General features: G+C 42.5%; 1 protein-coding gene and 1 long non-coding RNA gene across 2 annotated transcripts; both read right to left on the reverse strand.

Annotated features, from left to right (window-relative positions):
- Positions 1-10422: 10422 nt before the first annotated feature.
- LOC114669939 (uncharacterized) lies at positions 10423-15927 on the reverse strand. Its single transcript, XR_003719289.2, has 3 exons — positions 15654-15927; positions 14852-15069; positions 10423-12159 (listed from the first exon to the last, which is right to left on the reverse strand). It is a non-coding gene; the product is annotated as an uncharacterized LOC114669939 (long non-coding RNA).
- Positions 15928-40456: 24529 nt separating this feature from the next.
- On the reverse strand, positions 40457-46254 carry LOC144331435 (uncharacterized). The gene is made up of 3 exons (XM_077947969.1): positions 46163-46254; positions 45140-45980; positions 40457-44571 (listed from the first exon to the last, which is right to left on the reverse strand). The coding sequence occupies exons 1-3, from the start codon at positions 46252-46254 to the stop codon at positions 44374-44376; spliced, it is 1131 nt and encodes a 376-aa protein (XP_077804095.1). The 3' UTR covers positions 40457-44373.
- Between the last annotated feature and the right edge of the window lie 25835 nt (positions 46255-72089).

The raw sequence follows: 72089 nt of genomic DNA on the forward strand, positions 1-72089 counted from the left end.
GGATCTAATGAGCAAATGGTGTAGATCATTCCTTTCACAGACCTATAAACATCTCAGCGAGGTAAAGTAACTTGCCCATTATCACACAGAGAGGCAGGATTCTGGGCCTCGTGTTTCCCACCTCCCCCATCACCCAGGAATTTAGTAGTAAGTCTGTGAAGTAACAAAGTTAAAAATGGGGACATCTTGGCTTTGTGTGGTAGTCACGGTGGTGATATGGGAGAAGCAGCTTTAAGTTGATTTTGGACAAGAAAAGGCCAGAGGCATCTTGCTGGAAGCAAACATGGAAAGAAACCAGGCTACACTGTTTTCTTACCCACCCTCAGGTTTCCAAAGCACATAGAGTTGGGAGAAATAAAAAAGAAAGAACAACAAAAAAAACAAACTAATGACCTCAGAACTTAATAGCAGACCCAATTTATAAACTGACAGTGTTTCCTACATTCAACATGTTTATGACTCCATGCAGTCTAAGCATGGTTTATAAGCCACAGTGTTAACATAAGCCTGGGTTAGGTTTCAGAGTTATATTCCAGATGTGTAAAGAGGCTTTTTAGCAAAACAACTTGCCATCTCAGAGAGCCCTTATATCCTTACACTCAGGGTCTGAGAACATGAAAGAGAAGTCAGGGAACCTGCAATTGAGGTCAGAGAGCACACTGCAATCACATTTTTATCTTGCTAGGGCCCTTTCTGGAGTCTCATTAATTAAAGCTCTTAGTTTAGCAACCTGGGTTGCGAATGTTCTTCCTTCCCTTTCTTGTCAGCACAGTGAAAAAAATGCTAGTAAGGTAGCTGTGTAATACACTTTAAGACCATGGACACATTCTCTCTGCCAGGCTCTTTGTCCACAACAAATTGTGAATTACATTTCCGTTTTCATCCACACTGGACAATAAGAGTCTTTAATGTTCACAGTTCTCTTCTTGAAGAGATTTGTGCTCTAATTCCACAGTAAACATTTAAAAATCCCACTCAAAATACTGTATTTCCAATTTCTGCGAAGCATTTTAAGATGGCCTCTAAGCTTTTACAAAGGATTAAGTACACCAATTATCTCATTTCTGTTTGTAATAAGTCATAATGCTGGATTAAGAGACATACTTTTGGTATACAACGAATACTGTTCAGTTACACCGGTGTTGGAGGAAATGGAAAAGTAATATTTAAAAGTAAGAAAGAAACAAAAATGCTGTTCAGGGAAATATTCATGAATGAACTTTTACTTACTTTTTCCTTGTATTAATACATTGCACAGGGTGAAATTGGTGAAATCTTAACATTGTTATAAATGAGAGGAATGGCATCTGTCATAGAAGGTAGGGAAGAGTTACCTAAATCTCAAGCACATAGGGGCCACCTCCACGACTGTAATCATGTCTACAATACATCTGAATTTATTATTTATGATTTAAAGCAATTCACTTTTTTTCTTGTTTTTTAGACTGAGTCTCACGCCATTGCCCAGGCTGGAGTGCAGTGGTACGATCTTGACTCGCTGCAATCTCCACCTCCCAGATTCAAGCGATTCTCCTGCCTCAGCCTCCCAAATAGCTGGGATTACAGGCACCCACCAACATGCCTGGCTAATTTTTGTATTTTTAGTAGAGACGGGGTTTCACCGTGTTGGCCAGGCTGGTCTCAAACTCCTGACCGCAAATGAGCCGCCTGCCTTAGCCTCGAAAAGTGCTGGAATTACAGGCACGAGCCACCGCACCTGGCCAGCAATTCACTTTAAAAAAAAAATTCCTAAACAAGAATAATTATGAAATTCCAGACTTGGTTTGTTCATTATATTTTTTTCTAATGCATATGAAAAGAAAGGACAATTATTACCTAAAATCACCACGCATACTAGTGATACATTTGATACACTTAGAAATCAGAAAGTATTACCCTACTAGTTGAGATTGAAGCATGGGATTTAACCTGGAGCTCTAGCCACAGCATTTTAGACAAGTTTTTCACCTTTCTGGACCTTGATTTCATCATTAAATAATTGAAATACCACCCCAAACCTGTTAGAACTAATACACAAATTCAGTAAAGTTGAAAGATACAAAGTCAAAATGCAAAAATCAGTAGCATTTTCATACACTAACAACAAGATATCAAAAAAAAAAAAAAACAAGCAAGTAAGCAATCCCATTTATAGTAGTTAAAAAGAAGTTAAATACCTAGGAGTACATTTAACCAAGGAAGTGAAAGATCTCTACACTGAAAACTCTAAAACATTGATGAAAGGAACTGAGGACACAGATAAATGGAAAGACATGCCATGTTCATGTATTGAAAGATTTAACATGTACATTAAAATAGGACACAGCATTCCCCCTATCTATCGGTTAAAAAATAAATAAATACATACATATATGCACTTCGGAAACTTATATGCCACTTCAGTATTTTCACAATTAATTGATATCACTTTTGTTATTCTAAAAAAGTTGAAAAACAAAGTGAGTCAAAAAAACAGTACAAGAAAAATATTGCAAATATGTGTATGATATTATGGGTAGGAGAAACCTAAGTAACATCTCAGAGGCAGGAGTTTAAAATGAAGACTAAACAGTTTATCTAGATAGGAATTTTAAAATGTTCTGTACGTTAAAAAATGCATGAAACAATTAAAAGGCAAAGAAAAATCAAGGAAAAATAATTTCCAAATAAATGCCACAACACTGTCACCTATGGTCAAGATTAATATCAGTTCTACTGTGAAGTCTAGACAGATTCTTGGGTGTCTGGAGTAATACTGCGTCAGTATACCCCCAGAAAATTCAAGACTAGTACAGGCACACAAACTTACAACACTGAAGCATATCATCCCATAAGGGTCTTGTGAAGTTTGCTAAAATGTAATATAGCACCTATCCCAGAGAGAGCATTTAAGTGATGTTGGGTGTGGTGTAGCATAGAAGTAAATAACCTTAGAATTAGGCCACAATGTTCTTAAGGACATTGCATAACCTATTTTTATTGTCATTTAATTAAAAAATATATATATATATACTTTAATTATGCAATTACTTGCCACTGTATCTGTCTCAGAACGCTAATCCAAGTACAAAAAAAATAGTAGGAATGATACTCTCTGCTAATTAAGCAAATTTCCTTTATTTCTTTGTGAAATCAATTGACTAAATTATTCATTTTTTGATATTTAGGAATAATTTCTACTACTAATTTATTTTCAGTGGAGTTTTGCAGATTTCTCAAATAAAGAACTAACAATGATCAATTTAACTGGGAAAGTACTAAATTTAACAAACTATATTTTTCGATCAATGAAGACTAATTTTTAAATTATATTTAAACTCTTTAGATTTAGCCTTGGACAATAAAATTAATATAGTGAATGTTTACTAACATATATAAACTCAAATGACTTGGTAGTTTAGAATGTCAATTTAATGTTAATCAAAGTTGCCTAAAATTATCAGGAAAGAAAACTTTAGGTGAGCTCAAGACAAGTTTGATTGCATTCTGTTTATAATCTTGTACCTCTGTTTTCATTCTGATTTGGCATTCTGCGTAGTTCATTTTTTTAAATTTCAGGTGGTTTGTGGCCATTCCTTTCCTTTTTCTCTCTCCCTTTTTTTTTTTTTTTTTTTTTTTTTTTTTTTTGAGACAGAGTTTCGCTCTTGTCCCCCAGGCTGGAGTGCAATGGCGCAATCTGGGCTCACCGCAACCTCCACCTCCCAGTTTCAAGCCCTTTTCTCTCTTAAGTCTCATTTACATGTTCTTCCAGAAACAATTTTAAAATTTGCAGAGCTGCATCTGAATCAAGCAGTTTGGTTGGAGGAATTTAAGCCTTTAGATCACAAAAGAGCTTATTTTCAATTGCCAGAGCTGGCATTGAGCGTATGCCTAACGATGCAAGCAATGTAATATTGGAATGTCTCTGAGTTTTGCACTCATGAATTCACTAGCCAAATAATTGATGTACTCATCTGTTGATAGTCGATATGAAGAATGAGTAAAAGCCATGTAAAAATCTTCCAGAAAACTGAATTTATCTTGGAATTCTTTGTAGAAATAAATTCTGTGAGATTAAACTTGAGGAAAGATTTTCTGTAATTTCTTGAAATCAAATTTGATATTACATTGTAGTCTGATAATTCTGTATTCTTCATTCTGATATTCCAGCAACTTGTATTTTTTTCCAACGGCTCAAAAGTTGTGTTTCTCAATAAAATAATTACAACAGAACAGTCTCCTTTCTATAAAATGAACATCAACATATCAAATCCAAGGCCAGAGACCACAATTCCTTTGACAGTAGCAGAAGATATCTAGCGAGGAGTTAGCAGCAATATAGTTGGCTTGTGTTGCATTTTTAATTAAATCAGAAACTGTTGAATAGCACTCAAAGTAATCAAGTTCCTGCCCTGTTGACAAAAGGTGAAAATATACTGCTCCAGCTACTTTGGGGCTTAACACTTTCTCCAATCAAGAAGAGATGTTGACAACTTCTAGGGGCCCATCATCCAAGACACTGACACTAAAGAAATACACCTAAGATTTTGCTCTGGAAAGGTATTTTATTAAATGCACTGCCTTTTTAATGGTTTCATTTATCATGGGTTTATTATTACCTTTCTGTGCATTAAGGAGATCACAAAAACACCATCCAAATGATAAGCCAAAGTGCACTGACTGAATTTTCTAATAAAAATAAGACACAAAAAACTAGTTCCAATTTGCCTATTTATTTTTGTTGAAACAAGTATGTTATAATTTTTGTAATATTTTCAAGAGACAGGGTCACACTGTGTTGCCCAGGCTGTAGTACTAGAGTGCAGTGGCTATTCACAGGCACCAGCGTTTTATGCTACAACCTTGAAGTCCTGGGCTCAAGTGATCTTCCTGCATCAGCATCTGGAGTAGCTGAGACTTCATTTGTGTCCCACTGCACCTGGCTTTTGTAATTTTCCCTTAGTTGAAAAATGGTCAAACCTTAGGAAAATTTCTTAAAATTAATCAAGCATAGTTGCACTATTTTTTCTTTACCAGCTCTATAATTGATACACCTTGTCATTATTGGATTCATTTTGGGATCCCCAGAAATGGACTCCTACCATGAGGGAAATCACATGTTGATACTATGGATCTCGGTGATCCAGAGTGTTCCTGGTTGTCTTCTTAGAGAAAGAATTCTCCAAAAAGACCAATTAGTAAAGCAGGCAAAAGTTTTATTGGGGGAAGTAAAAGTGAACTTCAAGACAGGAGTGCACTGACCCTGCTGGAAACAGCCCCAGGACATTCTGCATTGTGGTCTTCTGTGGTCTTCTTCTCCTTAATTAATTAATTAAATTTTTGAGATGGGGTTTCACTCTTGTTGCCCGGGCAGGTGTGCAGTGGCACAATCTCAGCTCATTGCAACCTCCACCTCCTAGGTTCAAGCAAGTCTCCTGCTTCAGTCTCCCAAGTAGTTGGGATTACAGGCATGCACCACCACACCTGGCTAATTTTTTCTATTTTAGTAGAAACCAGGCTTCACCATGTTGGCCAGGCTGGTTTTGAACTCCTGACCTCAGGTGATCCACCCACCTCAGCCCCCAAAGTGCTGGAATTACAGGCGTGAGCCACCATGCCTGACTGGTCTTGCTTCTCCTTTACTGTGCATAATGCATGTGTACTGGACCTAGAGATCAATACAAATCTTACCCAATAGTGACATTGCTCATTACTGCCACCCAGAAAGGTCATATGGCAATCAAATTTGTACTCATTGCACCAGCGCAGCTCTCAGGAATTCTACTTTTGCCTTTTTCCTTCCTTATCAGGATCTAGTTAACCACATTTTGAGTTTGACCATAGAGTGAGTACTGGTCATCTGAAGAGGTGTTGTGGGCTGTTCCTTCCAACATGGATACCTCCCCTCTTGCCTGCTCATATCTGACCAACTGCCTACTCTTACATTTATCCCTCAAGGAGTTGGGACCCAGAAATCTTTTGGGAAATGAGACGGGGGTCATTCTGTAGATACTTTCTGCTAAAAGGGGGTATCGAGGGTCTTCAGGGTCCCCGCCTTCCTTGCTATCATGGTGACAAGGTTTCAGAGATTGTTGCTGTATCTCTAAAGGTTTGAACCACAGTGTCCAGTGGAGACGTGCAAGGATTTGATTGCCCTCGAGGGTAGGAAAGAGGTTGATAAACCTAGTTAGCAGGTTCAAGAAGCAAGGCCCAGAAAGGAGAAGAAGGAAGGTAGAGGCCAGGGGTCCTAGGAAGGGGATGAACCGTAAGAGTCAGAATCAGGAGAGCCAACCCTCAGTAGTCCTTTCCCAAAGGCAAGAGGCCTGGTTTATGAGATCTCTAATGTGCTCCTGGGTCTGCCCTGGTTTCTTAACCCATATTAACACTTTTCTCCAAGCATAGACTAATTTTCCCTAAATTACAACCAGCATGTCAAGACCTCAGCCACTTTTGAGAACTAGAGCTGCAAGAGAATTGACTTGCCACTGTAACTCTGTTACAGTTCAAGCAGTGGTTCCTATCTCTTGAGTCAATTCTAGAGACAGGCTGTGGTAGATTGAGGAATCTGTGCCAATGCTGGCTATTCCTATCATGGCATCTGTGGCGATGCCAAGTCTGATGAGAAAGGGAATTAATTGTATTGTTTGGTGGGCCCAGTGTGAGGTAATAAATAAGGGAAAAGGCAGAGAAGCATCACTGGCAGCAATGGTGATGTTAGCAGTGAGATAAGCCAGAGAGCAATCTCCAGTCCAGTTTGCAGGGAGACAGAGGTGGGCCTGTGTCCCACATAGAAAATAAAGTTCTGTTATAGGTAGACAAGGACGGACACTGAAGGAGGCAAGGTCAGTTCCAAACATTGACCAATATACCTGTTGGCTACCTGAGACGTGATATTCTGTCACTAAAGATTCAGCTGCCAGGGGAGCCAGACATGGGTGACTAATTTGAATAGAAGGATGGTTCTTCTTTCCCAGAGGATCATGTGTCCAGTAATGTCAAGGAGAAGAACCTCCCAAAGGGAGTTAAAGATTTGAAACTTTTTGCATGACCCAATGCTGGTTTGGTTGGGTAGAGAACCTTACTTAGTATTTGGAGATTTTAGTTTGTAGAGAAAAAAAGTATGAGAGATATTAACAATGGTGATGGTTGTGTTGAAGTGTTCAGAGTTAAGAGAACCCACAAAAATTCCAGAATATCTGGTAGTAGTGCTGCCTAGGGATGCCTGGCTGATGAGGGTAATGGGGGAGTACAAGGGGCCTAAAATAGTGCAAGTGGGCTTAGACAAGGCTTGAATGTCCACTTTAACTTGTATTAGGTACCGTATGACATCTCTTGGAGGGTTTTGTATGCAGAGCTCCCAATGATAGGTGAATCTAAATTGGGCTTGAATAGTTGCCTACTCTTGTATCATGGCTGGGGAGCCTATTCCTGCCCTGGGTGGAAAGAATTCATGTATAGCCAATAGGATGAGGCACAGGAAGATTTGGTGAACTTTAGTAGTTGTTGAGCTGCTTGTAGAGGTTTTTGTTATGGTTGTGGCCTGCTGGGGCCTATGAGGGTGATTTTAGGTAGAAGCATTAGTGAGCATAGAGCACTGGGTTGCATGTTCCCAAAGAGAACAGATTAAAGTCAAATCAGGATGTCTCTTGATTATGGAAACAGAAGCTGTTAACTCAGTGAGTATTAGAGAATGCCACCCAGATTATGGCTTTGAGATTTAAATTCAGGTAGTACAGAACAGACCTTTTCTTGCAGGGGATTTTGGTTCATAGTAGCAAAGACATATTAGTAAACCTGCAAGGAGTATTATGACTCATGGTATAACAGGCCAAAGCATTACTAATTTACCTATGTTTATTCTTTTGGCTTTGCTTGAAGAGGAGTTTGAGATCCTGAAGGGGACAAGTGGTCCAGGTGTCCAATGGCACCTCTAGGACTTCCTCTGCCCGAGACGCATCATATAGCTTTACCTTGGAATAGTGGATCCACTTGGTGATCCCTGGCACCATAACTGCTATAGGAGTGGAGAGTAAAACAGTGTAAGGACCTCTCCAAATAAGACTCAGTTGAGAGTCTGGAGTTCCATCCTTCCAAATCTTGATCAGAACTTGAGTACGGGTGGGTTTAAAATTTGGTCAGAGTTTTCAGGGTGTGAAAATATATTTTGGCCTAGTTTTTGAGCCACCAGCAGAAACTGGGATAGGGAATTAACATAATTAGAATTGGTAAGGTCAGTATCCAATAGGAAAGTGAAGAAAGGGTCTTCCACATAATAACTCAAAAGAACTGAGTTGTAAATTAGGGATGGGTATGTTTCTCACCCTTAGTAGAGCAATACGTAATTGTTTTGGTCATGGTTTGAAGTTTTTTTGAATAATTTTTCCAAGGTTTGCTTGAGATATTTCTTAATTCTGTCAACCATTCCACAGTGTTGTGGGTGCCAGGAGGAATTTAGAAAGTAACTGATTCCCAAGGCCTGGGAAACAAGTTGAGTAACCTGTGAAGTGAAGGATGTACTATGATCACTTTGCAGTGACCTGTGGATGCCAAACCAGGGATGACCTCCTTAAGGAGGGCCTATACTACACACATTGCTTTTTCCATTCACAAGGAGTAAGCTTATATCCAACCTGTAAATATGTCTACAAAGACCAGAAGACATTTAATCCCTGACAGGCAAGAAGTCAGGTAAAGTCAAACGACCAGTCCTCCCCAGGATAAGTGACCTTCCACTGGACTGGCTGGAAAAGAAAAGGAGGTTTGGTTCCTTGTTTAATGTGCAAAATGTTTAATGTGCAAAGGGCACAGGCCCTACAAACTTGTTCTATAGTCTTGGAAATATTTTTTTTCCCAAAAGAACCATTTGCACATTATTGAAAGCTGTTTCTTGCAAAAGTGGCAAGAGTCATGCAAAGCATAGTTAACTGTCCATTGAACATTTTAAGGTAGATGAAGAACTTCTCCCAATTGATACCAGCTTCCAGAGCCTCATGTCCCAGTGCCCATTCCTATTCCTCTGGTGAGAACAAGGAGCTGGTGGCTTTGGATCCCCAGTGGGAGGATTAAAGGAAGCTGAGGATGCTCTGCCGGGAAATTTCCTAAGACATTTATGGGAGAATTATCTGCTGAGGGGCTCATGAGAGCCAAGATGGCAGAGTCCCATCTGCATTTTTAGCAGAGATCCTGGTCTTCTTTAAGAGCCATAATGGCCTGGACATAGGGCACCTCTGACCATTTTCCCTGTCACCTGCAAAGTAGGTCCAACTGCGAGATGGTGTTAAAATTAAGGCTACCATTTTCTGGCCAGTCTTCCTAGTCATATAGTTTGTATTGAGGCTATGAAGCATTACAAAGGAAAACTAATATAGTTTTCTTTAATGTCTGGGGATCAGACTTGTCCTAACTGTTGAGAATGCATCCAAGGGGAGAGTCCTACAGTATGGAGTGCTGAATGCACATCTGAAAAACAGAGAGAAGAAAATGCTAGTGGAGTGTGAGCATCCTCGCTCTCTGTCCATTCTCATCCATTGTGAAAGGGAGAGAGCATCCTTTCCATCCCTTTCCCACACTAGACCAGGTATCCCTAGTCTGTGAAGAGCTTCAGATTTCGTGCACCCTTACTACATGCTCCCAACCGAGCAGTGACCTCTTCCCCTCATTTGGTCTGTGGACCCCCTAGGTCCATAGGTCTTGCATCTAATTATAGATGACTTTGCCCAATTATAATTTTGTAGCCTTCAGTGATAATCCTCTGCATACAAGCAAAGCATGTCAAGGACAGCGGGGAGGGCTAGAGACAAGAGGGAAGTTGATAGGTAAATCCCTGAGAATTCAGTGGTAAGAACATGGAGAGAAAATTGGGTACTAGGTACATCCAAGGAGACCCCTAAACCTAGACCATAGCACCTAAAATTTACCTACATTCCATCTGGAGGTGGAATTAGTGCAGAGGAGGTGGTGACAGAGCAGGCAAAAAGCCATTCTACTGGGGCCTACCTGGGAAGAGACAGGGCAAAGAAGGTGGCATTGGCTAGCAAGAGAGATGCCATGATGGCACGGGCAGCAGGAGCAACTGTGAAGAAAGACAGGGTGGTGAGTCCCCAGAGGTCAGTTGTGAGAATATGGAAGTAATCAGAAGCCTTAGGTTCTCTATCAAGAAAAAAGCATTCTGTGCTTGGGGAGCTCTGTTGGGCATTAGGTGAAAGTGCTCTAGTTGAACACACAAAGTGGAGATGCTAGGGAGATTGCTTAGCATGCTCAGCATTCTCACAGTCTATGCTGCATAGAAGCAGACATGTGAGAGGAGACAGTGGCGAGCACAGTCCCTACCTCACGACAAGATGCAAGTCACAGCACCAAAAGGTATGGCCAAGCCTGGAATTCCAGAAAGTGTCCTCAGTTCTTGTCTTTTTTCAAGAAAGAATTCAACCAAAACACCAGTTAGTAAATCCAGCAAAACATTTATTGTGCAAGTAACAGTATGCTTTAAGAGAAGAGTGGGCTGACTTGGCTGGGAACAGCCTCAATACATTCTGCATTTGATCTTTTCTCTCACTTCTTTAGGTTCCTGCCTTTGTTCTTGCCCAGTTCACACCCAGGCTGGCAGACCCTCCCTTACTCTTGGTTAATGTGCATATGCAGAACCTAGTGATCAAGACAAATTCTACCCAATGATGGCATTGCTCATTACCTCCACCCCAGGAAGGTAGTATAGCACTCAAATTTGTACTCATTGTGCCCACACAGCTCTTAAGAATTCCCCTTTTGCCTTTCCCCTTCTTTATCAGATTGTAGTTAACACATTCTGACAGTTCAACCATAGAATGAGTAATTACTGAGCATCTTAAGAGTTGTTCTGTGGTGTTTCTTCCTACATAGCTACCTTTCCTCCTGCCTGTTAATGTCTAACTAACTGGCTACCCTAACAGTTGGATTGAAAAGTTCTTGTTCAGTTGAACCTTGAAAGTTTGAAAGTGTCATGTCCTAGGGAGCTGGGAACCCTGTGCAGTTTTACATGGAATTCTCAGTAGAAAGAACAGAATGTATTCTGTTTGGTCACATTTGCTATTTAACTACTCCTGATATCATTGCCATCTCAGCCATAAATCATTTGAGTGATGGTAAGATAGACATAAGTGAACTTCACTTTAAGAATTCAAATATTGCTTTAAGTATTTAAAAACCACTGTACAATTGCACAGCAACAGGCACATTTTGCAACAATTGAATTGAAATGCTGTAAGTACAACAGCAATTAAGGATGTAATCATGTAAGAAAAAAGAATGAGTTCATGTCCTTTGTTAGGGACATGGATGCAGCTGGAAACCGTCATTCTCAGCAAACTATGACAAGGACAAAAAAATCACACACCGCATGTTCTCACTTATAGGTGGGAATTGAACAATGAGAACACTTGGACACAGGAAGGGGAACATCACACACCGGGACTGTTGCGGGGTAGGGGGTGGGGGGAGGGATAGCATTAGGAGATATACTCAATGTAAATGATGAGTTAATGGGTGTAGTACACCAACAAAGCACATGTATGCATATGTAACAAACCTGCACGTTGTGCACATGTACCCTAGAACTTAAAAAAAAAAAAAAAGTAAGTAAGCCAAAGCATCTCCAAGTATAACTTTGGTTGTTAGGCAATACCAGTACATTTCCACAATCTAACTTAAATGCAATTTTTACAGAAATTTAAAATGTGCTGGTATAGTTACATTTGTTGAGTAAAGTTAAAAAATGAATATCTTTTGACAATTAAAACCCCAGGGACTTAAAAAAAAAAAAGCTGTAAGATTTGTTTCCTTTCCTTAGAAACACAGATAATTATGACCTTTATTTAAAATGTATGGTCAGTTAGACAACTCAATATCTTGCCAAAAATTAGAGAGAACTATATCAGAAGTCTGAAAACCAAAGAAAAAACAATACTATACCTAACTTTTGACAAGTCGTTCTCCATTCTGATATTTGAAGACAATGAGCTTGAAGTAGGAATCATTAAGGTTTCTCTTGGGATATGTATTCTGTTGAGATCTAAATTATCATTAAGATTTCCATTGCATGGTGACTCTAGGACTGGCCTTGTAGTATGAGAAGTAAATAAAGATCTGCTCCACTCATTTTCTTGAAGAAGTTTGGTGCTGACATCTGCTAGAATTTCTTTACGTCTGTGAAGATTCCAAAAGACAGATACTGAGTATTTTGTTTTTTAACAAATGTGTCTAAATGACTTGCGTTGTTTAAAGAGTGACCATGAGTCAATGAAAGATACAACAAACCATGTTTTAACTCTGAAAGTGTATTAGAGCCTATATGCTGTATACAGTTATAATTTTAAAGTTGTTGTAAAGAAGTACATATATTTCTCGAGGATTTCTAACAAATAAGTAATTCAAACAAAGTAGGGAGGGAAGAGCAAAAGCTATTAATGATGTATGGATTAACAAGTCACACTTGTTGCCTTCTGAAATGGCTCTACTTATAAGATTCTTAAAGATACCATTAGAAATATTTGTGTTTAGCCCAGGCACAGTGTCTCATGGCTGTAATCCCAGCACTTTGAGAGGCAGAGTCAGAGGATCACCAGAGGTGGGGAGATTGAGACCAGCTTGATCAACATGGAGAAACCTTGTCTCTACTAAAAATACAAAAATTTGCTGGACTTGGTGGTGCCTGCCTGTAATGCCAGCTACTCGGGAGGGTGAGGCAGGAGAAACACTTGAACCCTGGAGGCCGAGGATGCTGTGCGCCAAAATCGCGCTATTGCACTACAGCCTGGGGAACAAGAGCGACATTCTTCCTCAGAAACAAAAACAAACAAACAAAAAGAAATATTTGTGTTTAGGCCGGGGTCGGTGGCTCACACCTGTAATCCTAGCACTTTGGGAAGCCGAGGCTGGCGGATCATTTGAGATCAGGAGTTTGAGACCAGCCTGCCCAACATGGTGAAACCCCGTCTCTACTAAAAATACAAAAATTAGCCGGGCGCGGTGCTGGGCGCCTGTAATTCCAGCACTCAGGAGGTTGAGGCAGGAGAATCGCTTGAACCTGGGAAGCGGAGGTTGCAGTGACCCGAGATTGTGCCACTGCACTTGAGGCTGGGTGACACAGCAGAGCAAGACTCCATCTCCAAAAAAAAAAAAAAAAAAAAAAAAGGCCAGCAGTGGTGGTGTGGTGGTTGCTCACCCCTGTACCCAGCACTTTGGGAGGCTGAGGACGGCGGATCAGCTGAGTTCAGGAATTGGAGAGCAGCCTGATCCACATGGCAAGAAACCCCGTCTCCACTAAAAATACAAAACTTAGCTGGGCGTGGTGGTGGAGGCTTGTAATCCCAACTATTTGGGAGGCTGAGGCAAGAGAATTGCTTGAATCTGGGAGGAGAAGTTTGGAGTGAGCCGAGATCCCACCATTGCACTCCAGCCTGGGCGACATAGGGAGATTCCATCTCAAAAAACAAAGAAAGAAAGAAAAGAAAAGAAAAAAATACTTGTGTTTCAAGAGTAACTACATGAAATGTTAAAGATGCTAATTCGCTGGACCAGAGTAACCATTGGACTGTGTATAAATATATTAAAACGTCATGTCTTACTCCTTAAATATGGACAGTAAAATAAATAAAATGAAGCTTGTATTTAGTAAACCAGTTACAGCAAACAAAAAAAAAAACACTGTCTCTCAAAGCCATTTTCAAACATTTCTATTGAACACTCTTGTACATTTCACCCATTATCTGAGAAAAATTAAGCATTTGGCACCAAGGAATCATTCAGAACAACAACTCTCAGGGGAGAAGGAGACAGCTGAGATCAAAGAGAACTTAATCATCTCCTAAGGCATTTTGCTCCTAAAATCGTGGCCAAGGCATCAGAAGTAGGGCCTGCCCTTTTGGTCTTCCACCCAACACTTCAGGCTGACCAAGGTGTTATTTTTCACCACTTTATGAATTATATTTCCTTTCAACCCTGTGTTTACCATTCCCTATTTCACAACTATGCCTTTATGTGGAGTGGAAAAACTGTACAAAACACTTTGTTCCAAGGTGACCTCTAAGGATAATACCAAAGATTGCAATCAAGGAAAGTTAATTTACTGAGTGCCAGAATGTGCAAAGGAGTAGAAGTGCCTGACCCTTTTTTCAGTTTAAGTTGTAATCTTATAAAAATAATTAAACTAATTAATATTTCTATATAGAGGAATGCTGACAAACAATTGTATAACAGTATCACTGTCTAAATTATGAAGCTTCAAGATACTTGGCAGAAAAATTAATAGATCAGGTTAACTACATAAGAATATTAAGGGGAAAAGGAACCATATAAAACCAAAAATCAGGCCAGGCATGATGGCTCATGCTTGTAGTCCCAGCACTGTGGGAGGCGAAGGTGGGCAGATCACTTGAGGTCAAGAGTTTGAGACCAGCCTGGCCAACATGATGATACCCCGTCTCTACTACAAATACAAAACTTAGCTGGGCGTGGCGAGATCATGAAAGGTCATACTTGGGAGTCTGAGGCCGGAGAATTGCTAGAACTCCGGAGGCACAGTTGCAGTGAGTCCAGATCATGCCACTAACTGCACTCTAGTTTGGACAACAGAGTGAGAATCCATCTCAAAGAAACAGAAAACAAAAGAAAAACAAACAAACAAAAACCCCCACCAAAAAAAAACAGGGGAGTGGTATGAATTGTCCTAGACTAACATTTTAAAAGTAAGTTCATTTACTAACATCATTTTCCAAAATTGTCTAATCTAGTTAGCTTTTGCTTCCCCCAATCTTATGAATCTGTCTCACTAAAAATTATGCTTTTGAGGCAAATTAATGATCTTCATTTATTTTCTGTGATTCTGTCTTTGACGTACTTGCTTAATTTATCTGACAGAGATTCTCTAGCTTTTAATTCTTCTAGATGCAGTTTCTTATATGTTTCCAATTCTGCTGTATTATAGTCTGCTTGTGAAGTGTTTGCTTTGTAGAGTTGGAATTCCAGATTTTCAATTATAAGTTCCATCTGACTTTACATGGAAGCAATGTTTTCTTCTGTTAACTACTGTAGCTCTTCTTGAGATGTTTCTTGTGTCTAAAACAAATTAAAAGGGTACATAAAAAATGATAGCCTGAATAACTATTGTATATTTGTTTCTTTTTGTTTTGGGTCAGTGATCTAGAGAGCATTTTTAACTATATGAAAAAAGAATCTCAAGTTTAATATATTTATTGTCAGTATCAGCTAAGTTAATAATTTAATCTGAATTATAAAAAAATGAAATCATACTTATGGTAGTACTCATGAAATGTAACACTCCAAAGAATAACAGAATCAATTTAAATTCTAAAAAGTTGAACAATATAACTTAAGAATATTTTAAGAGTGTAGTATAATTTTTAAATCACATTTTTCTTTCTCTATTAGTCTTGTTTTATGCCAACTGATTTTAGTAATCAAATGATTCACTAATGAGAATCATTATTATGGAAGATCAGTTTAGTTACAGTAATGGTGGCAAGTGAAATATTTAGAGAGAGAAACAGATATCACCTTCCTTCTAGAAATCTACCAAACAAATTGCTATAAGAGAAGTAGAGGAAACACATACAATGTTTATATCCAAACTATAATTTGCAGTGAAATGAATGAAGGCACATTATGGATAATAAACTAACCTGTAAAAATAGATTGACTTTTTCTAATTGTTCTATTATCTCCTGCCTTGCTCTTCTTCAACCTCCTGTTTATGGTGTTCCAATAGACCACGTTCTAACATATTCATTTCCATGTGACTTTTGAGGTTCACTAGTTCTTCTTCCAACCTCTCCTGATCCATCTGTAGTGTTTCACATTTATTTTGCATCATTTTCATATATAATGCCTGTTGAAGAACTTCAATCTCTCCATCCACATGTCGATCTTCTGAAGATGCAATTTCCACTGCCTCTATAGGATCAAACAATAAGGTTTGGTAATGAAGAAGGAAGACTGAGAATAGTCTAACATAAAAGTAGTAATTTTTAGTTGTAATAAAGTTCAGACACAGAGCCAAACCATATCAAAATGTAAATTACACTTTTAGCTGGGGGACAAGATGGTCAACCAGATGCAGTTAGGAAACACCTCTTCCACAGAGAGAAAACAAAATATTAAGTAAATCGTCACACTTTGAACAGATCTTTGGGAAAAAAAGAAACACATGAAGTCAATAGAGCGGCAATACAGACACGGAGTTTGAAGAGGGAGGAAGCTAGGAAGCCAGACGGAGTCACCAGACACCAGGACCAGCTCTTGGTCCAGAACGGGACCTAAGGAAGGAGAGAGTGAAGGAACTATGGGTCACACACGCTTGCCATGGACCTCTAAGATCCTAGCTACAAGAGATCCCATGATCCACACAGACATTTGAACTGGCAGAGGGCACTGCCAGGAGAGTAGGGAGAGGCGGAGCTCAAACATGCATGGAGCCCAAAAGGTTTCATGCATGAGGCAGCTGTAGCAAAATACAGGAATAGGCACCCATTCCTCAAGGCTCTCCACCTTTCTCTGCATGACTCTAGTCCCTGCTGACAGCTGGACCAGGAGAGAGCAGGGCTGCCTTTCCTGAGGGTCTGAAGTGCATCTGATCTGTACAGCCCCTTTTCTGCCGGGCCCTTCCCCAGTTGATGCCTGGTTGCTCCCTCAAGGGTGTACACGTAGCACAGCCTCCACTGTACCACCTGAGTGTTTCTCTGGCAGACCAAAAGCAGTTTTCCTGCTCCAGCACAGCTTATCCCTGAGGTACAAGAGGATACAGCTACAAGACCTGTCCCAGCTTCCCAGAGTTTGAGCACAGTTAAGGGGTATTGAGCTCATAACTGTGGCCCGAGCTCAAGTTGGGGTGGCGCTCCTACTCTCAGAACACTGAGAAGAGTGAGGCACAGGAAAAAACAAATAACTCCATCAAAAAGTGGGCAAAGGATATGAACAGACACTTCTCAAAAGAAGACATTTATGCAGCCAACAGACACATGAAAAAATGCTCATCATCACTTGAATCAGAGAAATGCAAATCAAAACCACAATGAGATATCATCTCACACCAGTTAGAATGGCGATCATTAAAAAGTCAGAAAACAACAGGTGTTGGAGAGAGTGTGGAGAAATAGGAACACTTTTACACTGTTGGTGGGACTGTAAACTGGTTCAACCATTGTAGAAGACAGTGTGGCGATTCCTCAAGGATCTAGAACTAGAAATACCATTTGACCCAGCCATCCCATTACTGGGTATATACCCAAAGGATTATAAATCATGCTGCCATAAAGACACATGCACATGTATGTTTATTACGGCACTATTCACAATAGCAAAGACTTGGAACCAACCCAAATGTCCATCAACGACAGACTGGATTAAGAAAATGTGGCACATATACACCATGGAATACTATGCAGCCATAAAAAAGGATGAGTGTGTGTCCTTTGTAGGGACATGGATGCAGCTGGAAAGCATCATTCTCAGCAAACTATAGCGAGAACAGAAAACCAAACACCGCATGTTTTCACTCATAGGTGGGACTTGAACAATGAGATCACTTGGACACAGAAAGGAAAATATCACACACCAGGGCCTATTGTGGGGTAGGGGGAGGGGAGAGGGATAGCACTAGGAAACATACCTAATGTAAATGACTATTTAATGGGTACAGTACCCCAACATGGCACATGTATACATATGTAACAAACCTACATGCTGTGCACATGTATCCTAGAACATAAAGTATAATTGAAAAAAAAAAAAAACACACATCTTGGCTGGAATACCATAAGCAGTGAGTTTTATCTCAACAACAGTAGAAAAGCAAGCAGATACAGAGTAAGCAGGAAAAAAATAGAGAACTTAGAGGACTCCATACGTTAACTCTATAGTTGTGAGTTTTTAAAATAATAACCATTTAAGCCCTAAATTTTCCTGATGTAATTTTGCCTTTTTATTTTAAAATGTCCAAAAGAAGCATTATACTATGTAGCCATGAGGAGTCCAAGAAACCTAGCATATCTGAATGTTGGAGAATCCTATTCTGTTTCTTATTAATATCTAGAGAGCAAAGGAAATTCTATAAATCTTGTAAGAAAATGCCAGGAGGTTAGCCCAGTGTTTTAGATAGTGGCAACTAAGCTAGTGTCACTTTTTAGAAACAAGTAAGGGGGAAACGTCAAACAAATTCAAAGGAGCCCAAGATAAAAATGTTCATATAAAATATAACCTTGCTGTGTAAATCAAACAAAATATAAAACTATGTGTGCAAACTAGAAAATAAATGCTTCACAAACAGAAGGTAAGTTCTGTAGAAACCAAGAGTACACAATCCAGAAAGATGTTTGTCTTTATAGCAGAAAGGACTTACCAGAAATGACAAAAAAGCTTTCATTGTTCTAGGAGGGATATATGGTCTTTTATTAAAGGAGCCTTATTCAAACCAGACCTCAACATACCAAAAATCATGTATCAAATAACTGAGGTTTAAACTGAAAGAAGACTCACCAGGGCAGAAAGGGTGACTTATAGAAGCAGAGCGCTAAAAGGTATGAAGTGAAGACTGCATGCATGCTCCAAGAATCACCAATTCCTTCCAATTGTAAACTTTGCAGGTCCCATTTATGACACCATATGTGTAAACCTAAACAGCAAACAAAGAGTCTCTGAAGTAAAAAATATTTACTTGGAATAAATTATTGTAATGAGAATGTAAATGTCATAGTAAACCATGTGCATATTAATAGAGGTAAAGAAGAACAAAATTTTTAATGTGGAGGATTGCATAATTGTTTTTGAATTAATTATTCTTGGCTGCAAAGATCAGTAACAAGGGTGATGAGTCTGAGGTTAGACCAGCAGTTTCTGGGCCTGTGTCACTGCAGGTGTCTTTTCTGTGTAAGGCTGCACTGGCCTTTGTGCAAGGTTGCGGTTTTTTAAGTCTTTTCTGATAGTTTTTATCAGACATATAAACATGACAATCCTCTAATGATGGCCTTCTTGGGTATATTTGACCAGGTTTTCTTTTTTTTTTTTTTTTTCTTTTTTTTTTTTTTTGAGACGGAGTCTCGCTCTGTCGCCCGGGCTGGAGTGCAGTGGCCGGATCTCCGCTCACTGCAAGCTCCGCCTCCTGGGTTTACGCCATTCTCCTGCCTCAGCCTCCGGAGTAGCTGGGACTACAGGCGCCCACCACCTTGCCCGGCTAGTTTTTTGTATTTTTTTAGTAGAGACGGGGTTTCACTGTGTTAGCCAGGATGGTCTCGATCTCCTGACCTCGTGATTCGCCCGTCTCGGCCTCTCAAAGTGCTGGGATTACAGGCTTGAGCCACCGCGCCCGGCCTGCCCAGGTTTTCTTAGTCTTAGTGAGACCATTTTGATTCTGATAACTTCCAGAGGGGTAAGGTGTACACGAGAGCAACATACCTTTTGTTTAATTTTGCTGTCAATGTTAAAGTTTTCTAATACAGAGTATATTAAGAAAAAGAAGGAAATATAATTAACCAATATTTATATTTAAATTTAAAGATTACCCTGGCCTTTATTGGGAACCTGATAAGATCTGATTTATTTCAGCATGAGTGTGCATAAATTTTACATCAGATAGAGTTTCTGTGCAATGTGAATATTGTAGGATTGTTCATTTTGTTAATTTGATCATTTTAAAACCATATTAAATGAAAATAAAACATATAGAATATTTTGGCTTTAATCCCCATCAGAGACAAACAAACAAAAACATAAACAATGGAATCCATTTAAATTTAGCCATTAATATAAATTGAATTTTATCCTGCTAATAAAACAATAATTTACAACTCAAACTTTATGCATTAAGTCAAAAAATTAAAGAAGGAAAAATTACAACATTAGATCCTAGAATAAAGTATTTGATGATTACACATGCAAAATAGCATAATTTAAAAATTCTTAGTAAAAAAGGAAAATTCTGCAAATATACTAATCAAGAAAAAACATTAGAAGTATTTCCATAAAGGTAAAGTTAAAAGATGGAGGGGACTGGGCTCTCACAATTCACCACTGTGTGAGATGGCTGAGTAGGAACCAAAACAAGGAAGAGAAGAAAAACAGGAAAGAAGCTGATTCAAAGAATCTGAATTGTAGTTGTTCACAGATGACATGGATGTAAACTAGAAATGGAAGAAAATCTATTTTAACATGCAGAACATGAACTGTTAGAAACACAACATCCAGAAAATTGGGTAAATGCATGGTCAACATACTACTCTTCAGTAGTAATAATGGATGAACAACAGGAATAACAACAGCATAACACAGACAATCAACGTCTATTTTGATTATCAAATGTACCAAAATACACATTTACAAGACATGTCTAGGCCTGCAAAAACTCATAAAACTTTACTGAATGACACACACAAAAAAAGACATGTTTTAAGACAAATCAAATCCTTGGATCAGAAAAGGTAGTAAAATAAAGATCTTTACGACACAAATTTAGTGTACTTTAAACCTGAAGTCAACATATTTCAAAAAAAGTCTCTTATGTATTAATCAAGAGACAAAATTATAGTAAAAGGAAACAAAATGGAGGGCTTGTCAAGTTTGATAGAAACTTATATGTATAATATAGTTTGGCTATGCCCCCACGCCAATCTCACCTTGCATTGTAATAATCCCCATGTGTCATGGGCGGGGCTAGGTAGAGATAATTAAATCATGGGAGTGGTTCCCCTATACTGTTCTCGTGGGAGTGAATAAGTCTCATGAGATCTGACACTTTTATAAATGGGATTCCCCTTGCAAAAGCTCTCTTGCTTGTCATCATATAAGACATGACTTTGCTCCTCATTTGCCTTCAGCCACGATTGCCAGGGCTACCCAGTCATGTGAAACTGTGAGTCAACTAAACCTCTTTCCCTGATAAATTACCCACTCTCAGATATGTCTTTATTAGCAGTGTGAGAACAGACTAATACGATGTATTATCTTAAACTTCTAAATGAATCAAATACAAAACACATACCAAACAATATTGAAATAAAATGACCTTAATACTACTTAAAACAAAATAAACAAAGACTCAAAAAATGACCCAAAAATGAAAATAAACTTCATAACCCCATAGCTCCTAAGAATTCTCTCACCTGCCTTCTGGTCTTAGGCTCCAGGAGGTTGCAAATGACCTGCTTTCTTTCTGATCCCAGGCTGTGCTCCCCCTGTCAGATAGTAAATCCCAGGTAACATACCTGCTGTCTGTAGATCTGAGCTTTCTTCTTGGACACCGTATACCCACAGTCCTCCAGGTGCAAGAGCAGGGTATCCATTCCCTTGGCACATCCGACTGCCATGGGGTGTCCCTGCAGGAGGTCGTCAATGTACTGGAGCAACATGCAGCCTAGGTCTCTAACGGCAACCAGTTTCTGGCTCTCAGGGGCTAGTCTGATGCTAAACAAAGCGTCCTTCAGGTCTAGGCAGGTGAACCCACTCTCCTTAGCTGGCAGCAACCCCAACAACATGTACAGGTTAGGTACCATTGGGTGCAAAGTCACTATAGCTTGGTTGACCAAGTGCAAATCCTGTACCAGGCTGTAGTCTTTGGTCCCTGGCTTGGGAACAAGCAGGAGGGGAGTGTTCCATGGAGACTGACAAGGGACTATAATTCCAAAAGCCTTCAGGCATTTGAGATGGACCTGGATACCTTCAGGAGCTTCTCTGGAAACTGGCTACTGTTTTTGCCTGACTGGCTGGGACCCAGGCATAACTTCCATGAGTACGGGGACTTAGTTGATTGCCAACCCTGGAAGGTTGTCTTCCGCCCACAACTTTGGTCACCACTTAGCCAGAACTGGTCCTATCTCCTGGCCTAGCTCAGTTAAGAAGAGTCTCCATTCCTCCTCCCGAGAAACCATAAGAGCCATGATGACTCCCGTTCCAGGTAGCTTTAGCTGTAAAGAACTGTGCTTTGTAAAAGAGATGGTGGCTCTCAGCTTGCTAAGTAAGTCCCTTCTTAGCAAAGCAAGGGGCAGTCAGGCGTGTACAGAAACTGGTGAATCACTTCATGCTCCCCAACAGTGCAGGTCCAGGGCAAACAGAAAGCTTGCTTTGCCAAAACCCCTGTGGCTCCAATTATATCACCAGTCTTTGTGGATAAGGGGGCAACTGGGGTGGTTACTACTGAATGTTCAGCACCAGTATCGACAAGAAACTCAATGTCCTTGCCCCCGACTGTCATCCTGACCATGGGCTCTTTGGGGGCACATGAGCCTGGCCCCCTCAGTCCAGTAACCCTTCTGCCAGATTGAACAAGGCCCCTTCATCCTTGTCTAAGGCCTCCTGTTCAGAGTCACCTTGTTTCACTTTCAACTGGGGGCACTTGTCCTTCCAGTGTCTTATTTCCTTACAGTCTCCCTTCTTTAACCCTTCCAGAAGGGCTTCCCTGTATCAGTTTAGACTTTGCATACCCTGTCTTTCATTTGGGTCCCACTGGGGGTCTGTTCCTGGTAATTGGATCCTCGTATACTCTTGGGGCTTTGGTAATCAGCTGGAACATGTTTTTCCAGCCACTTAGTTGCTGCTTGGAGCACTCTCTTCCTTTCCTCTGTGTTAAAGAGGTATGTGAGCAACTGGTGGCAATCAGCCCAGGTGGGGTTGTGGGTCTGGGTAACAGCTTGGAGCAAATCAATTGTAGCTTGAGGCTTTTCAGTATAGCATGGGGTATTGTTTATCCAATTGAGGAGATCAGCAGAGGTGAAGGGTTGGTACACCAAGGCATGCCTTTCCACCATATGTCCGTCCTCATCTACCCCAGTATACCATTGCTCTCTCAGGGGCATTTGTATCCCAGTTCTAGGCCTTAAACAGGCTGCCAAGGAAGGGGTTTCCTGAGGTCTCGCATCCTTTCTTTTCCACTCTGGGTGGCCTAGGGCTGTGTAGGCCTTGTGGAAGCTCAGGCACAGTGGGCTCAGGAGTAGGAGGTCTTCCTTTTTGGTGAAAGTAGGGGGTCACTGGCACCATTTCTTGCCATGAATCCTCTGATGTCGGGTAGGAGAGGACTTTAGGAGCCGACTCCCCTTGGCGGGTACAGGGGGATTCTTCCTTGGCTGTCTGTTCCTTTGCCGCTAGTACTACTGTTGCCTGTCCTCTTAACCACTGTGGGGGTCTAAAACCAGCTGTAACCAAGTGTCTATGTACGTAAACTGGTCTGGGTATCTGGACTTATGAGTTACCTTGTGCCATACCTTTGAAACAAGGGACCTGACTAGGCTTCCTTCAGATGGCCAACCCACTTCTAATGCCAGTCAGTCTATCTCACACAAAGTTCTAAGCTTTCCTGCTGTCATAGTAACTCCACAGTCTCCAATAAATGCTTTCTTAAAAATTTTTAACACAGTTCCTAGCAGAGAGGTCTTACTTTATGTTCTACCCATCTTCCTCCCAAGATAAAACAACACTCACACCACAAGAAGGAAAGGGTTAAGGGGTCACTCCTTTGCCTCACCTGTCTGAAACTCAAGCACTTACTCACTTTCACTTTCCTTTTTGCAAACAAGTCAAGTCAAATCAATACTGAGATCAAAGTACCAATAAGGGCACATCTTGGGTGATCAGGCCATGCTTCCACTCAAATGGAGCAGACAAGTTCCCAGGACTGGTCCTCCCAGATTCCAGATGTCCAGACTCCAAGCGCTGGTTCCTTCCTGGTGTTCAGCCGCTGTGTTGATCCTCCACAGGGGCCTACCATGCACTGCTCTGACAAAGGGTTCCACCGGGGCAAATGCCTACCTGGGAGCACTCTCGGGATCCGCATCACTCAAGCTGGCAGGAGTCCCCTACAGGGATGCTCAATAGGGCAGGCCTAAGCCAACTAAGGGGCTGCCTCAACCATCCATTAATCACCTCACTTCCCAATCAGGGAACCAAGAAATGTAGCAAGACTAGCCACAGACAAAACCCCTCAGACACCAGGTTAAAGAAGAAAGAGGCTTTATTTGACCAGAAGAATTGGCAGGCTTGTGTCTCAAGAACCGAGCTCTCCAAAGAAAGAGTTCCTGGCCCTTTTAAGGGCTTACAAATCTAAGGGGTTCACGTGAAAAGGTCATGACAGATTAAGATCCACAGATAGCACATGTGGTTAGAGTGGGGGGTTAATCTTTAACCTCAGGAGAAATGGCCTCTGTCCTCAATAGGCGGCAGAGATCTCCCTCACTCCCACATATCACACACATGTGTTGATAAATCTAATCACATGACCCTTGCTCTGTGAGAAGCACTGGGAAAGGTTGGGGAACAGTTAACCACTCAGATATAATGAGCATTTCAACTGCACTCACTCCACCCAGCCTTCAGGTGAGAAGTCCCTAGGTTCTTTCACAGCCCATGCTCTGTTTTTATGCAGCCTGTCTACAGTGGACAGTAAAGTGTCCATTGTGGAAATAGATTTTTTTAAAGTTAGATAATAGGTTATGCTCACACATTTCACATTGGTGCAACTAAAATACAATAATTTATCTTTTTCCATTGCTATTACTTTTTGTTCAGAGATATCAAAAAAAAGACTGGTGTACAGTGTCAGAAAATATTATTTGTATTTTGTCTTATGTACACTGTGAATAGTAGCAACTCAGTGCTGATGAAATAGTCCAATGACCTTACAAGGTATCAGTTAGTTTTTCTCTTTTCTCTCTGATTATGTGCGTACTTAGTCATTGTGCTCATGCCTAATTTTTTAGAACCCAATGTTGGCTGCTTCACCGACAGGTATCAAATCACATTCCACACAACATCAAAGAGGAAACGTCAAGCCAATAGCACATAGAATATTTGAATAAAAACCATTGCTTTTTAGTTCAGAGAACATTCTCCCCAGGTGTTCTCTTTAAATCATATTGATTGAAACTCTAATATATGGCCACCCTACGCAGAGACAACTCTCTGACTCACAGAAGAACACAAGAGAACATGCATGAGCATGGCTGTTGTTACTTGTACTGTTTCACAAGACCTGACAAAAAGGCTGTCAGCTTCTGCACTGGAACAGGGTGTCATGATAAACCTGTCATATTGAGAACACTCATCACAGATGCACAAGAATATACATGCAGTCCAAGGGCAGTGTGCTGGACAAGATAATTAAGTAAAATAACTTCCTATTTTTAGATTTGTACAATTTATTATATTATTATACTAAAGCTAAACATAGAAAGTGATTAAATTCATCATCTTGTATAAGAACAAAAATAGCCCTTAAATGATGGTTTTGTTTTTGCTTTTTTTTTTTTTGTTTGCTTTGTTGTTTTGTTTTGTTTTGTTTGACACAGAATTTCACGTTTTTGTTGCCCAGGCTGGAATGCAGTGGCACAATCTCGGCTCACTGCAACCTCTGCCTCCCAGGTTCAAGCGATTTTCCTGCCTCAGCCTCCCAAGTAGCTGGGGTTACAGGCACCTGCCACCAAGCTTAGCTTCGTTTTTTTGTTTGTTTGTTTGTTTGTATTTTTAGTAGAGACGGGATTTCACCATGTTGGCCAGGCTAGTAACGAACTCCTGACCACAGGTGATCCACCCACCTTGGCCTTCCAAAGTGCTGGGATTACAGGTGTAAGCCATTGCGCCTGGCCAAATGAGGTTCAAAAAATATTACTACAGATGCATAAATAACTTATTTAAATACAAATAACACATCTAAAACACCAAAATGAAGCATGACAATTTTATGTAATAATTGAAAAGGCTTTTTATAAGTATAAAATAAAACATAAGCATAATTTAGAACAGTAATAACAACACATTTGCAAGTCCGTTTGTTTTTTTGAGACAGAGTCTCGCTCTATCACCCAGACTGAAGTGCAGCGGTACAATCTCAGCTCACTGCAACCTCTGGCTCCTGGGTTCAAGCATTTCTCATGCCTCACCACACCCAGCTGTGCACCACCACACCCAGCTGATTTTTGTATTTTTAGTAGAGACAGGGTTTCAACATATTGGCCAGACTGGTCTCAAACTCTTGAACTCATGATCCACCCACCTCGGCCTCCCAAAGTACGGGATTACAGGCATGAGCTATCGCACCGGGCCTGCATGTTTTATTTTTTCAGAAAGTTTAAACAGATACAAAGTCAAAATTGATTAGAGACTAAATAATGGATTATAATTTATTTTGTAAGGAAATAATTCAGTTTAAAAACATCTCCAAGAAATCAAAACTAACAAAAAAAAGAAATTTAAAATGCAAACAAATATTACCTAAAAATAAAAGTTCTCAATTCGATTTATAATTTGTGAACTGTGATTAGATATGGGTTGAGAAGTTTATATAGATCATTTCACCAACTACTGAATAGGCAGTAAATATTTCCATAACATTTTTCTGAGGGTGTCAATTGAGAGAGAATTTCACAGCAGGTAAAATAAGAGAAGAAAACTGAAAAAGCTCCCAAGAGTATGTGGAGGCAACACTATGACCCATTTCTTTCCCTGAAATGGCAAAAACAAAAGTGCAGTACCCTGGGTGAGATTCTGCTCGTGAGAGAAAGCACCCCGAGGAGGCTCACGTGGGTGTGAAGAACATCATTTAGATAAAAGGCTATAAAAACGACATGCTGTGTATCAGAAGGTGCTGCTGTCCTTTCCCGCCCACTACCACTGGGCAGTGCAGTTATGTTGTTATCTTGTCCAGCCCACCACCCTGTCAGGTGAAGATTTTGTCCAGCCCACTGCCACTGGACTGTATGTAAGGCGATATTTAGCCTGCTGCCACTGAACCATTTCTGTACATAAGATGGCCATGCTCCAGCCTGCCACCACCGAACACTTACCCCTATATTTAAACTTCTACTAAACCTGGTATCTCTTTTGCTGGCTCTGAGACTCTTTTTTGGCTACTTGAACCTGGTGCCTTCCCTATTGAAGTTAATAGGAGTTTGGCACAAGTAGCCCATGAGCACAATAAAACTAAGATCAGGGAAGGGGAAATCCATGGGGGGAATCCCAGCCTGTCTATCCACTTTGTTGTTGAGCTCAATAGCCACTATCCCTGACGGATGGGCCCCACTGCATAAGTACAAGGACATCCTGACAATGCTGAAGGATCTGGAGGAGTTTTTGCAGGGTGGGTATTTGACTGAGCAAGAGTCAGATACTAGAGTGGAAGCAGCCATGGCTGGCTGGCAACTTCCAACTATGCTCCAAGCATCCAGGGAGGCTCTGCTCACAGCGCAGGCAAGGGTTCATCGGTTCAGGATGAACTGTCATTAGAGAGAGATGCCGGACAAAACGGAGACCCTGGATTGTTAGGTAGCCTGTTTGAAGGGTCAGCAACTCTTACGCACACACAGGAAGCAGACCCACAGTACTTGCCCTCACTAGAAGATTACAGTGCACCAGAATGCATGGCTGCATTGCAGTGCAATTGGTGACTCTGAGAAATACGTTCAGACAGAAGGTGAGAGAGTTGTTTGCAGGGTGCCTTCTCCATCTATGGGACATGGAGGTGGAGGACATTATACTCTCCAAACTGCAGATGAGTAGAATGGCATTCATCATAAACCACCTGGCCCTGAAGGCCATGTCTTGGTGGCACCTGTAATGGGGATCAGACTATCTCCCTCAGCTGGGTGGTTGTGGGCTGCAAGGTAGCCTGGCCAAATGAGGCTGATGTCCATGTCTTCTCCGTGATGGCAGATTGTGGAGAAATTGAAATACATACTTCAGGAACTAGGGATAAGACATGCTACCTTTAAGGAGCATTACTGTGGGTCCTTACAATGAGTTCTCACTGCCAACATAAAAGATACTATCCTACAGTCAGTACTCAACCAAGAGTGTGTCTATCCTGTGCCCCCTGGTAGGACAGCCACGGTCTCAAACAGCCCTGGTGGCCACTGACTTAGGAGAAATGGAGAAAGTGCATGGGCAATAAGTGTGCACTGCCAGAATTAAAGACAAGGGAGCCAAAGGGAAGAACACAGCCATGGGGCCCATCCGGGTAACCCAGCGACAAATGTAGCATGACCTGGTCATGGCAGGGACACCAACCATGTAAATAGATAAGCAGCCTAGCACTGTTCTAGTCAGATTGAGGTGGAAACTCAAAAAGGGGCCTCAGGTTCAGCCTATAGGCTCTCCTGCAAATGACTGGCAGGTACCAACCTCTGTAGACTAGAATTAACGCCAAGGCCCTGAAAACCCAGTAAAAGCAATGGATGGTGGCCAGGGTATCTGGGGACTGGAGGCCACAGAGACTGGAGGCTAACTATGTATTTGTCATCTAAGAAAAAACAGACTGCTTGCCCTATGACAGCAATAGATGGTTATGGAGGAGGGGCCATGAAAGCCAAACAGGTTGAACTAGAATTACAAGTTGAGAGACTGCCACCAAAACCCTATTTAGTATACATAGCTCCTATCATGGAATACATCTTGGAAATGGATATTTTATCAGGCCTGACCTTGCAAACAACTGCCAGGAAATTTCAACTGAGAGTCAATATGGTAAAGCATGCAACTGGGGGAAAGTAAAATGGACACGGGTATAGTTGCCAACCCCACAGCAAGTAGTAGCACTGAAGCAATACCACCTGCAGGGGTGGGAATTAGGACATCCCAGGGACTGTTAAGGAGTTAGCCCAGGTAGACATTATAAGGCCAGGATACAGCCCATGCAACAGCCCTATATGACCTGTGTGAAAGCCTGATGGGACATCAAGAATGAAGATAGATAGCTGGGAACTAAATAAGATGGTTCCCCCAAAGTATGCAGCTGTTGTCAATATTGCCTCCCTTCTGACATGAGTAGGAGAATTTCTACACACATGTTTTTTGATCAATTTATCCAATGCCTTCTTCGGCACACTCATTACTCCAAAGAGTCAAGGCCAATTTGTGTTCACCTGAGAAGGAGAACAATGAACCCTCTCCACCTTGCTCCAGGGATACCATTCTGGAGGGGGTACAGATTTTCATTACATTGATAATATCATGCTAACTTTGAAGATTTTTTCCAGCTTACCAACTGCACCCCCCAGCCTGTGACCTTGACAACAGAGGGTAGGTGGTCAGCATGGACAAAGTCTAAGGTTGAGGCTTCTTAGTCAAATACTTTGGTGTCATCTGGTCAGGTAAGACTAAAGTTGTTCCATCTGCCTTTATGAATAGAGTGCAAGCCAACCCATGTCCTGCCACACCAAAGCAGTTGGAAAGCTTCTTAGGCCTGCTAGGGTATTATTTTCCTCCCCATTTGGAGAAATTTCTTAGGCCCCCTATACCACTTAGTCAAGAAGGGGACCTCTGGGATTGGTTCACAAGGAAAGACGATGCCTTTGAACAAGGTAGTCACAGTGAAACTGTGGTAGGCCAGGTCTCCAAAAGCTGAACAGGCAGGCCTCCATCACAAGTGTTTCAGCACTGACTGAGTGGTTAGGTTAAATATTAAAGGCTGAGAGAGCTGGTGCCCTTACACAGAGGCTGGATCAAGTAATAAAGGCCCATCAAGAGTCTTGCCCACGTCTTCCTGGGCCTTGAAGCATGACAAGATAATGAAAGATTGCTAACATTCTTCATACTAAGACCCATTCAGGATTAAACAAGTTTTATTGGCAGTCAGAAGGAACTCCCCAAACCTCCACAACTTAGTGGGAGACAAGGTAAGTATAATCACCTTTGATAAGGGTAATGATCTTTGATAAGGGTAATCAACTTTGGCACCTGAACTTATCTAGATTTAGTACACTTACTGAGCCTCTGGAAGAAGGTCCCCAAGACTCAGACTTTAGTTATAGATTAGAAGAAATTAATTACTTATGTCTTTAGATGAATGCACAGTTACAGGTAGACACATAGCTTAGAAGCACTGGAAAACTTTGTAATTTTGAGTTAGTTTGGACATATTTTCACTGTCTTTTCCCTGTGCCTGGTTTGAGGAACAAACTCTCTTTCTCAGTTCATCTGCATCTCGTTATTGGGCCGTGAGAATAAGCAGCCTGACCCTCAGTTTGGTCCAGGAACAAAACAAACACAAGCCTTGCGGGGAGGGTCTAGTGCAGGAACAGTCTTGTGAGGTGAAAATAGACAGGTACCCTGAGGGGTCTGGGTGGGACCCATGGCAAAGTCTAGGTCAGAAATGTGTGCCTTCAGGATTCTGGTCCCAACTATGGAAGGGAACTGAAGTTGGATAACGGTGTAATGAAATAACTCTGTGCTGCATATCATGCTCTGCGGTCGCTGGGGGATGTTGCAGAGTGGGTCCCAGTGCTGCCATGTGCCCAGTGTCCATGGCAGGTTGGCTGAAGGCTGCTATCTAGAGAATGAAGTCTGAAAGTGCCCAGACACAGACTATGACCAGATGGCATGCATGCCTGTCACAAAGGAGCACATTAACCAATAACCCCTTAAGCACAGAACTGTATTTGGTGCTTGGCCCTATCACCTATGTGGCAGCTGAAGGGCAGTCTTTGATAGAGGCCATTGACCTCTATAGGTTTCCTCCTTCATACAAGATGGACAGGACCCAATTCCTGACACACCTTTGCCTCAGCCTGAGACTCGTGGAAACCTAGTGTTTTCCTTGCCACAGGACCTGCCCACATTATTAGTGACCCTAGAAAAAGAAAACCAGTCCTCTAATGGTTCAATTTCCCACTCTATGGGGGAAGGGTCTAGAACAAGATATACAGTTCACACTTCTCCTGCATCCTACTCCCTCTCATACCTCCGGAATAATGAGTCCTGATCCTCTATTACTCAACGGGCAATCATCCTCATTGTGGATCATTGTAGTAGGCTTGGTGTCTTGCTCTGTCCTTCTGTGTCACAGAGGGGGCCAATACATTTGGTACTGTAAACCAGGCACCAGGCCATTGCCAAGGGTGTGCTCCAATAGAGCAACACAACTTTCTGTGTCTTGCTAAAGGGTCATGACTTGCCCTTGCTTGTATCCACTAAACATCTCATTTTCCACCCATAGATGATGTGCAGAAAACTTCTTTGCTGACTGGGCACAGTCAGTGACCTTTCTCCAGAACAAAATAGGTTGCTGATCTCATGGAGAGCTGCTCCTTTCCTCCACTAAGGGCCTGCCATGGCATAGCCAAGAGCAACTCCCAAGCGCTGGGAATAGCCTACCGGTTGTTATTGTATTCATGATTTCATTGTTGCTGTAGTCTGTCCTGCTGCTGTGGCATCTGGCTACAATGCTCCTTTGCATACCTTGCCCCAGGAAATTTTTTTAAAATGGCGTTATCAGAATGTGGGGGCCATTCCAGTATTCTGGGATGGGCTGTAGGGTAAACACAACTGAGAGCAATAACGGAAGCATACCCTGAGAATGACCTTGTATGGCAGATGCATCTGAATATGTGTTTCCTGCTAGGAAAACTGGGAGCAGCCACCTTGGAGATTCGTTCCTCATCTGTAAGGAATATTTGAGCCCCCGATCTGTCCTGTGGGATTGAAGTCCTGCATTTTATGTTAAATAAAGTTTGCCTTGAGGAGGTTATTAAGGGTAGGGTATAAGTGAAAATGCTGTATAACCTGCATGCTGTTAGCAAATGGTTGCAGTTCTCCTGCCTATCCTACTGGCACTGAGCTGCACAGTTATCTTGTCCAGCGTGCCACCCCCTAGACTGTATGTAAGGTGGGTACCTTGTCTGGCCCATCAGCTCTAGACTGTATGTGATGCAGATAACTTTTCCAGCCTGCCAGTCCCGGACTGTTTCTGTACGACAGCTCTCCTGCCCAGCTGATCACCACTGGACTCTCCCCAGCATGGAAACCCCTATTAAACCCCATGGATCATTTGCTGATGCTGAGTCTCTTCTTTAACCTCTTGAACCTGGTGCCTTCTTCATTGTAGTTAATGAGGTTTGGCCCAACATGATGTTATAAAGGTGACCAAAATTCAATAAACATTATTATCAATAAAATAAATCTTAAAAAAAAAAAAAACCCAGCTTATCTGGAAACCATCACTCTCAGCAAACTAACACAAGAATGGAAAATCAAACACCACATGCTGTCACTCATAAGTGGGAGTGGAACAATGAGAACACATGGACACAGGGAGGGGAACATCACGCACTGGGGCCTGTCAGGGGATAGGGGCTAGGGGAGGGATAGCATTAGTAGAAATACCTAATGTAGCTGACAGGTTGATGGGTGCAGCAAATCACTATGGCACATGTATACCTATGTAGCAAACCTGTACATTCTGCACATTTATCCCAGAGCTTAAAGTATAATAAAAGAAAAAAAAGAAAAACAGCTTCTGTTGGCTTCTTACTCTTCCTTTTCTCACTTCCCTACTGTGCTTCCAGTGATCACCATTCCAATAACTTGTGCTAACCCTAGCCTAACCCTGAACCTAAACTTGCACTCATATCAAGCATCATAATAATACAATTTAAAACAAACAGTAAACCTTTCAACAAATAAGATATAATACATGTGGCCAAAGATTAAGATATGTTATATTTCATGAATATAATTTTCTTATTATTAAACCATTATACTATCATAATAATGTCCATCATAGAGTCATAAACAACAATCAATTAAATAGCTCTTTAAGCACACCTCTAAAGAATGGACACATCATTTACATATGCAATTAAATTCTTGCGCATGTGGAAAGAGTGTATTTTGAACTTGAGGATTTTGATAACACCCTGTTCTAGTGCACAAAGGATGGCCTTTTTGTCAGATCTTGTAAAACAGCACAAGTAACAATAGCCATTCCCAATCACATGCTCATGTGTCTTCCAGTGCCTGAGAGATGTTTCTTCATAGAGTGGCCACAGGATACGGTTCTGGTCAATGAGGTTTAGAGAGAAGTTCCTGGCAATGATGGCCTTCTCTGAATTAAAGAGAAATGGCTTCATACCTAATTCCCTATGTCCTGTTAGCTTTACATTTTCTCCTCATTGCTGTTTGGAATATGGTTTGAGGAAATGAAAACAAACTGGTATTCAATAAGACCACTGCACTGTGGCATCAGTCCTGGGATGCTACCTATTCACAGTGAAAATAAGACAAATACACATATTCTATTCTGATACTATCCAACAGTCTTTTCTTCGTACATCTGAACACAAACTCGAAGCTACAGAGTGAGATGCATTATTGTATTTCAATTGTACCAATGTTAAATGTGTGAGCTACCCAACTTTGTTGCATCTATTTCCAAAAATTGACACTCCACTTTCTACTCTAGACAGGCTGGGTGAAAACGGAACATTGACTGTGAAAGAACCTGGGAACTTTCCTGCTAAACGCTGGTTGGAATGTTTGAGGATAAAATGCTCACTGCATCTGACTGGCCAACTGCTCCCCCATTTTTGCCAGTGCCTCTCACAAAGCCAGGACCACAGGACTACACTGATCCATAGGCTGGGTGGAAGTCAGGAAGGGCCCTGCCACCTGTGGGTCAGCTTCCCTGGAAAATCACCCATCTACAGTGGATTAAAACTAAGTTGAGGTTATATTTTGTGATCATCTCCCAAGATACTGGAGTATGAGTAACCACAGCACCTGCCAATCCTGCCTAGTACAGTCTCCCAAAGGCATCATCACCCCGAACATCTTGTCTGATAACATAATATCTTAAAGCTGTGCCCACAGAGTTTGCTTCAGCCACCACCTCATCTTCTCACTGCCCCTGATCTAGGCCTGAGAAAGTACAACAAGCTCTGTTTCCCAGCAGCTGATGGTCTGCACTACTGCTAAATAAGTCCCCTAAGTCATAAAGACCCTATACCACTTCCCTAATCCTCAAAATGGACCACATTCCCCACATCCCCTTTTTATCTCCGTTACATATTTCCTTGAGATGACATCACCAGTAGCTACCCTATGACCTCAAAGTGATTTTTAAAAACTCACTTCCACTTTAATTCCAGAAGTGTTCCCCATATTTTCTTTCAGTAGGTCGTATCTACCTCTCTGAGAAGAACGTCATCATCGTGTTTCTCTGTCTCCACATCCACCACAGAGCTGGCTACCTGGTTCAATCCTCTGGATCATGAGACTCTTTCCCTCTTATCTCAATTAAGTGGTCACAATGTTGTATTTAAAGCTTTCAAATGGATACAAACTTCTCAGTTAAAACTACTTCTCATTGCATTAAAGAATTCCATCCCACTCATGAGAACCAAGAAAGCCCTGTGTGACATGACCTTGGGTGGAGAGAGCGCTGAGAAAGTTGCGGCCACAGCACAGGCGTAGGAGAAGAGTTGTAATGAATGTGGAGCTGAGGGTGAAGAGACAATGAGAAACTACAAATAATTAGAAAATAAAGCAGACAGAACTATGTCTTCTAAATTCATGGAGCCAATTGTGCTGCCTGGATACAGATGTTCTCTCGCTACATGTAGAAGTAATGTCACTTCTGGACTGGATGTTTCAGTCTCTTACCTGGAGCTACAAATACATTTCAATAGGAATACTTTACTACTAATTCTGGAGCATCGAATAAACACCCAGAATTGTCTTGGTTATTAGTTTACTCTATAGATGTGTTAAAACAACGCCTTGATTTGTGAGGCCTCACAAGTTTTCACCTGATTCAACTGTTACAGTATAGTCAGAAAACCTTATGATGCTACTTATAAAAAGAGAATGGAACAATTAAAAATGGCTTCAATACAGTTCTTCAATTGAGTAGAAAAAATGGAATGTATACATTAAATAAAATATAACTTGTTATACTTACCAGGGAATTACATCTTTTAATTAATTTCTGAATACCATTAAATTTCATAAAAGTGTCATTAGTAGATTATATGAACAGAACTATTAGCAGAATATATAAACAAAACCTAATGAATGCTGGAACGTGTAAATCATGTAGTAGTTCTCACATGAGTAATAGGCAAAAAACACAGGACTTCTACTAAGGGAGACATATTTTTGAATACATGAATTCAATGTAGAGACCATCAATTTATTTCATTATCTGTGAGGTTTCTAGATTGCTATTAAAACATCAACTCTTTTAAAATAATCTGTTTTGTTCTAATATTTTCTGTTTCTTCTTCTCATTCTCAAGATAGGAACTCTCTCTCTCTTGCTTGCACACACACACACACACACACATACACGTGCACACATTAATTGTTCCATAGTGCTCATACTCCTAAACTTTAGATTTGCGTATTTGTATATTTGTTATTATAAATAAAATCCAAAACTCTCTGTGCGTGTGTGTGTGTGTGTGTGTGTGTGTGTGTGTGTGTATTATTTATTTATTTTTGAAGTGTAGTTTCGCTCTTGTTGCCCAGGCTAGAGCGCAACGGCAGGATCTTGGCTCATCACAACATCCACCTCCCAGGTTCAAGTGATTCTCCTGCCTCAGCCTCCCAAGCAGCTGGAATTACAAGCATGTGTCACCACGTCTGGCTAATTTTTGTATTTTTAGTAGAGACAGGGTTTCCCCGTGTTGGTCAGGCTGGTCTCGAACTCCTGACCTCAGGTGATCTGCCTGCCTCAGCCTCCCAAAGTGCAGGGATTACAGGCATGAGCCACCACGCCTGGCCCTCTGTGTATATTTTATAGGCCCAGAGGGGTGGCATGTAGAAAAGACATTATAGGATCAAATGTTATAGAAAGATTATAGTTTATTATTATACTCCTATAAAATTTTCATTATGGCCATGATAAAGTCCCAGTAGTTACAATAAAAGAATAAAATACAACTTACGGAATTAATGTTCTTGATATATGGAATTAATATTCTTGGAACTATTTAGAGTTTAACACCACTGGGAATAAAAATTGCTAGAGATGGGGCTAGGTTATCCCATAGTATGTAATTATCATATGCTATCTAGAATCTTAAGCAAGGTTAATAGGTTAATATTTTTGTAGGATACCATGTCATTCAATACACAACAGTGTTAAAAAAAGTTTAGTTTTAATTGTTAAAACAAATTAAGTATACACATAGATTAAATAAGACATTTCAAAACCTGCTGTATCCTCAAAGGCTAAAATGTAGATTACAAACCCTCACAAAGCATTCTTGTCTTTCTGATACCATGCTCTATGTAAAAAATGGGCATCCTTTTTAAAAAAATCTGAGGTTAAGTATTTAGAAAATTGAGTTCACAATAAATCTACATCCTAACTGATAGGAGTTACATCTGAACATTTCTCTAACATGTGAAAATTTCTTTACTGCTACTACACCAACTAACATTCAGGACTTCTAACTATTGCTACTATAAAGGTGTATCCAAAAAGCTCAGCTTTTTCTCCCGAATAACTCGTTGGTAAAACTATTTATTTCTAAATCTCAGAGTGCCCCTGTCTCATAATTTAATGCAGAAGAATTGTATCCTGAATACCTGACTCATGCATGACTTACAACACTGTTATATGTCAAATCTAAGAGCACCCACATTCATTTAGATCTTTGTACCCTTAATCTTCCATGTGAATGATCTTCACATAATATATAAGAGCCTGTAGTAGCTAATGGGTAGACAAATCCACTTCACACTTTTACTTAAATGTTACAAATGAAGAAAAAGCATCAGATAACTCAAGAGTTTAATTATATTAACAAGATTTGCTCAAATAATTTCAAATAATGTCATTACCAAAAAAGTATACACTGAATATATCTATCGCTCCATCAATCTCTGGTTTTTGAAACATACAATTAAATTATTTTATTGTTTGGACTTTGGATTATTCTTCATAATAAACACTCTGATTTAGAGTAATGTATGCCACTGTGAGTCTCCTAGTTGTTTCTAGGGTGATTAATCCAATTTTTATTTTTATTTATCAAATTTTCAGAGTTGATTTTTTTAAATTAATTTCCCAAATTTATTGTACCTGTAAAGTTTCCTTCCAGTAGAAGCTCTCTGGTGTTTTTTAAGGTATACATTTTGAACAAAGGCTATTCTACAATTATTTCATTTGTAGAGTTTCTCACTCATAGGAATTATCTGTTGAGTAAGATTAAAGTATCAATTAAAGGTTTTGCTAACTGCTTTATGTTTATAATTTTTTCCAGTGTAATTACTCTGGTGTCCTCTGTGGTGCAGAGCATGTACAAAGGTCTTTTCAAAATAATTATGTGTATAAGATTTTTATCCAGTACTTAATTTCTAATGTTGAGGGAGGTGTGAGCATGAGTTGAGGGTTTTGCCACATTTTTTGAATTTGCAGTTTTTCTCTGCTGTGAATTCTTTTGTGTTGAGTAAGGTTTTAGCACCTTTTAAAGGGTTTGCCATATTCTTTATAGTTTTAGTTTTTCTCTGCTATGGATTCTGCAATGTTGTGTAAGGGTTGAGTACTGGTTGAAGGCTTTGCCACATTCATTAAATTTGAGTGGTTTCTCTCCAGTATGAATTATCTGACGTTTAGTAAGGAATGAGCCCTAGTTAAAAGCTTTGCTACATTCTTTACATTTGTAGGGTTCCTCACCAGTATGGTCCAGGTGAAAGCTGATGGTGGCCTGACTTGGGGAGGCAGAAGGTGGGATTGGTTGACTTACTGACAGATTGGATGGGATGGGAATGGGGATGAAAATGGGGATGGGGATGGGGATGGGGATTGGGTGGGGGCAAAAGACTCCTAGGTTCTGGAAGGATCATGAAATGTTTATTGAATGAAGGATAAATGGATGCTGTTGCTGTTGCCCAGGTACTGATATGTGTCCGAGGCTTTACACACTCTACTTCAGTTACTCCTCACCAGAAGTCTAAGGACTAAGCATGATCTCCACATTGGAGATGAGGATGCTGAGGCTCAGAGAGGTTCCGTGACTTGCCCAGGATAAAAGGAAAAAGGTAAAAGGAAGAGCAAGATTGAAACTCAGGCCTGTTTGACCCCAGGTGTGGGCTCTTCGGAACTCCATCCCACCCAGCCCAGCAGGCATGCACCTAGTGGGGGAGACAAAGCCACTGTAGGGTCAGGTCCCAGGAGTATAAAAGGCATATATTTGTTTTTGGTTGAAACCCCACTGGTCCATAGCCCTGGTTTGGGCAAGATGGGAAAGTAGGAACCAGGAGGCAGACACTAGCTCTTAAGGCCTAGTTAAGCTATCAACTGGCCACGTGTGCGCGGAAACATCTCATCACGTTTTAGGGCTTCCATTTCCTTCTTTGGACTGGTTAATTGGCAATGGCATCTCTGAGAAGCTGAAACTCACCTTAAAAATATAAAAATATTTTAATCTCACCTTAAAATCTATTACATATTTTAAATCCTACCTAACATTGTTTTGTAACCAAGCGAGTTAGAGAGAAATGCCACACTTTGAGTCGAATTAAGGAGTCCTTTATTAGCCAGCGACCAAGAGACGGCTAATGCTCAAAATTCTCTCGGCCCCTAAGAAGGGGCTAGATTTTCTTTTATACTTTGGTTTAGCGAGGGGTGGGGGATTCTAGCTGTAGCAATCTTACAGAAGTAAAACAGGCAAAAAAGTTAAAAAGACAAACGGTTACAGGAAAACAAACAGCTCCAGGTGCAGGGGCTTAAAATCATTACAAGCTGATAGGTGTGGGGCTCTGCGTGTTATCTGCCAGACACAAACGCAGGGGCTTTGTGGTACTATCTCCCGAGCCAATTCCTGGGAACTGCGGACATTTCTTGCCTCAGTACCTTATCAGTTAATTGGGCTCTTTGATATGCTGAGAGTCAGCTTGCACAAGTCAAGTCCTTGAGGAAGGGGGTGGGTAAGGAGCCCTTGATGTCTTGCAAATGAAGGAGCCAAAAGGAGTCCCTCTAGTTTCCTCAGCTAAGGGAGAGTGTATTTATGTTAAAACAAGGTGAGGTATTATAACATGGCATTTTAATTCAGACACTTCAAGATCCCTCTTGGAAAAACCATCCATAATTTCAGCATGTTTTTGGAGCTGGGGCCTTTGGTCAGAAAGGATGGGAGAATGGAAATTGAGTTGTGATTCAGGATAGGGGTGCCAGGGTGCACCTCAGTGAGCTGAATGAGGCTGGGTCTCAGAATTCCTGAGCCCAGACCAGGTCTCCAAGGTTGGTGAGGGGAACTTCTTCCAAAACCCTTCCACCCAGCCCTGACTCCTGAGAAGGAGATAGTGTGCTTCAGGTGGCAGAACCCAAGTGCCCAGGTCATAGGCAGGTTTTCTCATGCCTCACTCACCAGAGATTACCCTTATCTTATATCCTGCTAAATCACAGAGGTTTGGGGAGTTCCTTTATGCCCCCAATATAACTTGTTTGTGGAGGTCGGGGGAGTTTCTTCAGACCCCCAATAAAACTTGTTCAATTCTAAAAAAAACAAAACAAAACAAAAAAAAGTTGATGGGTGCTGATGCGTTGATTGGTGCAGCACACCAATATGGCACAAGTATACATAAGTAACAAACCTGCACGTTATGCACACGTACCCTAGAACTTAAAGTATAATAATAATAATAATAAATAAATTTAAAAAAAAACTTGTTCAATTCTAACCAGGTACTGTTAAGAATTTCTTTGTTATCTTGTTATACTTCAAGGCCCAGGAAAGCTCTTGGCACAACTCTTGGTGGGCTTTTGTTACATTCCAGGCTTTGTGTAAGGACACTGGCTCTATCAGCTTTTAGTATTTAACTTAACCACTCAGTCAGTGCTGGAACAGTTGTCATGGAAGCCTGCCTGTTCAGCTGTTAGTGAGACCTGGGCTGCCACAATGAGGCTGTACAACTCCCCAACAGGAACCAATATAGTGGCAGGTGTGGTGGGTCAGCTGGGGAGACAGACAGCAGGATGCAGGAGTGACAGGTGGTGCAGCTATGCTGAGCCTCCTGTAAAGGCAGCACAGAAGGCCCTGGCAGGGCAGCATGGCCCAAAGCCTCCCAACCCCTCCCATAGGCCTCAACCCTTCCAGGCCCACCCCCAGTTGAGACTGGGGAAGGCAGAGAAACCAGGGCTAGTCAGGAGAAGTGGATTTCCTGGGTTCTGGGTCTGAGGATGGGGGCATCCAGGAGAAAGCCTTCTGCTCCCTAGAGAGCTTCCTCTTTGGTAGCCCTGCTCCTTCTAGGAAAAATGTCCTCTCTTATTCCAACCCCAGGAGACCATAGATTTGGGGTCTGGAGAGATCTTAAAGAGCCCTCCTTCAACAGAGAGGTCAGCAGAGGGGCTGAGAGGGAAATGGCTTGCCAAAGGTCATAGGGCAAATCTGAAGCAGAACCAAGAGGGGAGTCCCAGGGGGCTCTTTCCAGGATCCCATGGATGACAGGTCAAGTGGTGAGGGAAGGAGGGAGCCTCTGCAAATGGGAATGGATGCTAGGGCTCACAAAGGTCTAACAGTTGGGAGTGGGGTTGGAAGTATGGCTGCAGAAGTACCTTTGGAGAGCCCAAATCGGCCAGGATTCGGCGGGGCCCAGCCCTGTTCCATGTTTAGAGAGGGATCTTTGAGCATCCCATCTTCATAAATTTGAGAACAGGGTCACTGAGAGGCAGCCTCTGAGGTGGCAGAGTGTATTAGTTTTCACACTGCTATGAAGAAATACCTAAGTCTGGGTAATTTGTAAAGAAAAGAGGTTTAATTGATTGACAGTTCTGCATGGCTGAAGAGGCCTCAGGAAACTTATAATCATGGTGGAAGGGGAAGCAAACACATCCTTCTTCACATAGCAACAGGAGAGATAAGTGCAGAACAAAGAGGAAAAGGCCCCTTATAAAACCATCAGATATTGTGAGAACTCACTCACTATCATGAGAACAGCATGGGGGAACCACTCCTGTGATCTAATCACCTCCCAGGAGGTCCCTCCCCCAACACATGTGGATTAAAACCAAGATGAGATCTGGGTAGGGACACAGAGCCAGATCATATCACAGAGCCAGAAGAGCTGAGCAGTGGGATCTTAGTAAATGTTCATTAAATCAAACCCATGCACAAGGCTGGCTTCAGAGGTGCCACCTGTACAGTGGCAGAAGTGCCACCTGTGCAGTGGCAAAGGTCCCACACTCAGAAGGGACCTGAACTTGGTTTAATGTTCTGCTATCACTGTCTTGAAATTCTTAACAATTTTTGAACAACGTACTCCACATTTTCAGTTCACACTGGGTCCCATAAATTATGTACCCAGTTTTGCCCCTGAAGCAAAGACATGGTTTGTTCATAAGGGCCCTCCCTACTCCTCCCTGTCCATCCCACTCCAAGGTACCCTAAGTGAAGGGGAACACACAGCTAGGAGAAGGTGGTGTTTGATGATGATCTTGGAAGTCTCACCTGAGCATGGCTGGTGATGCACGTGTGTGGGTGGGAGAATTTGGCTGTTCTCTATTCTGGCAGCCTCCATCCCATGCACAAGGCCTGCACTTTGCCTCTCTGTCCCCCTGTGTCCCCCTACCTGACTCAGACCAGAAGTGTAGATGGGGGGTGGACACTGAGCCCCAGTGCTCCTGGGCCCAGCTGGAGTTCCCTGTTGATTGGGGAGATTTGGCCCCTCTGACTACTCCTACCCCATCCTCACTATGACAGGAGTTGGTGAAAGGACAGGGTGGGAGGCTTAATTAACAGCCAGGCCAGACAGCAGGCAGTGAGGCAAAGATCGGGCTAACTTTTCCTGCTACAGATCTGCTCTTCAGAAGAGGTATTCATGGACTGGCTTAGGCTGTGGCTTGTCTACTTTAGGAATATTCTTAACCCTTCCTGGGTCACTTGCCATCATCAGGCTTCTCTCTTAGAGCACAGAGCACCAGACTGTTGCCCCTCCCTGTCCCCTCCTCCCCAGTCCCTGCTTTCCTCCCTGCAGCTGAGAAGGTTAGAGTTTTCTCAGGGATGGGGCAAGTTGACTTCTGTCAAGGAAAACTTCCAGGCCCCTGGGCCCCATTCTTTGTCCTGCCCTGTGCTTTCTCCCTCTTCACTTCATCACAGCTCTGGACTCAGCAAAGTGGCAGAAGGGGCCTCACCTCAGCCCTTCATCTTATAAAACTGGAACATTAGACTCCCTCATCTGAGGGAAAACAACTAACCTGCATCCTGAGAATAAGATGGGAAGCTGTGGTCCTGGCTTCCAAACTCTGGTAGAGAAGGAGCCCCTGCTTGCCTGGCTTTGAGGCCCCATTAGGGGCAAGTTTCCAGCAGGGTGTCCCATACAGCACCCAGAGCCCCTCAATATCATGGGGTTCACTCTGCCTGGATTTTCCTCCACTCCACGTCCTTCCCAGAGTCTGGATTCTTGCAAAAGCCTAGGCCAGGATATAGGCATTACCTGTGTAAGGCCAAGGGGAGTCCCACTGTGGGCCAGGAGGGCTCAACATTAATAAATCTGAAATTCAAGCCAGACAAGGGGATAGATCTTGGCTCGGTGTCAGGGGTTTTCTGTGTCATGTTGGGCTTGCCTAAGGTGGGAGGCCCAGGACATCTGGGCCTTGTGGTGCCTTCTGACACAAGGAATTCGAGTTTGCCACCAAGAGCTAATGGGAAAGTTTGACTTGGTGATCCAGGCATAAGACTGATGATGCCACACAAATGCCCAGGGGCCTGTGGTGCACCTGACACTGTCCTGGGCAATGAACGGGTAAAGAGGACCAATAATCAATAATCATTCTCTTCCTGAGAAAGGAAGCTCTCTTGGGCTGGTTAACCAGGCATCTGGCCACAAGCCTGGGCCAGTGTTGATGGGCTCCAGCAAGTGAGTCATCCCAACTAATTCCCCCTCCTCCAGGTTATCACAATCAGCCTAGCTCCAGAAGTGAAAGAGCTGGCTGCAGATGGGGGTGAGGCCAGATGAAAATGCTTTCGCTCCCCTCAAGAGCTGCAGAGCAGACCCTTGCAAAGGGGTTCACCGAGCTGCAGTGTCTTCAGCCTCCAATCTAGTAAGAGCCTGATGGATTGATCAAGGTGTCCTGGGAAAGATTTTGAGTTCAAAGAGACAATCCCCTCCAGAAACTCCAGGAGAATTTTGTGTGTCATTTAAAGAGTAAGAAGCTGCTGGGTGTCTTGGCTCACACCTGTAATTGCTATGCTTTGGGAGCTCGAGACAGGAGGAGCACGTGAAGCCAGGAATTAGAGACCAGTCTGGGCAACATAGTGAGATGGCCCCTCTACAAAAAAAGGCAAGAAGACCTCTCTCTTTACCCGTTTACTTGAAAGATGTGACTAGAAGACAGGAAGCTGGCTGTTGAGGGGGAGTCTCTTCATCAGGCAGAGGTAGGGGAGCTTCCTGAGGCAGAGGCGTGGACGGTATTTCTGGCTCTGCAGTTCCTGAAGAAATATTGGGGCACCCAGGCTAACCTTTGGCAAAACTACGAGCTGAACTCAGGAGTCCCTGATGCCAGCCTCTCTGATGGGGTCCCCTGCTTCCCTCCCCCATGTGTCTTGCTCTCTAGCTCCCTCCCCACCAACTTCCAGGCCAGGGGCCCCAGCTGGCTGGTGGAGGATGTCTTGCTCCTCAGCAGCTGGGATTTGTAAGTATTTACAGTAACATGTAACAGATTAGGGGCTGACAGGCCCAGTGAGCGGGCAGGCCCCTTCCCAGAGGTCAGCAGCTTCACTCCCCCTTCCCGCTACTGTCCTGATTTGAGGGTGCACAGGATGAAAAAGAGGGAGTAGTTGAACAAGGTATGGGGTGGCAGCCTCCACAGAACTCAAAGGATGCATTTGTCCATCTGTCCCCGGCTCAGTTTCCACACTCAGAGTCACTCACGTTGCTCCACCCTTGCCACAGCTCACCTGTATGTCCACATGATCAAGGCCACACTGACCCCAAACACACACTCTCTCAACTCTCAACACTTCACCATCACACTCACATGTGTACACACATGCTTTTGAAATTCCACAGCCACGTGGATGCACACAGGCTCACATCTTTGCACACACAAAGGCTCACACTCACAGACCCATTGGGGGCCCAGATCCTGGTCATTCCACAGGTCTTAATAAAGGTTCTGGGAGAGAAACTTGTTTCCTGTCGAAGGCAGAGTGGGAGTGTGTTTGTGGGCGGGGCGGGGTGGGGAGGGAGAGTGTCAGAGTGCGTGTATGTTGGAGTGTGTGTGTGTGTGTGTAAGAGAGTATGTGTGTAAGGAGCAGGAGTGACTATGTCCTGAGTTTAGGGAGTGGGGAAGAGAAGGGAGAGATGGAGACAGGTGTGGACCAAGAGCCACTTAGAGCTGAAATCCTGGAAGGAAGCGAAGCTGAGATAATGGCAAGGCAAAGAAATAGACGCCAACAAGGATCAAGCCAGAGGAGGGCATGGACTGGGGACAGAGCCCGCCCTCATAAGAAGTTGTCACATTGCTGCTCTGAAGGCCTGTGACACCAGCGCCACCTCCAACTGGAGCTTCCCCTCTCTGGATCTTGTCACTGTGACTTTGCTTTGCTACTTGGGCAGCTAGGAGCGGTGACAGGCAGGGAAGACGGTGCCCACAGCAGCTGGCCATGCCACTCTAGCCCGGCTACCAACCCACCTGTCATTGCCAATCTTATCACCTGCGGAGTCCCAGATAAAACCAGCAATTGGTCTGGCTGCCTTTGCCTCCTAGTGTCACAGTGAAGGCCAGGGGAGCAACCGGCCTTCCTCCACAAAAGATGGGCAGGTTTAACCAGACCTTGCCCAGGTCCCTGAAGACTACAGCTGAGTCTGGGGAGAACGGGCCGAGTCTCTGCTCCCAGGCACACAGGACCTATTTATTATAAGAAAGAAACAGGAACCAGCATGAGACAGGGGCTTGAGGAGGAGGTTGGAGAAGACATGTTTTTGGCATAAACTTTGGGTCCCTGTCTATGCTCACTGCGCCGGGTTGAGCCTGCCCCTGGCCGCTTCCACCGGCAGCACCTGGTGCTGCGCCTGGGACAGCGCCTGAATGGTGGCCGATCCTGCCTGGACGTCCCGGGCCGGTTCCTAACCCACGTCCGCCGTCCCCCGCCTTGGTGGGGAGAGGCTTGCGCTGCTCCTCGCCATGCTTGGCAGCGGCTGCTGCGGATCTCTGGGTCCAGGGTAGCACACGCCCCGCCAACCCTGGCCACTGCTTAGGAGGGGACTCCCGGGGCTGCAGTTCTAGGCCCCGGAGGCTGTGGCTAGGGAGACGGCTGAGGTCCTGGAGCCAAGAGAAGCAGCAGGTCCCAGGGCCGACTCCGAAGTCGTTATCTCCAGCTTTGTTCCCGGGTCCGGGAACCAGCGGCCGCAGTCGGCCACCGTCGTGGGCGAGAACGGGGGCGCGGGGCGGTCGGGGATTCTTCTGGGCACCTCACCTGCGCGCAGGGCCCAGCTTCACCACCGCAGCTGCAGCCGGGCCGCCTGGGGCCTGCGAGTTTCCCGGGCTGCGGCGCTGTACCACCACGAGGAATGAGGGCGCGGCCCCGGTGGCGAAGGGGCAGGTCTGCGGCTCCGGCCACGGGGCAGAGAAAAGACCCCGGAGCTGTCTGGGCGCCCAGCTCCGTTTCCGCCGCGGCTAGGAGACTCCCGGGAGCGCCAGCGGCTCGGGGCCCACAGAGTCCTGGAACCCAAGGGCGGCCTTGCGGCGCAGAATCGGGGGCAGCCTGAGACAGCACTCGGCGAGGCGGCCACGCCCCACCTACCACGCGGCCGCAGGACTCGGATTTCGCCGCTGGTTTTAAAATTGTACCCGCGTAGCCCGGAACGCTGGGAGGGGGAGTATTCTGCGCCCCTCCGGTTGCGGTCTCCGCTTTAAACCGACTTCCAGAGCTGCCTCTGCTCCCCGGAGGGGCGGGCACCGGCGTCCCACGAGGTCGCCGGTCCTCAGCCTCTGGCCCGCCTGCCTCGCTCCGGATGCTCGGGGCACCCCGCTTCGCTGCGCTCCCCACTGGCGGCTGAGGCGCGCTGCAGGCGGGAGCTGCGGCTCCGAGATTCCGGGCGTCCCCGCCGTGCCAGCGATGGAGAAGGGCCGAGGGCTTCCAGGTCGCGGCTTCCGGAAATTCGGTTATTGAGCGGAGTTGGGGGTCAGGTTGCAAAAGGAGAGCCCCCCTCCCCCAGGTTGTAATCACCACCTGGCCCGCCGCTTCCGCAGCGGCGAGTTGAGGGCGGAGCTGTTCGGTTGACCTAGCACAGAGCGGGCGGGGCGCGGGCGAGCAGCTGCACAGCCTGGGAATCCGCCTCCAACCGGGGCCCAGGGGCCGGCCCCACCTTTCCCTGGGTCAACCCTCAGCCTCATTCCCTCGACCCTCAGCACCCCTCCAGGCCCAGTTCGCTTCAGAGGCGCGAGAGCTGTAAGAAGGAAGAAGCGAGGTCAGCCTCAATCCCCGTCCCCACCCCACTTTTGGGGCCGCTGAGCTGGAGAACTGAAGGGGGCGGGCCCCGAATTACAGCCGCTCCCTTCCCAGCCTCGCCCCGCTTTCCTTCTGTCCATGATGATTTTCTTATGGTCAGGCGACAGCCAGGCTCCCCGCGCTCCTGGGACGGGGCGGTTGGGAGGGGGCTCTGGAGCCCACGCCTACGGTGGGGCCCGGCAGGGATGACCCCAGCCCCCTCGCTGGTGCAGCGGGAACAGCTGGTTCCTGCCGGGGCGGGGAAGCGTGGACAGCGTGGGCTCGGGCGCCTGAGAGGCACTCGGGGCCTCTAAGGCTTGGCCACTGGCACGGGTCGTGTAGTTGTAGCTTCCGCCCCCGCCACACCCTCCTCCTTGGACACGGATTAACTGGCAGGTGTCGGGAACCTGGCGCCCTTGCAGGGGAGGCCCCCAGGAGCCTGAGGCGGGGAGTTGAGACGCTTGGGGGCCAGGATGGGAATAACTAGCGGAAAATGTAACTGAACTCTCAATGCCAGTCTGTTGTAGAAGCTCCTGGCACAAGCAGTGGAAAGTCCCCGCAGGAGGCTTCCCGCGATGTCCTAGGCGGTTGCGGCGCCTTTTCGTGGGGAGCGCAGCCCGGAGCTGCGGGCAGGGCAGCGCTGGGGGTGGCCCGTCAGAGGCTGGGTCTGGGGACCCGAGACCAGGCCGGGACAGGAGGCGGGCTCAGGGTTCTCCGGAGCATCCCCCTGAGGTGTCGTGGCGGGAGCAGCCACTGCAAAGGCCGCGCTGGCCTCAAACACCGCGTCCTTTGAATGTTTTAATTAAGAATAATGAATAGAGAAGGGCTTGGAGGCTCACGACTGGATCCCAGTACTTGGCGAGGAGGGAGGATCGCTTGAGCCCAGAGGTTGGAGACCAGCCTGGGCAACACAGTCAGACTCCATGCCTACAAAACAAACGAAGGAAAATAAACAGAAAAGAACCAAATTAGCCAGGCATGGTGTGCAGGCCTGTGGTCCCAGCGTTCGGGAGGCTGAGGCAGGATGACTGCTTGTGACCGAACCAGTGCACTCCAGCCTGGGCGACAGAGCAAGACCATGTCCCAAAAAATGTGTATGTCTGGGTGAATGTATGGATTTTACAACTATTTTGAAGGCGGCCTTTTTAACTTTAAATAGAGCATTCTGGAGGAGATGCCTGACCCAGAGCGCTTTCCCTGAAGTTCGGTGCCCAAAGTGCACCCTTCCCCTGGCTGGGATCTCTCCATTCTACCAAGCCCTGCCTTCTGCAGAGGTTGGCTCCATGGCGTCTCCCGCCGCGTCCCAACTGGAGAACAGTGTAAAGAATTGTCAAATAGAGGGAGCTGAAATTCAGAAGCACGCTTAAGCCAAGTCCTCAAAACTAGAAAGCATAAAACAGGGTAGGCGTTTTGAAAGCGTAAGGACAAAACACCATGGGCATGGATGGCTGAATCCGGGGATCAGCATCATAATTTGTTGAGAAGGAGGCCATGCTGTGCTGCCAGTTATTAATGGGTTTAATCGGTTGGTTCACAGCCCTACTGATGGCCTAACCTCCCAGGGCCTGGGAGGATTTGCAGGACCTGTCAGAATTTGTTTGCAGTTCCTTCCACTTGGCATAAGGGGGCACCATCAGCCTGATTGGGAAGGTCATGTGGGATGGAGCCCTCCGAGGTGGCGGCACTGAGCTGACCATGCCACAGACAATAGAATGGGAGCCTTTCCTGTCCCCTTTATGGCAACTAACATCAAAAGCGCTGGTATGGGCTGTCTGTCTGCGCTGGAACCCGAGTTTGTCTTTGTCTGCAATTAAGATTCTTCTGAGTTTATGTTGCCAGTTCATCATCCAGCTCTCTGGAATCAGGCCTCCCAAATTTAGCAGATGTTGGGGAGGACTCCAGGGAGTGGCTTATGAGGGCTGGCTGATGAAACTGCTCTTTCCTTTCTGTTCTGTGAGTGTGATGGTGTTTGAGATACATGGGGCTATGGTTCAGGAGCACTTCACATGTGCAAATATGGAGACAGCACTCACCTACACATTTAGGCTCAGAATATTGATTGAAATTAGCATTTATCACACACTATGGCTGTAACTTTTGCAGTTTGAGGTAAAAAAGCAAAACTAGCAAGAATTTATTTTTCGTTTTCCACAATTTTACAAATAAAAGATTAATTCTTACCCTAGATGTAAGCAACCTCAGCACATTTTTTGCCTCATTAAGTGGAAAACTTTAGGCTTTTCAGTTACTGAAAGCATTTTCATGTTTCTCTTTTGCATATCTGAATTGCGAGCATCACTACTCTTGCATACTGGGGCCATTACTTGAACACAAACACCGCAATACCGAGACAATCCATCTGATAACTTAGATGGCTGCAAGTGACTAATGAGCAGGAGGCAGCAAGTGTGGATCTGCTGAGCAAAGGGATATTCACATCCTGAACCCAATACAGCAAAATGGCGGGAGGTTGCATCACAATTCTCAGAACAACGCATGACTTAGAACTTATAAACTGTTTATTTCTGGAGTTTTATATGTAATATTTTTTGACTATGGGTGACTGAAAGTGAGGAAAGTGAAGCCACAAATAAGGGGATACTACTATATTATAAATATGCTTAAGGACTGAAATAATAATCATATTGAGTAAACACATGTGAAATCTCAGCAGAGATAACACTTAAAAAATAAAAATTCTAGTACTTAAAAATACAATATCTTACAGAAAAAATTTCATTAGACTGAGAAGAGGCAGGAGAACAATTCCCCAAATTAATTTTTAAAAAGTCAATCAATTTTAATTTCTTCAAGTGCCTTCTAGGATTTTAGGAAACCAGATTACTACTTAGAAAACTGGTAAATAAAATAGTAACTGATAAATAGAAAATGGTAAATAAAGGAAAAAAATCACATATTCTACCTTTGCTCTACAAGCAGTACGTAAGGTTAACCAAAGAAATAACGAAGAAAAACTATCTACAAAAGTTTTATATTTAATATATGAAAGAAGAATAATAGAATTAAAATGGCTCCATTTCTTGACCTCTAATTTAATCAGTTTTGCAAGTTATCATCCCTGCTGCTCTTGCTTTGGTTCAGCCAGGAAAACAGTCAATTAAGTATTATAGAAATAAACAGTTTAATGTAAGAATTAGTGCCTACATTCATGTGCATGTAAGCAAAAAAAAATATATATATATATATGAATGTTTGCCAGGTTTCCTTCAGAAAGTCAGAAACACAATCACAAATGGCATCAGCTGACAACATTGATATAGGCGGGAAAGCAGCAGCTCATGAAAGAGTCCAGGCAACTTCTGTATTCAGCAGGATTATGAAGTACACGCTCGTGCGAGGTCTATCATGGGGCTACATCTGGATGCTAGAATTGCTGAGAAGAACCGTGTTAAAGGTTCTGAAAGTCTCAGTGCCTGGCTGCCAAAAATTGCTGACAGTGACTTCGGCTTCACTCTTATCTTTGGAACTGTGTGTGAATTTTCTTCATTTGCAAATTTTTTGAGGAATCATTTAGGGAAGAGGGTTCTAGAATATAGAGTTCCTAGTTTTAGAAAAGTGTAGTGGTTGCTGCCAAGTTGACAAAAGAATTCAAAACAGCTGCTAATATCACAAAAAGAAAGACAGCTAGAAATAATGTTTGGGTAGAAAAAATATAACGTCATCTATAAATTATTCTTGAAAAAATCTAAACGGTTCCTTAAACTTTTGGTTTTTTTGTAAAAACACTTTTTTAAAAAAAAATTTATTTATTATTATTATACTTTAAGTTGTAGGGTACATGTGCATAACGTGCAGGTTTGTTACATATGTATACTTGTGCCATGTTGGTGTGCTGCACCCATCAACTTGTCATTTACATCAGGTATAACTCCCAATGCAATCCCTCCCCACTCCCCCCTCCCCATGACAGGCCCCTGTGTGTGATGTTCCCCTTCCCGAGTCCAAGTGATCTCATTGTTCAGTTCCCACCTATGAGTGAGAACACGCGGTGTTTGGTTTTCTGTTCTTGTGATAGATTGCTAAGAATGATGGTTTCCAGCTGCAGCCATGTCCCTACAAAGGACACAAACTCATCATTTTTGATGGCTGCATAGTATTCCATGGTGTATATGTGCCACATTTTCTTAATCCAATCTGTCACTGATGGACATTTGGGTTGATTCCAAGTCTTTGCTATTGTGAATAGTGCTGCAATAAACATACGAGTGCATGTGTCTTTATAGCAGCATAATTTATAATCCTTTGGGTATATACCCAGTAATGGGATGGCTGGGTCATATGGTACATCTAGTTCTAGATCCTTGAGGAATCGCCATACTGTTTTCCATAATGGTTGAACTAGTTTACAATCCCACCAACAGTGTAAAAGTGTTCCTATTTCTCCACATCCTCTCCAGCACCTGTTGTTTCCTGACTTTTTAATGATCGCCATTCTAACTGGTGTGAGATGGTATCTCATTGTGGTTTTGATTTGCATTTCTCTGATGGCCAGTGATGATGAGCATTTTTTCATGTGTCGGTTGGCTGTATGAATGTCTTCTTTTGAGAAATGTCTGTTCATATCCTTTGCCCACTTTTTGATGGGGTTGTTTGTTTTTTTCTTGTAAATTTGTTTGAGTTCTTTGTAGGTTCTGGATATTAGCCCTTTGTCAGATGAGTAGATTGCAAAAATTTTCTCCCATTCTGTAGGTTGCCTGTTCACTCTGATGGTAGTTTCTTTTGCTGTGCAGAAGCTCTTTAGTTTAATGAGATCCCATTTGTCAATTTTGGCTTTTGCTGCCATTGCTTTTGGTGTTTTAGACATGAAGTCTTTGCCCATGCCTATGTCCTGAATGGTACTACCTAGGTTTTCCTCTAGGATTTTTATGGTATTAGGTCTAACATTTAAGTCTCTAATCCATCTTGAATTAATTTTCGTATAAGGAGTAAGGAAAGGATCCAGTTTCAGCTTTCTACTTATGGCTAGCCAATTTTCCCAGCACCATTTATTAAATAGGGAATCCTTTCCCCATTTCTTGTTTCTCTCAGGTTTGTCAAAGATCAGATGGCTGTAGATGTGTGGTATTATTTCTGAGGACTCTGTTCTGTTCCATTGGTCTATATCTCTGTTTTGGTACCAGTACCATGCTGTTTTGGTTACTGTAGCCTTGTAGTATAGTTTGAAGTCAGGTAGTGTGATGTTCTTTGTTCTTTTGACTTAGGATTGTCTTGGAGATGCGGGCTCTTTTTTGGTTCCATATGAACTTTAAAGCAGTTTTTTCCAATTCTGTGAAGAAACTCATTGGTAGCTTGATGGGGATGGCATTGAATCTATAAATTACCTTGGGCAGTCTGGCCATTTTCACGATATTGATTCTTCCTATCCATGAGCATGGTATGTTCTCCCATTTGTTTGTGTCCTCTTTTATTTCACTGAGTAGTGGTTTGTAGTTCTCCTTGAAGAGGTCCTTTACATCCCTTGTAAGTTGGATTCCTAGGTATTTTATTCTCTTTGAAGCAATTGTGAATGGAAGTTCATTCCTGATTTGGCTCTCTGTTTGTCTGTCACTGGTGTATAAGAATGCTTGTGATTTTTGCACATTAATTTTGCATCCTGAGACTTTGCTGAAGTTGCTTATCAGCTTGAGGAGATTTTGGGCTGAGACAATGGGGTTTTCTAAATATGCAATCATGTCATCTGCAAACAGGGACAGTTTGACTTCTTCTTTTCCTAACTGAATACCCTTGATTTCTTTCTCTTGCCTAATTGCCCTTGCCAGAACTTCCAACACTATGTTGAATAGGAGTGGTGAGAGAGGGCATCCCTGTCTTGTGCCAGTTTTCAAAGGGAATTTTTCCAGTTTTTGCCCATTCAGTATGATATTGGCTGTGGGTTTGTCATAAATAGCTCTTATTATGTTGAGATACGTTCCATCAATACCGAATTTATTGAGTGTTTTTAGCATGAAGGGCTGTTGAATTTTGTCAAAGACCTTTTCTGCATCTATTGAGATAATCATGTGGTTTTTGTCTTTGGTTCTGTTTATATGCTGGATTATGTTTATTGATTTGCGAATGTTGAACCAGCCTTGCATCCCAGGGATGAAGCCCACTTGATCATGATGGATAAGCTTTTTGATGTGTTGCTGAATCCGGTTTGCCAGTATTTTATTGAGGATTTTTGCATCGATGTTCATCAGGGATATTGGTCTAAAATTCTCTTTTTTTGTTGTGTCTCTGCCAGGCTTTGGTATCAGGATGATGATGGCGTCATAAAATGAATTAGGGAGGATTCCCTCTTTTTCTATTGATTGGAATAGTTTCAGAAGGAATGGTACCAACTCCTCCTTGTACCTCTGGTAGAATTCAGCTGTGAATCCATCTGGTCCTGGACTTTTTTTGGTTGGTAGGCTATTAATTATTGCCTCAATTTCAGAGCCTGCTATTGGTCTATTCAGGGATTCAACTTCTTCCTGGTTTAGTCTTGGAAGAGTGTAAGTGTCCAGGAAATTATCCATTTCTTCTAGATTTTCCAGTTTATTTGCGTAGAGGTGTTTATAGTATTCTCTGATGGTAGTTTGTATTTCTGTGGGATCGGTGGTGATATCCCCTTTATCATTTTTAATTGCGTCGATTTGATTCTTCTCTCTTTTCTTCTTTATTAGTCTTGCTAGTGGTCTGTCAATTTTGTTGATCTTTTCCAAAAACCAACTCCTGGATTCATTGATTTTTTGGAGAGTTTTTTGTGTCTCTATCTCCTTCAGTTCTCCTCTGATCTTAGTTATTTCTAGCCTTCTGCTAGCTTTTGAATGTGTTTGCTCTTGCTTCTCTAGTTCTTTTAATTGCGATGTTAGAGTGTCAATTTTAGATCTTTCCTGCTTTCTCTTGTGGGCATTTAGTGCTATAAATTTCCCTCTACACACTGCTTTAAATGTGTCCCAGAGATTCTGGTATGTTGTATCTTTGTTCTCATTGGTTTCAAAGAACATCTTTATTTCTGCCTTCATTTCGTTATGTACCCAGTAGTCATTCAGGAGCAGGTTTTTCAGTTTCCATGTAGTTGAGCGGTTTTGATTGAGTTTCTTAGTCCTGAGTTCTAGTTTGATTGCACTGTGGTCTGAGAGACAGTTTGTTATAATTTCTGTTCTTGTACATTTGCTGAGGAGTGCTTTACTTCCAATTACGTGGTCGATTTTGGAGTAAGTACGATGTGGTGCTGAGAAGAATGTATATTCTGTTGATTTGGGGTGGAGAGTTCTATAGATGTCTATTAGGTCTGCTTGCTGCAGAGATGAGTTCAATTCCTGGATATCCTTGTTAACTTTCTGTCTCGTTGATCTGTCTAATGTTGACAGTGGAGTGTTGAAGTCTCCCATTATTATTGTATGGGAGTCTAAGTCTCTTTGTAAGTCTCTAAGGACTTGCTTTATGAATCTGGGTGCTCCTGTATTGGGTGCATATATATTTAGGATAGTTAGCTCTTCCTGTTGAATTGATCCCTTTACCATTATGTAATGGCCTTCTTTGTCTCTTTTGATCTTTGATGGTTTAAAGTCTCTGTTATCAGAGACTAGTATTGCAATCCCCGCTTTTTTTTGTTCTCCATTTGCTTGGTAAATCTTCCTCCATCCCTTTATTTTGAGCCTATGTATGTCTCTGCGTGTGAGATGGGTCTCCTGAATACAGCAGACTGATGGGTCTTGACTCTTTATCCAGTTTGCCAGTCTGTGTCTTTTAATTGGAGCATTTAGTCCATTTACATTTAAGGTTAAGATTGTTATGTGTGAACTTGATCCTGCCATTATGATATTAACTGGTTATTTTGCTCGTTAGTTGATGCAGTTTCTTCCTAGCCTCGATGGTCTTTACATTTTGGCATGTTTTTGCAATGGCTGGTACCAATTGTTCCTTTCCATGTTTAGTGCTTCCTTCAGGGTCTCTTGTAAGGCAGGCCTAGTGGTGACAAAATCTCTAAGCATTTGCTTATCTGGAAAGGATTTTATTTCTCCTTCACTTATGAAACTTAGTTTGGCTGGATATGAAATTCTGGGTTTAAAATTCTTTTCTTTAAGAATGTTGAATATTGGCCCCCACTCTCTTCTGGCTTGGAGAGTTTCAGCAGAGAGATCTGCTGTTAGTCTGATGGGCTTCCCTTTGTGGGTAACCCGACCTTTCTCTCTGGCTGTCCTTAAGATTTTTTCCTTCATTTCAACTTTGGTGAATCTGGCAATTATGTGTCTTGGAGTTGCTCTTCTCGAGGAGTATCTTTGTGGCGTTCTCTGTATTTCCTGGATTTGAATGTTGGCCTGCCCTACTAGGTTGGGGAAGTTCTCCTGGATGATATCCTGCAGAGTGTTTTCCAACTTGGTTCCATTTTCCCCCTCACTTTCAGGCACCCCAATCAGACGTAGATTTGGTCTTTTTACATAATCCCATACTTCTTGCAGGCTTTGTTCATTTCTTTTTCTTCTTTTTTCTTTTGGTTTCTCTTCTCGCTTCATTTCATTCATTTGATCCTCAATCGCAGATACTCTTTCTTCCAGTTGATCGAGTCGGTTACTGAAGCTTGTGCATTTGTCACGTATTTCTCGTGTCATGGTTTTCATCTCTTTCATTTCGTTTATGACCTTCTCTGCATTAATTACTCTAGCCATCAATTCTTCCACTTTTTTTTCAAGATTTTTGGTTTCTTTGCGCTGGGTACGTAATTCCTCCTTTAGCTCTGAGAAGTTTGATGGACTGAAGCCTTCTTCTCTCATCTCATCAAAGTCATTCTCCGTCCAGCTTTGATCCGTTGCTGGCGATGAGCTGCGCTCCTTTGCCGGGGGAGATGCGCTCTTATTTTTTGAATTTCCAGCTTTTCTGCCCTGCTTTTTCCCCATCTTTGTGGTTTTATCTGCCTCTGGTCTTTGATGATGGTGATGTACTGATGGGGTTTTGGTGTAGGTGTCCTTCCTGTTTGATAGTTTTCCTCCTAACAGTCAGGACCCTCAGCTGTAGGTCTGTTGGAGATTGCTTGAGGTCCACTCCAGACCCTGTTTGCCTGGGTATCAGCAGCAGAGGCTGCAGAAGATAGAATATTTCTGAACAGCGAGTGTACCTGTCTGATTCTTGCTTTGGAAGCTTCCTCTCAGGGGTGTACTCCACCCTGTGAGGTGTGGGGTGTCAGACTGCCCCTAGTGGGGGATGTCTCCCAGTTAGGCTACTCAGGGGTCAGGGACCCACTTGAGCAGGGAGTCTGTCCCTTCTCAGATCTCAACCTCCGTGTTGGGAGATCCACTGCTCTCTTCAAAGCTGTCAGACAGAGTCGTTTGCATCTGCAGAGGTTTCGGCTGTGTTTGTTATTGCCCTGTCTCCAGAGGTGGAGTCTACAGAGACAGGCAGGTTTCCTTGAGCTGCTGTGAGCTCCACCCAGTTTGAGCTTCCCAGCAGCTTTGTTTACCTACTTAAGCCTCAGCAATGGCGGGCGCCCCTCCCCCAGCCTGGCTGCTGCCTTGCCGGTAGATCACAGACTGCTGTGCTAGCAATGAGGGAGGCTCCGTGGGTGTGGGACCCTCCCGGCCAGGTGTGGGATATGATCTCCTGGTGTGCCTGTTTGCTTAAAGCGCAGTATTGGGGTGGGAGTTACCCAATTTTCCAGGTGTTGTGTGTCTCAGTTCCCCTGGCTAGGAAAAGGGATTCCCTTTCCCCTTGCGCTTCCCAGGTGAGGCAATGCCTCGCCCTGCTTCAGCTCTGGCTGCTCGGGCTGCAGCAGCTGACCAGCACCGATCGTCCGGCACTCCCCAGTGAGATGAACCCAGTACCTCACTTGAAAATGCAGAAATCACCGGTCTTCTGTGTCGCTCGCTCTGGGAGTTGGAGACTGGAGCTGTTCCTATTTGGCCATCTTGCTCCGCCCCCCAAAAACACTTATAAATGTAACAGAAGACATCCTAAAACTCTTCACTTAAATTTATAAAATATTTTTGAGAGAATTAAACTGAGAAGCAAATAAATGTTGGTATATACCATGTTCGTGAATAGAAAAGATGAATTCTCTTTGGATTCCAGTGTTCTTCAAATTGGTGTATATATTCTCTGCAACACCAATAAAAATTCAAAAATTTATTTTTATGAAATGACCAGCTGATGATAATATTTACATAAGAATGTGAAGGACCTAGCATAGACAGAGAATTCTAGAGAAAGGAAAACAAACCTGGAGGGTTTTTACTACTACAAGATTTACAATAAAAGTACAGGAATTCAGAGCGTGTGTTACTGACACAAGAATGAACATATAGATCAGTGGAACAGAATAGAAAGCCCAGACATAGATCCAGCCATAAACAATCAATTTAACAAAAACCAAGGCAAGAAGATAGAGAAATAGAAGTCTTTGCAGAAAATGGTGCTGGAACAACTGAATACATACACTGAAACTGTGAATATAGACCTCTACCTTATCCCATAGACAAAAGCTAATTTGAGATCATTGTAGATGTAAACATAAAAACTAAAATTAGGCCAGGCGTGGTGACTTATGCGTGTAATCCCCGCACTTTGAGAGGCTAAGGTGGGAGGATCACTTAAGGTCAGGAGTTCAAGACCAGCCTGGGCAACATGGCAAAACCCTGTCTCTACTGAAAATAGAAAAATTAGCTGGGCATGGTGGCATGTGCCTGTATTCCCAGCTACTTAGGAGGCTGAGACAGGAGAGTTGCTTGGACCCGGGAAACAGGTTGCAGTGAGCTGAGATCGTGCCACTGCACTCCAGCCTGGGCTACAGAGTGAGACTCTGTCTCAAAAGAAAGAAATACATGTTATTTCTAGAAGAAAATATAGGAGAACATCTTCATCAATTCTGGAGAGTCAAAGACTTTTTAGGCAAGACTCAGAAAGCAATAACCATAACCACAGAAATTAAACTTTTGTTTCAAAAGTTAAATTTAATTAACCATCAAAATTATAACATGCTCATCAAAGTTACTGCTAAGGAAATAAAAAGAGAAGTCATTAACTGGGATATATTCCTTATAGCACAGATACGTGACACAAGGTTTGTACCTGAAAGTTATGCAATGCATCTGTACATCTATAAAGACAATAACCTTTAAAACAATGAGCAAATTATTAGACACTTCACCAGAGAAGATATACAAATATACAATAAATATTTGCAAAGCTGTTGAAACTCATTATTTGTGAGGAATACGAGTATATTATATTTATGAATAATATACTTTAATATATAGAATTAAAGCCATCATAATTTACCACTTGATGCCCTATCCACAAAAATGGCTAAGACTGTAAAGATTGGCAAAACTACATGTTAATGAACATATGAGATAACTGGAACTTCAACACGTTTCTAGTTGGAAGGTAAAATGACCTAACCACTTTAGAAAATGATGTGGCAGGCCAGGCACGGTGGCTCACTGTAATCCCAGCACTTTGGGAGGCTGAGGCGGATGTATAATGAGGCATGCCACCACCCCCAGCTATTTTTTGTATTGTTAGTAGAGATGGGGTTTCACCATTTTGGCCAGGATGATCTCGATCTCTTGACCTCGTGATCCGCCCACCTCAGTCTCCCAAAGTGCTGGGATTACAGGTGTGAGCCAACGTGCCCGGTGTAGAGCTGTTTTCTTAAAGGTGCTTTGAGGGATTAGAAGCAGAAGAAAATTTCCAAGCATAAGTTTGTAAAATACGCAAGGTAATAAAAAACCCAGAATTGTCTAAGTTGTATACCTTTCATGTATATTTTGCTCTTTTAGTCTTTATTTGTCCCTATCTGTAGACTATGGTGCCATCCAGGATTTTTTACATTTTGAGATGAAAGTGGCTTTTTTTTTTTTTGAAAGGGAGTCTTGCTCTGTTGCCCTGGCTGGAGTGCAGTGGCATGATCTCGGCTCACTGCAACCTCCACCTCCCAGGTTCAAGCGATTCCCCTGCCTCAGCCTCCCGAGTAGGTGGGACTACAGGCACATGCCACTTTGCCCAGCTAATTTTTTGTATTTTTAGTAGAGATGAGGTTTCGCCATGTTAGCCAGGATGGTCTCGATCTCCTGAGCTCATGCTCTGCCCACCTCGGCCTCTCAAAGTGCTGGGATTACAGGCGTGAGCCACCATGCCTGACTCAAAAGTGGCATTTTTTAAATTAAAAAATTATGTAAATGTTGCCCTTTAAGGCCCTGCCACCTCTTTGTGGCACTTAGGATTTGCACATTGAAATCCCCTGCAGTCAAACAGTATCAGATTCCACAGATCTCATAAGTCTGGTTTCCCTGTTTCCCAGGTCCTCATAGAGCTGTTTTATTGCCAAAGCTGAGATAATGAAAAATAAAAAACAAAAGTAAAAATATTTGGTTAGAAAATATTATTTGGAAAGAACAAATAACATTTTTGCCCCACAAGCTGATGATGCATTACATGAGACCAGAGAAGGATTTTAGGAAATTGTAGTTTCTAGCCTAAAGAAAGATAATTTGAAAATTGTGCTTTGCTTATTTCTTTTTGTTACATTATTTGAGAATAAATGTTTGTGTTTTATTCCTAATGCATTGTGGTGGGTACAGTCAATACTGTAGGGTCTAAATTATAACAAAATACAAATAGGCTAACAAATCCATGAAATAATCATAATAATGCAGCAATGTTGCATTCACTAAGTAACCATTTATGAGATCAAGATTTTACTCTTTCATTATAGATAATGGGAATGCAGCATTGTCAGTGGAGATGTATTCCTGTAAGAAATACAAGACAGAGAATAAAATATATTTGTAGAAATTCTGATATCTTTTATTTTAATTATAGTCACCCATAGTTTTAATCAAGATAAAATAGATGGCAGGATATTATTTAGATTATTTAGCTTTGTCAACACAAATATAAAAGGAAAACTAATTCTCATAATTTTCCTATTTGCTCCATTATATTCGAACATTGGACAATGTTTGATACTCTGTGTCATACTCATTTTTGTTTATTTTATTTAAAACTTTTAAAACTATTAAGTTATTAAATTGGTTTATAAAATATCTCAACACCATAGCAATTTATTAAATGTATCTTATGTTTCAAAATCCTTACTTTAGAAATACATCAAAATTATTTAAAATCTAACTTAATAATATGTTTCCCAAAATATGCCAGCACAAAGTAATGAATGGTTGACTCTGTAGTGAACCTAATAATGAATGATTAAATTACAAAAATTTTATCCCTAACTAGTGTCTTCAAAAGGGGCAATTTCAGTAAAAATTTTAAGTTCAAAAAAATATCTTTAAAAATACAATGAAGACATGAAGCTTGAAACTTCTAAGTTAAAAAAATTGTAGAGACAACTTTTTCAGACCAGAATATATAATTGTTTTTTTTTTTCATTTTTATTCTCTCACAATCATAGAGAATCAGGCCAATAATAAAGTTAGAAGTTATTCAAGAATGTCAGATCTGCTTGAAATTTTTATAAGGTAGATATAAACAAATAAAATCTTTGTTTTTGTAAAGGGGGTTACAAAGGTTTTCTTTAGACCAGGAACCATTTTCCTTTTTTATTTTTTTTCTTCTTCTTTTTTAGACGGAGTTTTGCTCTTGTTGTCAGGCTGGAGTGTAGCAGTGGCAGGATCTAGGCTCACTGCAACCTCCGCCTTCTGGTTTCAAGCCATTCTCCTGCCTCAGCCTCCTGAGTAGCTGGGATTACAGGTGTCCACCACTACACCCGGCTAATTTTTGTATTTTTAGTAGAGACAGAGTTTCACCATGTTGGCCAGGCTGGTCTTGAACTCCTGACCTCGTGATCCACCTGACTTGGCCTCCCAAAGTGTTGGGATTACAGGCGTGAGCCACCGCACCCGGCCACTGGGAACAATTTTCTATATATGTTCCAAATAAATGATATTAAATGCTCAATCACTATTTCTTCAATAACAAGCCAGCACTAGTGTCAAGTGTTGGAAATAAAAACATTAAAATTATTTCAATTATTCATCTTGAAATAAAATTTAAAGAGCTATCTTTTTTGTTGTGGTGATTCTTCATCAGGTATGCATGGATGATAGGGCATAAATGTCCAACGTAAAACATTCCAGACTAAAGACGGGGTCCTCATCACACAGTCGTGAAATATTAGGCTCACAGACACTTCGAAGGGTGAGAAAAGTGGAATTTATTAAGCAAAAAGGATAAAGGGGAACCAGGGACCCTCAGCAGTGTGAGAGTCATGCTAGCATCGGCTTCCTGCCTCACAGATTGAATTCCAGGTTCCACCCAGGAAGGAAAGGGGCCAGGCTCCCCACTATAAACACAGCGAACTTCCCGGAGCTCCACCCCAGTGCACACTTCTCCCATTGTGCAGGCCAGTTGGAGGTTCTCTGATGACCCCTTTATACTCAGTTGCCTCATTCCTCCCTCTAAAGAAGCACATCTAACTGCCATTAGAATAAGGATACTGCTTTCATCTGTCAGGGGCAGTTTTGGGAAAACAGCACTCAGAGTCCCCTCAGAGGCCTATCTAAGGGTCCCTGGGAGAAGGGGCCATTGTCCAAGGCTCCAGCTGCATGTACATCCAAAGTTTGATGGCTGAAGGTGAGAAAAGACATAGCACGTTATTAGAAAACATGTATCAAAACAAAATGAGCCAAGCACGGTGACTCACACCTGTAATCCCAGCACTTTGGGAGGCTGCAGCAGGTGGATCATGAGGTCAAGAGATTGAGACCATCCTGGCCAACATGGTGAAAACAAACAAAACAAAACAAAAGGAGGGGTAAGGACAGTTCAAAAGTCCCTTTTACCAGTTTGCACAGGGAGAGGGAGGCTAAAAGCTCAACTGGTAAAGAACTTGACCCTTTGGCCAGCATGTTGGGCTTCTGGTTCCCTTCACCTAAGCCCAGGCCTAAGCCAACCAGTTTAAGGTTTGGGAAATTAACTTTTCTCAGTTTGGAGGATGCAACTGAGGAAAATGTCCCACAGTGTGGAGACACAATTACCTATCTGTGAAGAGGACAGAGGAGGAGAAAGGAAAAGATGTTTTTTCAAAGGAGTCCCAGGGGTTCAGGATACATTTGAAAGGGGTATAGACTGAAGATTGATGGCTACGCATCTAGAAAGAGGGGAGCAGGCACACCTGGTTCCCTTCTTTTCCTAGTAGATATGCCCAGGGTACATGAGGGAGAGAAGGAAGAATGTCCTCTTTCCCTCTTCCGTCCTTGCATCCCTGAGTCCTTGCAACCTTGGCAGGTGCCGCTCATAAGTGCCAAAGCAGCTTGCACTCATGAAGCAGGGAGGGCCTAGAGAATAAGAATTATCCACTCTCATGCATGTCTCTATACCACTTACTCTCAGTAGCCTTGCAGTTCCCTAGACTGCATTTATGCCAAGGATACTACTCACCCATAAAAAGGAACAAAATAATGGCATTCATAGCAACATGGATGAAACTGGAGACCATTATCCTAAGTGAAGTAACTGAGGAATAGAAAACCAAACATCATGTGCTCTCATTCATAAGTGGGAGCTAAGCTATGAGGATGCAAAGGCATAAGAATGATACAATAGACTTTGGGGATTTGGGGGAAAGGGTAGGAGGTGGGTGAGGGATAAAAGACTACATATTGGGTAGTGCACACTGCTCAGGTGATGGGTGCACCAAAATCTCAGAAATCACCACTAAAGAACATATCCATGTAACCAAATACTACCTGTTCACCAAAAATCTATTTAAATAAAAAACAAAAATAAAAAGAGAAAAAAAATTAAGTCTCAAATAGGAAAAAAAAAAAGGTCTTATGAATCTATAAGACATACTTCTGTCAGCGTAGCTAATAGGTTTATGTATTTATGTGTTGTGTACACAATGTTTCCCTACTATAAATAGATAGGTCTAATTAATTTGTTTAAAGAAAAATACAAGTACATAAATCAACCATTATATCATAAAAAAGACTAGTCAAATGCTTTTTCAAGGTCATGTGACTTAAGTAAAATCTTTTATAAATAAAGTGGCTTTCAAATTATTGACAAAATAATATTAGAAATGTAAGAATTATTAGTATTTTTTTTTAAGATGGAGTTTCACTCTTGTTGCCCAGACTGGAGTGCAATGGTGCAATCTCAGCTCACCACAACCTCCGCTTCCCAGGTTCAAGTGATTCTCCTGCCTCAGCCTCCCAAGTAGCTGGGATTACAGGCATGTGCCACCACGCCCAGCTAATTTTGTATTTTTAGCAGAGACGGGGTTTCTCCATGTTGGTCAGTCTGGTCTCGAACTCCCGACCTCAGGTGATCTGCCCGCCTTGGCCTCCCAAAGTGCTGGGATTATAGGTGTGAGTCACTGTGCCCGGTCTGTTTGTATGTGTTGATCAAGTGATTTCATGCTTATTCCTGCAGAACATTATAAGGTTTGTCATAAGGGTTATAAAACTATAAAACCCAGCCCAAGACAGAATGATCTTTGCTTGTGTAATTTTTGATAAGACATGGAATATGTTGGTTTAATGAAAACAGCTAAATTCTGAGTTATTAGTAAAAATACTCTTATATTTAGCCTTAAGAAAATTACTTAAATAAACACCTGAAATTCACAGCTATAAAAATAGTTAACAGGGAATTTACCTTAAATAATGACTATCACAGTTTTCATAAATAATCTAGGTAAAATATTAAATAATTTTGTAAATGTAATGGAATAAATACTTGTAAACAGACATGTCATATGATTGAGAATCTAAGGTTATTAATAGATATTAAGTAGCTGAGTAATTTCCAACTTAAAAAATATAGGAAAACATTTTTAAATGTTATTAAAAGGTAAATATTTTTGTCTAATTCAAAGCTTCTATAAAAATTATGTATAAAATGAGGTAAAAGGAACCAAGAAATAAGAGATGTAAAGAAAGTTTAAGATATAAACAGGTATTTTTGATGAAGAAGGTAAAAAAAGCAATTTTATGTAGGAAGGAATTTTGTGTGGTAAATTTTTTTGCCCTAAAATAAAATGACTGGGTTGTCCAAGAAAGAGAAATATTTAGGTGAAACACAAAGTCTAAGCATATTTTGAATCAACTATGTAAACTGTAATCAGATCAGTTAATAGGAACTTTTTTTTCTTTTTAGAAAACAGAGTTGTATAATTTAGTTGGGTATGATTAAGAAGAAAATTACAAAACTTTTTCTAGAGCTGGGTCTTTGATATTAACAAAATTACAAATAATTGATTAAAACAAGATTTTAAAACATGTAAAATGTTTTATTTAATATATTTATTTATTTTTGAGACAGAGTCTCACTCTGTCACCCTGGAGTGCAATGGCGCGATCTTGGCTCACTGCAACCTTTGCTTCCTGGGTTCCAGCGATTCCATCTATACTTCTGAGCTACTGTCCATAAATCATAGGCTTCCATAACCCCCTTGGCTCAAGTTTAATAATCTGATAAAACTACTCACAGAACTTAGCAGAGAAATTTTACCTGTGTTTACCAGGTTATTATATAGGATACAACTCAGAAAAACCAAATCGAAAAAACTGTACAGGAAAAATAAATGATAGGACATCACTTTACTTTGTGAAAAGGAAAGATGTGGTGGGTAGTAAATATTGGTAAACAGCCACGATTAAGAACTCTCCATCCTTTGTGTTTTGCAGGAACAGCTTACTGCAAATAAATACCCTTTTTATTATGACTTTAGATGATGCTTCCTCTTTTAGATATCACAGATGCACAAACTCTAAATTCTCATTTTTCTCTCATAAACAAATAATTTTATCTTTGGTGTTCAGAACAAAATACTTGTTAAACAAAAAAAAAAAGAATGCTTGTGATTTTTGCACATTAATTTTGTATCCTGAGACTTTGCTGAAGTTGCTTATCAGCTTAAGGAGATTTTGGGCTGAGACAATGGGGTTTTCTAAATATACAGTCATGTCATCTGCAAAGAGGGACAATTTGACTTCTTCTTTTCCTAACTGAATACCCTTGATTTCTTTCTCTTGCCTGATTGTCCTAGCCAGAACTTCCAACACTATGTTGAATAGGAGTGGTGAGAGAGGGCATCCCTGTCTTGTGCCAGTTTTCAAAGGGAATTTTTCCAGTTTTTGCCCATTCAGTATGATATTGGCTGTGGGTTTGTCATAAATAGCTCTTATTATTTTGAGGTACGTTCCATCAATACCGAATTTATTGAGCGTTTCTAGCATGAAGGGCTGTTGAATTTTGTCAAAAACCTTTTCTGCGTATATTGAGATAATCATGTGGTTCTTGTCTTTGGTTCTGTTTATATGCTGGATTATGTTTATTGATTTGCGAATGTTGAACCAGCCTTGCATCCCAGGGATGAAGCCCACTTGATCATGGTGGATAAGCTTTTCAATGTGCTGCTGAATCTGGTTTGCCAGTATTTTATTGAGGATTTTTGCATCGATGTTCATCAGGGATATTGGTCTAAAATTCTCTTTTTTGTGTGTGTCTCTGCCAGGCTTTGGCATCAGGATGATGTTGGTCTCATAAAATGAGTTAGGGAGGATTCCCTCTTTTTCTATTGATTGGAATAGTTTCAGAAGGAATGGTACCAGCTCCTCCTTGTACCTCTGGTAGAATTCGGCTATGAATCCATCTGGTCCTGGACTTTTTTTGGTTGGTAGGCTATTAATTATTGCCTCAATTTCAGAGCCTGCTATTTGTCTATTCAGGGATTCAACTTCTTCCTGGTTTAGTCTTGGAAGAGTGTAAGTGTCCAGAAAATTATCCATTTCTTCTAGATTTTCTAGTTTATTTGCATAGAGGTGTTTATAGTATTCTCTGATGGTAGTTTGTATTTCTGTGGCATCGGTGGTGATATCCCTTTTATCATTTTTTATTGTGTCTATTTGATTCTTCTCTCTTTTCTTCTTTATTAGTCTTGCTAGCGGTCTGTCAATTTTGTTGATCTTTTCAAAAAACCAACTCCTGGATTCATTGATTATTTGGAGGGTTTTTTGTGTCTCTATCTCCTTCAGTTCTGCTCTGATCTTAGTTATTTCTTGCCTTCTGCTAGCTTTCGAATGTGTTTGCTCTTGCTTCTCTAGTTCTTTTAATTGTGATGTTAGGGTGTCAATTTTAGATCTTTCCAGCTTTCTCTTGTGGGCATTTAGTGCTATAAATTTCCCTCTACACACTGCTTTAAATGTGTCCCAGAGATTCTGGTATGTTGTATCTTTGTTCTCATTGGTTTCAAAGAACATCTTTATTTCTGTCTTCATTTCGTTATGTACCCAGTAGTCATTCAGCAGCAGGTTGTTCAGTTTCCATGTAGTTGAGCAGTTTTGATTGAGTTTCTTAGTCCTGAGTTCTAGTTTGATTTCACTGTGGTCTGAAAGACAGTTTGTTATAATTTCTGTTCTTGTACATTTGCTGAGGAGTGCTTTACTTCCAATTATGTGGTCTATTTTGGAATAAGTGTGATGTGGTGCTGAGAAGAATGTATATTCTGTTGATTTGGGGTGGAGAGTTCTATAGATGTCTTTTAGGTCTGCTTGCTGCAGAGATGAGTTCAATTCCTGGATATCATTGTTTACTTTCTGTCTCGTTGATCTGTCTAATGTTGACAGTGAGGTGTTGAAGTCTCCCATTATTATTGTATGGGAGTCCAAGTCTCTTTGTAAGTTTCTAAGGACTTGCTTTATGAATCTGGGTGCTCCTGTATTGGGTGCATATATATTTAGGATAGTTAGCTCTTCCTGTTGAATTGATCCCTTTACCATTATGTAATGGCCTTCTTTGTCTCTTTTGATCTTTGATGGTTTAAATTCTGTTTTATCAGAGACTAGTATTGTAACTCCTGCTTTTTTTTTGTTCTCCATTTGCTTGGTAAATCTTCCTCCATCCCTTTATTTTGAGCCTATGTATGTCTCTGCATGTGAGATGGGTCTCCTGAATACAGCAGACTGATGGGTCTTGACTCTTTATCCAGTTTGCCAGTCTGTGTCTTTTAATTGGAGCATTTAGTCCATTTATATTTAAGGTTAATATTGTTATGTGTGAACTTGATCCTGCCATTATGATATTAACTGGTTATTTTGCTCGTTAGTTGATGCAGTTTCTTCCTAGCCTCGATGGCCTTTACATTTTGGCATGTTTTTGCAATGGCTGGTACCGGTTGTTCCTTTCCATGTTTAGTGCTTCATTCAGGGTCTGTTGTAAGGGAGGCCTAGTGGTGACAAAATCTCTAAGCATTTGCTTATCTTTAAAGGATTTTATTTCTCCTTCACTTATGAAACTTAGTTTGGATGGATATGAAATTCTGGATTTAAAATTCTTTTCTTTAAGAATGTTGAATATTGGCCCCCACTCTCTTCTTGCTTGGAGAGTTTCTGCCGAGAGATCTGCTGTTAGTCTCATGGGCTTCCCTTTGTGGGTAACCCAACCTTTCTCTCTGGCTGCCCTTAAGATTTTTTCCTTCATTTCAACTTTGGTGAATCTGACAATTATGTGTCTTGGAGTTGCTCTTCTCGAGGAGTATCTTTGTGGCGTTCTCTGTATTTCCTGGATTTGAATGTTGGCCTGCCCGACTAGGTTGGGGAAGTTCTCCTGGATGATATCCTGCAGAGTGTTTTCCAACTTGGTTCCATTTTCCCCCTCACTTTCAGGCACCCCAATCAGATGTAGATTTGGTCTTTTTACATAATCCCATACTTCTTGCAGGCTTTGTTCATTTCTTTTTCTTCTTTTTTCTTTTGGTTTCTCTTCTCGCTTCATTTCGTTCATTTGATCCTCAATCGCTGATACTCTTTCTTCCAGTTGATCGAGTCGGTTACTGAAGCTTGTGCATTTGTCACGTATTTCTCGTGTCATGGTTTTCATCTCTTTCATTTCGTTTATGACCTTCTCTGCATTAATTACTCTAGCCATCAATTCTTCCACTTTTTTTTCAAGATTTTTAGTTTCTTTGTGCTGGGTACGTAATTCCTCCTTTAGCTCTGAGAAGTTTGATGGACTGAAGCCTTCTTCTCTCATCTCATCAAAGTCATTCTCCGTCAAGCTTTGATCCATTGTTGGCAATGAGCTGCGCTCCTTTGCCGGGGGAGATGCACTCTTATTTTTCGAATTTCCAGCTTTTCTGCCCTGCTTTTTCCCCATCTTTGTGGTTTTATCTGCCTCTGGTCTTTGATGATGATGGTGACGTACTGATGGGGTTTTGGTGTAGGTGTCCTTCCTGTTTGATAGTTTTCCTCCTAACAGTCAGGACCCTCAGCTGTAGGTCTGTTGGAGATTGCTTGAGGTCCACTCCAGACCGTGTTTGCCTGGGTGTCAGCAGCAGAGGCTGCAGAAGATAGAATATTACTGAACAGGGAGTGTACCTGTCTGATTCTTGCTTTGGAGGCTTTCTCTCAGGGGTGTACTCCACCCTGTGAGGTGTGGGGTGTCAGACTGCCCCTAGTGGGGGATGTCTCCCAGTTAGGCTACTCAGGGGTCAGGGACCCACTCGAGCAGGCAGTCTGTCCCTTCTCAGATCTCAACCTCCGTGTTGGGAGATCCACTGCTCTCTTCAAAGCTGTCAGACAGAGTCGTTTGCATCTGCAGAGGTTTCTGCTGCTTTTGTTGTTGTTTACTGTGCCCTATCCCCAGAGGTGGAGTCTACAGAGACAGGCAGGTTTCCTTGAGCTGCTGTGAGCTCCACCCTGTTCGAGCTTCCCAGCGGCTCAATGTACCTACTTAAGCCTCAGCAATGATGGGCGCCCCTCCCCCAGCCTCGCTGTTGCCTTGCCTCGAGATCGCAGACTGCTGTGCTAGCAATGAAGGAGGCTCCGTGAGCATGGGACCCTCCCGGCTAGGTGTGGGATATAATCTCCTGGTGTGCCTGTTTGCTTAAAGCGCAGTATTGGGGTGGGAGTTACCCGATTTTCCAGGTGTTGTGTGTCTCAGTTCCCCTGGCTAGGAAAAGGGATTCCCTTTCCCCTTGCGCTTCCCAAGTGAGGCGATGCCTCGCCCTGCTTCAGCTCTCGCTGGTTGGGCTGCAGCAGCTGACCAGCACCGATTGTCCAGCACTCCCTAGTGAGATGAACCCAGTACCTCAGTTGAAAATGCAGAAATCACCGGTCTTCTGTGTCACTCGCACTGGAGGTTGGAGACTGGAGCTGTTCCTATTCAGCCATCTTGCTCCGCCCCCCCGCAAAAATACTTTTTAAACTCTCAAGTTGTTTCTCTGTGTTTTACTGATATTCTTTGGTGTTTTCTTAAAACACATGTTTCAAGGTCTTTGACTATGAGACCACACATCTTCATCACTTTAGTGTCAATCTCTGGTGCTTTAGCTTTCAAGTCATGGTTTTATGAATGTATTTGATGCTTGTGGGCATCAAATAAGCACATTACATGATTAGGTATTTATTACAGCCTCAGCGGTCTGGCTTTGTGCTTATTCTTTCACAGATTCTAAGCAGGTTGGTTCTTGTGTTCTCCTATGGTCACTGCTTCTTTTCAGCATTAGAGGGCGCTCTAAGCCTAGGTTTGCACATGTTCAAAGTTGCTGTGTTGTTCTGGCCGGAAAGGACTAGAAGAGGGCTTGAAGTGGCTACTCCAACCCACTGGCTTTGCAAGTTTCCTGATGGGACTGGGACAGGTCCAGAGATTCTGTTTATGGTCCTCTGGTTGGGGTCAGGCACTTTAGTGCTCTGCCCAGTGTGAGGCCCAGCACTGGGCTTCATGGCAACATGTGCCTGCTTCCCTCTCCTTCCTTTAAGCAGACACTGCCTCTGTCTGTGCTGTGCTTCCTGGGGTAGGGGAATGATGAGACTGGCAGTCTCATGGCTACCACAGCTGCTGTAATGCTGAGTCACACCCAAAGCCCACAGCCAGATACCAGCACAGCACAGAGTGATGCCCAAGGCCCACACTGCTACAACTGCCTGCCACTGAGGTTTATGTGTGTCTCAAGGCTGCTGCAGAGCGTCAGTGGTGATGTGGGCTGGGAAACAAGACTGTCTTACCGAGGCTGTGGGTCTCTATCTGGCACTGTGGCGGGTCCAGCAGCTCTGTCCACAGGCACCAGCCTGGAGTCAAGGCCACTGGGTTTTGCCTAGTGTTGGATTTCACCATGGCCAGCCTGGCACTGGGTTGCCAGGCAAAGCCTTGAGCTCATGTTCCTCTCCTTTTCCCTAGTAGATAGTCACTTCCAGTATTGTGCTGCTGAGGAATGGTGGGGGCAGTCCCTTGGTCACCAAGGCTTAGCTGGGCAATGCCCAAAGCTCATGGAAATTGGAACCAGAAAAAAACCTGGAGCATGTCCCAGACCAGTGCTGATATGCTCCGCCTGCTGCTCAAGTTTACTCATCGCCCAATGCCACTGGAGAAGGCCAGCAGTGATACAAACCAGAACCTGAGACTGTCCTGTTGGGGCTGCAGTTTTCCACCAGGTGCTGGGGGGAGTCTAGGGACTTTGTCCATGGGTCCTGGTCTGGGGTCAGGACTGTAGGGTTCTCCCTGGCACTGCATTTTACTGTGATGGGCCCCGCACTGGCCTTCAAGTCAAAACTCTTCACTCTCATCACTTTCCTTCCTCAAGTCAGCCATGTCCCTGAGCTGCACTGCTTGGAGTTGGGGAAAGGGGGAGATTAGCAATGGAATATTGTCTTTCCTCCATATTCAAAGCCTCTTTTCTTATTGCTGTGCTAAAATCAGGTACTCTGATCTCTCACCTGGTTGCCTTAGCTCTTGTGAAGGTATTTCTGTGCTTAGTTGTTCAATTTTATTTTTCTGTGGAGGAGATGATTTCTGGAGGGTCCTATTTCACCATCTTGCTTCACTCTTCCCTCAATTAAAGATTATTTCCCAAAGCATCCTTCTGATTTTCCTGGAGCTGACTCTCCTGTCTCCATCTTTAAGAGTTTTTCATATTAAATATTTAGCCTTAAATGGCTTTAAGTTTTGGAAGATAAATTTCTCTTGGGGAAGGGAGCAGAAACAACCCTTGTATTCATATAAAAAAGAGAGGGAGAGGAAAGCCCTGTCCACTTCTTTCCAGGTCTCCAGGGCTGAATTCTCTTGCCATGAGCTTTGCTCACTCCACTTAGACCTGCTGGGAAGTGGGCACAGATGACGGAGCCGGGACTGTTTACCATTTAGGCCTCAAGGTTTGCTGATATCTCCTCTCCATAGTTTTCCTTCTGCCCGTTCTCTCCTTTCATAGGATTTGAGTGATGTAGCTCTGCCTATGGAAACTATCTACCTCCTACCACCTTCTCCATCAAATCTTCTGCGCTCATATTTATCTGTAGTGTGTGCTCCTGGAGTCTCCAAATTGACTGAGGTGGTTCCTCTTGTGCCTATTTGGGATACAGACTGGCTGGAAGTTTCCAAACGCCCTGTGAGAAGCTGCGTCTGTAAGATAGATGTCTTGGTACACCATGGTCTTTCCACAGTCTCTCTTGGTCTCTGTTTTCTTGGCTGGGCACTAAATTCGATAACTAATGATGAGTGAAAAAAGAGTGACAAGGAATTGAAGAATACTTTCTTCACTTTATGTTTTCATGGATCCAAGGCATGCCCCAGCCAACACAGCAGATAAAGCAGGACATTGAGAATTTCAGTGCTCCAGTGGGGGTTCCAGCAGGAGGCACCCAATAATCACTACAGAGTGAGCTCTAACCATCCTGCTCTGGTGGGCAGGAGACTAGGAACCTGCCTTTTCTGCTCTGAATGGCACAGATGCATCTCTGGTGCGTCTAGGGGGACAGTTCGAGGAAGGTAAATTTTAGAAAACTGTGGCCATGTTTGAAAGACTGGAGAGAGCTGAACTCACTGAAAGGCTTCTATTACTCTATGAGCAGAGAGACAGGAGGCTATAGAAGAGATAATCATAGTGAAAGTTGTGAGGATCCAGAGTAAACAGGAGGGAAAGGGAGACTTCATCCTATAGGAAGGGCCAGGCCAGGACCATCCTTCAGCACAGCAGTCCCAGGTACCACAGGCTTGTGAAGCTAAACCTGTCTGACCTCACATTTGGTAATGACACCTGATCTCTGGTCAGATGAGAGAGGCAGCAAGTGCTGACTCCAGGTTCTGTATAAAGTCTGATCAGTCATGCAGAACGACGGACATTGCACCAAAGGTCAATAATATTTTAACGAATAATATACCTGTAGCATTTATGTATTGCATTTTGTTATATAAGAAACAATTTCAGGCCAGGTGCAGTGGCTCACGCCTGTAATCCCAATACTTTGGGAGGCCGAGGTGGGTGGATCACGAGGTCACGAGTTCAAGACCAGCCTGGCCAAGATACTGAAACCCCATCTCTACTAAAAATACAAAAAATTAGCTGGGTGTGGTGGCAGGAACCTGTAATCCCAGCTACTCAGGAAACTGAGGCAGGAGGATTGCTTGAACCCAGGAAGTGGAGGTTGCAGTGAGCTGAGATCATGCCACTGCACTTTAGCCTGGGCAACAGAATGAGACTCCGTCTCAAAAACAAAACAAAACAAACAAAACAAAACAAAACAAAAGCACTTTCTCTATTGGTTCATTTAAAACATTTAATCACACTAAAATGATTCTTAAATAATTTCGCAGATGATAATTGTGAGTTTCAGATTGGGGAATCATTTGTCCATAGTCACAATTAATAAGATTCATGACATAATTGCTTGCATGTGGTTAGTTCACAGATTTAATTAAAATACCTGGGATCAGAGTTTACTTATAGATTTTCAAGTATTTTAGAATCAGCAGTCAGTAGTCACCTTTAGCATCTCATTGTAGAATGGTCAGGATATTTACACCACACCTTATGTCATGTCCTCATGGTAAAATGTATCATGTATTTAGAGTGTATTTATCTCTGTGAATGTATCTGAAAGGCATATGCCAAGTCAGCCTGGAGAATATTTGACTGGGCCCCAAGCAGATTTTGACCTTTTAATATACACAGCTACCTTTTCCCAGTGGAAAGGGAGATAGTCCTTGACCATTTCCT

This window comes from Macaca mulatta, chromosome 9 (assembly GCF_049350105.2).
Source record: "Macaca mulatta isolate MMU2019108-1 chromosome 9, T2T-MMU8v2.0, whole genome shotgun sequence".
Classification (NCBI taxonomy): domain Eukaryota; kingdom Metazoa; phylum Chordata; class Mammalia; order Primates; family Cercopithecidae; genus Macaca; species Macaca mulatta.

Coding starts and splice junctions, on each gene's coding strand:
- LOC144331435 (XM_077947969.1), bottom strand. CDS start 46,254: ATGGACAGAAGGAAAGCGGGGCGAGGCTGGGAAGGGAGCGGCTGTAAT. Junction 45,981..46,162: donor CCAGCTCAGCGGCCCCAAAA/GTGGGGTGGGGA, acceptor CAGGCTGTGCAG/CTGCTCGCCCGCGCCCCGCC. Junction 44,572..45,139: donor AAGCTGGGCCCTGCGCGCAG/GTGAGGTGCCCA, acceptor TATAATAAATAG/GTCCTGTGTGCCTGGGAGCA.